This window comes from Argentina silus, assembly GCF_951799395.1.
Source record: "Argentina silus genome assembly, chromosome: 17".
Classification (NCBI taxonomy): Eukaryota; Metazoa; Chordata; class Actinopteri; order Argentiniformes; family Argentinidae; genus Argentina; species Argentina silus.
The window spans coordinates 6,801,237-6,857,669 of record NC_139671.1 but is presented as its reverse complement, the minus strand read 5'-3'; the positions used below and the strand labels follow the sequence as shown (position 1 = coordinate 6,857,669).

The window sequence follows — 56,433 nt, the reverse complement described above, 5'->3', positions numbered from 1 at the left end:
GACTGCTTAATAACTGCTTAATGTTTAATGACTAATAGATTGATGGATTGGGGGTTAATAAAAAGACCGCAATGCAATAAAACTTTATTTTTTTAATAACTTCCTAAAATAATCTCATTGCATTTAGCTTGAGCTCACAGGGAGGCCTAAACGTTAATATCCTTCTGAAGACAGGAGATGTCGCTGCTGGTCCAAATACTGTTAAAGCAACAAGTTGTGTTACATTAAATGTCCAAACCTGATACAGAAGTATTGTTTTATTTGATCCGTCCCGTTCCATATGACGATATAGTTGCATAGTTTTGTCCCCGTGAAAGCGTCCGAATAACCTTCCCATAATAGACTGTTTAGATGGAAAGGTTAAAATACATATTTACCAAATGAGTAATGCACAAATGTAAACAATAGATAATATTTTGATATATACATATACTTTATTTGACTGTTTTCACTTCGGTCGATCCTTTTGTTCACAGGTTGTTTAGGGATGCGACCAAGTCTAGACGTCACACGTCAGTCATGATGCTGGTATAAAAAGGTAGGTCCGACAATTTCAGTGATCACATTTCAGAGGGGCAGCAGTTGAAACAGTGTCTGTGCTTGTAGATCTGGCCAAATCATCACTAAAATGTCAAAAATGACGGTTGTTCATCTTGGAGTGATTGTGTTCGCCTTATGTTTATCGACACAGGTATGCTATTTTTTTCCCGATCTTTTCTTTAATTAACATTTCATGTTTTTTCGAGAGAGCCAAGATTTTAACATATGTGTGATGTTCTTTGCTCAATGAAGGCTCATTGATATAATGTAATTGTGAACTGATACCGAACGACTTTAAATGGCTTTGGGGACCAGCCATATCTTGTAAAATAATTCGATCCAAGTTAGAAATGTATTTCTACCTATCACTCTGTGCCAATAGCCTAATTAATGGTACGTGATCTCCACTTTTAACATGGTTATTGAAAATAGCTGTCTTTTGCTGCAATTATCCTGCTTTGATACTTCTTTTATTATTCAATTTTTTTGTATCACTTTGCTATTGAAACACCGTGCGAATGAATGATTTAAAAGCAGCGTATACCTGAGTCTTCCCAAAGGATAAAGTTTCGTTCAATACGGCGCGTCAAAAGAAACCTGAAACGGATAGTGAAGACCGTCAGCAGCCTATGCGCTTTTCTCGCGTATTATCCCACCTCTGGCGTTACGAACTATAGGCCTGTCACGTAAAAAGGGTGACACCCTTTGAAGGCTAAATCTACCACTATGTTTTCATTCTTATATATATAGGCTCCTTTCCAAAGTGTTTGTAGTTTAGATTTGATTTAAGATGCAATGTAATGGGGGGGTTTTGCAGCCTGTGTTTAAGGACCATTTCCCCATGAGCAGAGGGAACTATTTTTCCATCCAGTGTAAATGTTGCTTAATATTTAAATAGTTAAATATATTAGGTTAGACCTAGAGAACCAGTGCCACTTTGCATGATTTGTTTCAATATAGACTGGGCAATGCTTTTTAAAGGCCATACCTTCAATGTTATTTATACATTTTATAGAAATCTGGTCCTGTAACAAAAAATGCACTGAATATGGGCGGGGTTTTGCTGAAATGTGCTTGAACTTGGACAAGGAACTTAATTTAATATCCTAATAGATTTTTCTGAAAGTTATTGAGATGCGTAACAAAGCCTCTTCCTGTTTGCCAGCAGGTGGTCTCTATGAACACCACGGAATCCACAGCAGGCGGCAACCAGACCAGCGCCGGCTCCAGCGTCAACGCCACGACTATGGCGACAGACACGTACAGCAGTTCAGCCAACTCCACCTCTCCTACCGGAGCAGGCGTCTCTCTGCAGTCTGGCCCCTTCTCCCTCCTGCTCCCCATCGTCATGGCGACCTCTCTCCTTCACCGCTACTGTTGAACCCTGACCCTTCCAGCCACCACCATCCCCCCTCAACCGCACTGAACAGAGACCACAAGACTAACATCCAGCCGCCAAGATGGACTCCACGTCACCCCCCCCCCCCCGACCCCCCCCCCCCACCCCACCCCACCCCACCCCGACCCCACTCCACCCCACCCCACCCCAAACAAAAGAAAAAAATGAAATCTAATACCGAAATACTTTTTCTCTCAAAAAGAGGGGCGTAATGTTTACTGGAGAGGAAACTGCAACCATCAATCCCCCCCCCCCCCCCGTCAGTTGCTCATGGAGAATCCAAGGAATGGCGCAATATGGCTTCTTGCTCCAGCACTACCCACCTCCATCCCTCAAGACCTGTGTTTCCAAAGTCAACACCACCATACATCCTGGCCATCAATTTGGGAATGCATAGGGCAGTGGTTGTCATGTCAAGTGGCGTAGGGAAGTGGTTGTCTCGAAAAACGTGGACCACTTGAGTGTACAGAAGTTCTTATCGTAGTTTTAATTTCACCTTGAAAATAATCAAAATCGTTTTGTATGTGCCCAACAAACTCGAGCCTATTAAGATTTTAAATGGGGTTTTAATGATTTGGCTCTGAGTTTGGTCATTGGAAATGTCCCAGAGAGAGTTGCATGTGCTGTAGAGAGAATAAGTTGACACTGGGCTTTGTCGGTTTTGCCTTGTGATTTCTAAAGAATTATGGTCTTTTACAAGGAGGGTATAACTGGCATCTTTCCCTTTCAATGCCTGGGTTGGTCCCACACAATGACTGTAATGTAAACATGTGGGAAGGGTTGATGTTGCATTTATATTTCCCCCTTATAGTTTATATTTTGTATAAATGGCAATGTTACAATGTTTGTTAGTTTGAGTAAGATAATGGAAGAAATGACAATGTACAATAAATTATAAAAATTATTTTGCTGTATGTGTTTCCTTGTTTATTGTTGAAAGGTGTTTGTCTTAAAAGAATTATGGTCTGGAATGGGTAAGTTGTTTGGGGATCCAAGAGGCGACACGTTAACTAAACTCTCTGAAACCACTAGGGAATCTTTTTGGATACCGTGTTATGAAACACCATGCTAGATCACTGGCACCTGATCTCACTGAAATCCACATCGATCTCCAGCCATTACATCACCCTCATGTAGTTTTCTATAGGGGTGCGGTGTACAGTATTCATTGATACTGAGCTGCCACTGAGTCTAGACGGACAGCTGCTGAGCTGGCAGGGTCAGAGCTGGACTCAGCATTCCATGATGCCCCCTAGATCTCCTCTGGCTAAAGTCCAGTCACACACAGACTGGGGTTCAGCACAGTCGTTCTATAGATAAGGCAATTTGTCTGAGAACCCAGGAGGGAAAATGCCACATTTCTCTAACTCCTTGAATTGTATACACTTGCCAAGAATGTAAAGATTCCCCTCAAGGCATATAATATCACATTTGATAAAGTAAAGAGACATGTTTCTCTGCTCTCGGCTCTATCAAACTCTGTCTCGTCTTGTCTCTGCCCTAGTGCTGTATTTTCATAACGACAGCTGCATACTATGCAAGTTATTTTGTCACGTGGATGAGGCTTCACTGTTTTAGATTGGCAACATAATAGAATCATATGGGCGGGAGTGCTTATGTCATTTGGTTGGTGACTTCTATCTGCAGAGCCAGTATCAGACGAACCATTATTGATTGACCAGACGAAACTCAACATATAGGCAGAAGGTGTAGAAGGACTGGAAATCATCAGATATGCTCCAAAAATTAAATCTCAAAGTTACATACATACAACACCTTTTGCTTGACTCTGTTGACCGTCTCGCAATTGATTCCCAATTTGCAATGTTAACTAGATTGATTTTGCCTAACAAATACTTGGCTTTCTTTCCTTTGGATTTTTCCAAAGCATCATGCAAAATGAAGGGAATCTGAGGTACCTGCTGCTTGTTTGCCACAAACAGTCCTCACATTCACAGCCACACTGGAGAGTAAATGTGTTCCATCCAGATAAACTCCAAGATGACAGGTAAAGTTATGCACCAAATGTGGAAAGAATACACATTTTAGGCTCCTATGTATAGTATAATATAATCATAATATATGCCATTTAGCTGACGCTTTTATCCAAAGCGACTTACATTGCAGTGAGTGCATACATTTTTCAGTATATATGGTCCCAGTGGGAATCAAACCCACAACCTAAGCGTTGTTAGCGCCATGCCCTACCGACTCAGCCATAGAGGACCATGTATAACTATGCAACCTGTTGTGTATGACATGTTTCCTGAATGGACTAATATACTGTGAGTGTGAGTCAGCATTGTAGGAAGTAACCCATGAAGTAAAAACCCTAAACCCAGGCTTTATGACTCATTAGGCCGGCCTATTGTCTTCCGGGCTCTTTCCATCCTCCTTACTATCAACCTCTGCCTGCCCTGCCCTGCCCTGCCCTGCCCTGCCCTGCCCTGCCCTGCCCAGCCCCTCTCCCCCTCTCCCCCTCTCCCCCTCTCCCCCTCTCCCATCCTGTCCTTCTAGTCTCTCTCTCTTTACTCTTCCCTTTCCTTCTTCTAGGCCTCCAATGTATGGAAATGATCATCATTTGCCTACCTCACCACGCGTTCTACCTTTCCATACATCCCTCTCTCTCCATGGTACCAGACACTCCTTGTCTTTACATTTACATTGGAGTCATTTAGCAGATGCTCTTATCCAATAAAAGAATCGACTATACATCACAGCCAATAAGACTTTCCATAAGAATAAATGCCACAAGCAGTCACTATGCTAGAGAAAGGGAAGAAAACTATTCTAGGTTGTTTTTTGTGTGTGTGTGTGTGTGTGTGTGTGTGTGTGTGTGTGTGTGTGCGTGTGTGTGTGTGCGTGTGTGTGTGTGTGCGTGTGTGTGTGTGCACGTGTGTGTGTGTGTGTGTGCAAAAGTTCAGCTACTGTAAAAGTGGGGTATGTTGGGAAAGTGCTAGTCTGTATTCCCTGTATTAACCCTACCACCCTGCCACCACTTTCTTCTCCTCCCTCCCCCATCCAATCTTCCCTCCCCCTTTTTATTCTCCCACTCCATCCCTCTTTGGACTCTTCTTTGTTCCCCCATTATTGACTCCCTCTCTCCCTGACCCCCCTCCCTCCCTCCCTCCCTCCAACCACTTACACCCCCACCCACCTCATCCTGTCTCACCACACCTTTCCAAGCCCTCCATGCCCCCCCCCCCCCTTTCTCTCTCTCTTCATTGAATGACACAAAGCCATTCACCCCCTATGTGGTGTGAGGTGTGACACATAAAGACCTTTAATCATTGATTGGCTTCATCAATTATTCACGCCGCCGCCAGTCTTCCTGTTACAGGGACTGTGACCATGGTGTCACAGTCCCTGTAACACACACGCACATACACACACACCTGCAGGGAGTAGACCCCCGTCCCCCCCCGTCCCCGTCCTTTAGTGGTAGGGGTAAGACAGGAGATGGGTTATTGTCAGTGATGCCCACTGCTGACACCGTATTTTATGGCCCTGCTGGCAGAGCTGGCAGAGAGTGAGTGTTTGTGTTCACACACAGAGTGTGTTCCCGCTTATCCTGTGGAATCCACCAGGTGTGCATCCTCTCATCCATCCACAAATATTCCTAAGTGGTTGGGGAAGGGTGTGTGTGTGTGTGTGTGTGTGTGTGTGTGTGTGTGTGTGTGTGTGTGTGTGTGTGTGTGTGTGTGTGTGTGCGTGCGTGCGTGTGTGTGTGCGTGTGTGTGTGTGTGTGTGTGTGTGTGTGTGTGTGTGTGTGTGCGTGTGTGTGCGTGTGTGTGTGTGTGTGTGAGGTGTGTGTGTGTGTATGAGAGAGAGCGAGACAGAGAGAGAGAGAGTGTGAGTCCTGGCTAGTGCAGTATAATGTGCAGGCACATTCCTCTCGCTGGGTTGAGGCCCCCCTTAGTTGTGTCAGGTTTCCTCAGTGAAGGGTTACCTACAGTACTCTTAAGGAAATGGGGACGTCCCTTGAGTGCATCAGTCGTATCAGAAACATATCGCAGTACAGTAACTTACTGCCATTCAATTAGCATCTTTCAGCAACATACAGTACCAGCTAACTTGTGTCCTTTAAGACCAAAACTATCACGTGTCAGCCTTGTGATACAATCTATACCATCGATCAAACCATATGCATAGTCGGCAGACATTTTCTTTGTCATTGTAAATCAAGCAGAAATGCATTCGAGTATGTTTGTCTGTGTAACTGGTGACTAGTTGTGAGGTGAGCAGGACAGAGATTGGACTCCAGAAGCAGGACATTCAGCCTTCATAAATTATCCAGTGGGCACCTTGGACCGCTGCAGATCTCTGTGTCACACCTGCCCAGCACATGGCTGGTTGCCTAGCACCAAGAAGTGCTGGCTCTGTGCTGGTTAATTCCCGGTCATTGGTAAGAAGACCAGGGTGAGGGCTGGAGGCCATGCAGGTCATACAGAGAAGACAATTACAGAAGAGAACAGCTGCTCACACAGCTTCAACAGAAAGGTCTGTTTGTCTTACATATCTGTTTCACACAAAAATACCCTACTGTAGTAGTACCACAGTACCAAAAACAAACATAACATTCAAATATGAAATATCTGTTATGGCAGCCATAAAACTGTCAAAAATACCCTCCCTCCCCCCCCGTACAGATTTTTCCATTCCAACATTTTGCTCTGATTTTACCCGGTTGTACAGTATAAATTTAGTTGAAACCAAGCTCATTAAAGTGGTTGGTAGCAGCCAGGTGAGCCAGAGTCAGAGGGGAAGACAGAACAATACTGTGTTTACTCTGCAGGCAGTGGCCCATTGACTGTGAATGGATACAGGGATCAGGACACCCACAGCTCTATGGACTGTATACTTGGGCTAATGGCGGTCAAGAAGCATCCTGTTACAAAAAAAATGCCTCATCAGTATTACTTGTGGATTCAGTAGAAGGCAATTTGCCAACTCTTGGGTTAACACTCAAATCTGTACAAGTCTTTGGTTGTAGCTTTGTGGGATTGCGTTTTTGTCTGCAGAAATAGAAATTGTGAAATGTGAAAATGCTCATATTGCAATTGTAGAAATAGCTTCTAATGTAATTTCAACTTTGAGATTAAATGTAATCAAACCATCAGAGGTTAGAATGGATACTGTACATAATGAAGAACAGGCTCCAGGATGAATTTGACCATTTAAATCAAGATGCATCCTGGTTGATGAACATGTTTACCTGAAGCCTTTGTTTATGGAGAACAAAAAAGTCAATGGAGCTTGGATTTGCATGGATTTACACATTTCCACGTTTCTCAGCCTCACATTTGCAAAATTCCACAGTGGAGTAAGTTGACATTCAAATTGACCCCAACTCTGATTCATACAGACCATCAAGCATTCTGCTTTTCAATAAACTTCCCATTTCCCCTGTCTGTCAGTACATTTTTGTAATTCCACACCTGTAGCACATACTCTTCATTGGTCGTTTTGGGAATCAAGCCAAGCGATTGAACCAGGATACGGGAACGCCTTCAATGAACATTGTTTGAACGTTAGAATGTGATCCATGGTGGCTCAGATAGGGGGGATATCCTCCGTAAGCATGAGGGGGGGACAGACCGACGCCGAGCACGGCGTAAATCTTTCAGTGATAAGACCCAGAATGCATCGCTGAAGGGAACTTCCTGCCAGATGGTTCGATCTTTTTCACTGATTGGGTTGTCTCTGGCCCGTCATGTTTAAAAACGTGTTACGGCTGGGAACACTGAGCTTCCCATTCACTGTATAATTAAACCACACAGAATATACACTTGTCAATAGGTTAGTTGTGCGATATATCTGTGATTACAGCGTCATTTGACCATGTCATGGTCGGATCTACACATCTTCACACAATGCAGTAGTCATCAACGTAACATCTGTCATAGATATCATATCAATTCCATATACTGTAGTGTGCATTAGTAGCTTGCCTACAAGTACCGGGTTTGGGTCAAGCCTCGTTTGAAATTGTAATATAATAATCATGTAATTATAATGTACTGACGTGGATTACGGCAAATAAAACTAATCAAATGCTGCTAACTCTTGTCATGTCAAGTCGTATTAGAGGTCACACTGTTCCTTTGCTATAAGCTTGTCAATTATGACCTAAGACTCTGTGTACAGTTTCTCTGATTCCCTTCGAGCTACTGCTGTCACCATGGAGACCAAAGAGAAGAGAAATATAAGCAGCCCTCTTTGAGAGCAGCCTCCCTATCTGCTGCGTGTCCCTGGATTAGACCTCTGAGACTTCTGGGAAGACGCCAGAGTGTCTCGCATAAGACATCATCTCAACATGCAACTGCAACAGATGTCATGAACAAAAACATCAAAAGCTCACTTAGATTGAACCTATCATATATTGTATCTGTTAACCCAATTTAGGATGATTTGATAGGCCACATAAACGATTGTTCTCGAAATGGAACCGCTATGTTTATAATTGCCACCTGCTTTTCTTGGAGATGCTTATTTAACATGGCTGTAAGGTTCTAATGAATATGGTGCTCCCTGTGCTCGCTGAGTTACACGACTGTGGCCTGTTTAATATGTCTGTGAAGTGAAAGCGCATTTGGCTAACCTGATTTTATAACCAAATCAGGTATTCCAAATTTACACCACTACCGCCCTGTGCAAAGTGTCTATACCCTGCTGACTGTCCTCTGAGACAGCTGATCTAGTAACAGCATATCTAGGACAAGCTCCACATCCTCCCAGTCGCCTGTCTCCCCCCCCCGTCCCCCCGGTCCCCCCGTCCCCCCGTCCCCTTTTCCTTTTGGAAGGATACCTGATGCCACCTGATGTTTACTGGGAATAGCTTCCACCCACTCTTTCTGCCGGGGGAGTGTGGCGAAAGAGGGCCATTTGAAAAGGCCCATCTAGGACCCCATAAAGTACATTACATGAATATGACCTGAATACAATAAGTGTTGAATACATGGATGTGTGAGCAAGCCGGTCTGTTTGACCACCATCTGTTGTGGGAGGATGCCCAGCGTAGCAACCAAGCTTTCATAGGCCTTCCACACCTGTCAAAAACACCTGATTGATCTCACAAAAGCACACTCAAGTCTAGCACCTCATTGTATAACATGTATAGAATGATGCATTTACAATGCATGATGTAACCTTGCCTACTGTAAAAGACAACTGACGTGAAATAAACAATCACATTTTCAGATCAAAACTTGAAGCAAACTATCAATGTGTAGTGATGTTTTTCAATATTGGTGCAATTCTACCAAAACACATACAGCAGCAATATCCAGGCATTTCAATGAGCAGGAACAGAGTGATTTTGTTCACAATGGGTTTTCATGCGAGAGAGATTTTTTTTTTTTTTTTAAATCTGTGTTCATTCACATTCTGCATGTGTTTGTGTTTGAGCCCAGGGGATTGTGGGTAGAAAGGAGGAAAAGGAAGTAGTCCTCTTTCCCCATATCAATCTGCCACTTGTTGTTGATAAGCAGATTGATATCCAAATAGTTGTCAGATAAAGCCAACTCCCCTTCCAAAAACAAGAGCCTACCATGTCAGAAAATACCCTATTCAGACAGCCATGCTGTCTTCCACCATATTCTTGCCATATTATAAGGTTGTTGTGCCAGTTATTGGGGATATGAAAAACCACCAACAGAAGTGAGATGAGTCAGAGACGACTCAAATACGGATTCTGAGATCATTCTAGTCCCTTCACATTTTTTCTTTCATTTCTTTTTTTATCTCCCGTCCTCTCTCCCCAATCTCTGCTCTCATTTCAGACGTCCATGGCAGGATGTCCTGCATCATTGTCTGCTCCATGTGACATTCTGCAGAGTCCTGTGGCTGTAGGACACTGTCTCACCTACAGCATGGCACAAGAACTTGGGGAGCCTCATACTCCTCACATAGAAAAGCCTTCTAACTACAACCCAAGCAATGGAGTGTAATTGTTTTTCTGACGGCAAAGTAAAGCTGGTATAGCAAGGCCTATGTACGACGTGAACCAATTTTTCACATAAGCTGCAACAGTGGTTTCAGAGACCGTTGATATACCATAAGGTTCATTGAGAGATATCTCAGTGCCAGTTCAACATCGGTGTACTGTAATCCTCCCACACTTGACTGTACGGGCCCAGCATGGTGCCCTCATTGTGTCACATGGGACAATGCTTGTGCCCACGTCACATGCCTACAGGGCCTGGTTGGAGCCACACAATAGGTCCCCTGTCTCCCCCACACTGTATGAGAATCAGACAAGGCCCCACTTCCTATTCATACCTACGAAAATCACACCTAAACAGGAAGTGGATTTCACATGAATTTGCATGGTAAATGTCTCACTCTCAAAAGTCTCACTCTCAGGAGAGATAATGTAACAGATCATAGGACCACTGGGGACAGCGCCGGTTCTTGAATATGGGAGACTAAAATAAACTGTAAAATAAACGGTTCATTTACGTGTGATGGAAAGATATCCCTCTTTATATTAAATATATCTCTGGTAGTTAGGTGAGTGAGTGTGTGTCCTCTCCAGACAGTTTTTACATGGGCGGGAGGTGTGGGGCCGAGGAGCCTTTCGCCTGGATGCAATCTCATTAGCAGTTCACCCGCTCCACTCACCCACATCTCCAACCCCTCTCCTTCCCCTTCCCCTGCTCTGGCAGCACAGCAGTGACATTTGTATAATGAACATGGTGCATTTTCAAATGTGTGCCCAATTAAGTGTGAAAATAAAGTCACTCTGGCAGATGTTTTGGTGTGTGAGACTGGAATGTGTAAGTCCCTTCTGAGAGAGAGAGAGAGAGAGAGAGAGAGAGAGTGAGTGAGTGAGTGAGTGAGAGAGAGAGAGAGAGAGAGAGTGTGTGTGTGTGTGTGTGTGTGTGTGTGTGTGTGTGTGTGTGTGTGTGTGTGTGTGTTTACCTCTGTCTGTCTGTCTGTCTGTCTGTCTATCTATGTGTCTGTGTTTGAGTGTCTGTCTGTACTGTCTGTCTGTCTGTCTGTCTGTCTGTCTGTCTGTCTGTCTGTCTGTACTGTGTGTCTGTGTTTGATGTGCTGCGTCACTCCTTTGGGAAGGCAGTGAGATATGGAGCGGCTCCAGCCACCCCACTCGGGTGACGTAGCGGACTCAGACAGCGCTTCAGACTCGTAACTCTCTCCGCCCGACCTGGGATCCTGCCACACACACTTCCCTCCTCCATTCCTCATACCCAGATGAACTGGCCACCAGACATCACAGGCAAGCAGGGACGAGCTCCCCCCCCCCCGCGTAAACACCATCTCCACGCTCATATAGGAAGTAAAAAAAAAGTAAAAAAAAACTCTCCAAATGAAAACTGAAAGAGGTATGGGAGAGGAGAACAAGAGGAATGCGAAACTCCAAACTGCTCACGGTGTGTGTGTGTGTTGCGTACTGTCTGTTCTGAATCAATGTGCCGACCAAGGGCTTCTCTCTGTACTTCCAAACAGAGGGCAATAACTCCCACGTCAGCATATACTGCTCACTAATCCGCAGGATAAACAGAGACCGGGCCGTGTATTATATTTCTGACGCTGTCCTTGCACTGTGGAGGAAGCCTGCAGATAAGATGCTATCTCTCAGATGAATGACACGCTGTATTGTGTTTTTCCTATGGTAGAGCCTCTGAGGCACACTGACAGTGATAGAGGCGGGGGGTGGGGGTGGGGGGTGGTGGGGGTTTGGTGGAGGGGGGGTGCCGGGTGGGGCATCAGGGGAATGTAATGACACATTTTAACACGTTTTCATTAGAGAGAGAGAGACCCCGATCCACCAATCTCTCTCTCTCTCTCTCTCTCTCTCTCTCTCATTCTCTCTCTGTCTCTCTGTCTCTCTCACTCATTCTCTCTCTCTCTCTCTCTCTGTCTCTCTCTCTCATTCTCTCTCTGTCTCTCTCACTCATTCTCTCTCTCTCTCTCTCTCTCTCTCCCTCCGTCTGTCTCTTTCTCAGCTCTACCTTCTGAAAACGTGTTGATATGAAAATGCAGGTGGTTTAGGTCCAGTGTGGTTTCACACCCCTCTCTGTAATCATATTAAAAGCCAATGTGTGACCATTCTGTACTAGGTATGGGCTCTTTGTCAACCACTGACTCCCAGGATAAGAGGCAGGGGAAACAATGTGCTTCCCCACTGACTAACACGCACGAGCGACACACAACAAGTCCATTTTCACTTCATTATCACCTGACACTAGAATAATGCTGAGCCACTCACACTGTGATTAACATCTCCATACTGTTAATTGGTCAGCGTTGGCAGGTTACTGTGGCACAAGGGGGTATTTACGACATCTTTTCCCCCGAAAAAAACCTTTGGATTCCATCCCCATCCATAGTGATAAGCCTTCCAGGAGTTAGCTATCCACTAGCCCTAGACAACAGCTTGGCTGACGTAAGGTACCCAATCACTGAAGCAGTGGGCTAGTTTCCAGGGAGAGCAACCTCTCGACCGCTCTAAAAATATCAATCTAGAGAACCAACCCAACCAGTCTTCCTGTCCCTTTCTTTCTTAGAACAGGAGCATCCAATTCTGTCTCATTGTAAACATGGTTACTACTCATTGTGACATCAGCAGTGAGAGTCTATTCATGTCCAGACACACAGCACACTCATTATGTCTGTCTATTAGATACCTCCGTTCTGTGAGAGATGAAGGGATAAGAAAGAAAGGCTGGTTGACTGAAGAGAGGAGAGGGAGAAGAGAGAGAGAGAGAGAGAGAGAGAGTGAGAGAGAGAGAGTGAGTGTGTGTGTGTGTCTCTGTCTGTCTGTCTATCTGTGTCTGTGTTTGAGTGTCTGTCTGAGAGAGAGAGAGAGAGAGAGAGAGAGAGAGAGAGTGAGAGAGACAGAGAGAGAGAGAGAGAGAGAGAGAGAGAAAGAGAGAGAGAGAGAGTGAGAGAGAGTTTGTTTGTGTGAGAAAGGGGAAATATGGATCAATCAATTCTTCGTCATTGTGGCTGAAGTCCTCAAGGATATGGTTAGATTTCCCTCGTCAAATGGTGACAGTGCACATATCTTGCAGATTTTTAAATGGGATCAATTAAATGGGATCAATTATAAAGGCTTACACTTACACTTAAGGCTGTGTTACCATGTGATTTGGGTTATCAGTCCCAGGACGGTTACAGAGACCCAGATAAAAAGCTATCCCAGGCCGTTCTGAGAGCCAGGACGCGCCCCTCCGCACAAACAGGCTTTAATAGGGGATGGGATGCTGGTGAGTGTCTGACCCATTCCCCATGCTCTGGCTACGTGTTGAGGCAGTGTCGTAGGGAGTGATGGCACCCCCACTCTGAAGAATGCGGAACTGCAGGGTTCCTTGTTATCCCAGAGACTGTCTCTCTATACTTCATTAGGCGGCCCCACTGTAATGAGGTGGCTAAAACAAAGCACCCAATATAGTGTGTGTCCTCCTTCCCCTAGGAGATGTGATTATAATGCCAGCTCTGTTTGTGGCCTGGTGTCATGCTGAATCAGGATTATTCTGCCCCAGGGCCCCTCGGTCCTCTCCCCCTCCTCTCAGCTGGCCAACTCTCCTCTGAGGTTTAAAATCGCAGAGAGACTCTCCGGGCTCATCTGCCACTGTGAAAAAAGAACCAGTGTCTGAACCAGTGCCAAAGGGCTCTGTAGTCTGCACTGCTGATGAGGTCAATGGTTCTATAATTGAGTATGAGTACATACATTGTAGTAGCATTTTTGACCAATGGGTCTTTTTTTAACCATAAGGGAAGTAGAGAAGAGAAGTAGCTTCATTTGCATTGCATCATTAGCAGTGTGCTAAATAAGTGATTTGGTTATCTTTCAGTAGATGGTATGAACATTAACAGCTTATTCCCATCCCTGTCCTGAGTAACAAATACCACAGCCTACGCAGAGCGACATGATGCGTTGATGATGAGTTGCAAAGCCTCAAGCCCAGTTTGCAAGACCTCAGTGTATTAAAATGAACTAAATCAGACACCTGTAGATAATCACTGTCTTCACAGTGTACGTACAGTATCTCAATCTTCATGGATAAACAATGAATCACACAGACTGAGGACATTTGTTTTCAATCTTTATTGAAATAGAATGGACAACAACTGGCTAACATGTCCTTCCCACTAGGAATGTAAAATGAACTACACAATGACCATATTTAACAGAGCTTCAATAGGCCATAATAATGGTTAGGCCACAATAATGGTTAGGCCACAATAATGGTTAGGCCACTGTGTTTTGATACCGGCAGTGTAAAATGACATCCCTATTACAATTCATAGTGTATCAGAAGAGATCCCGTTGTTCTTTCACAACACAATGAACCAGATGAAAATGCAAGACATACAAATCCTACAAACAAATCCTAAGACAAATTACTACACCAAAACAAAGCTACCTTCAAAAATCACACCATCTCATCAGTCATTACACAAAGAGGGTTGCTTTCAATCTATTCTATTCTATTCAATCTATTAAGTCCCAAGTTAATCAATGGCAGATAACAGGTTTCCAGGATGACTCAAAAATGATGACTCTTCATGTTCAGCAAGAAAGCATATTAGAATTGAAAATTGTATTAGGCTTACACAGTATTGTGTTGAAAAAACATGAATCCTGGAGAAATAAATCTATGCGTCGAAATATACACATACATAGATATTGCTATGTTTGATGGCCAGTTTTAACATCCAAATGTTACAATTTTGATGCACAAACCTATCAGAACAACCTATTGTAACCTACCTACCCAGAAAACGTGTATTTGAATATTAGATACAGCCTACTGTCAAGTCTGCCGTGCAAGATTATGAGCCGCCATAAGTGGCAATTGCTATACTGTTCTATTATCATGGTCATATGATAACCACATGATAGAATGAGTCAGTTCCTGTCCAAACATGCAGGCCTATTTATTGCAACTGAAAGACGTCATGGAACTTCTAATACATTTTGGTGGGAGAATGTAGTACTGCATGATGTGCAAATGGGAAGCATCGATTGTTGTCCAATTAAAATCTTCAGTGTAGTGATGAATTCACTGAAATACACAAAATAACATCATGGGGTAGAAATAAGGGTGGAGAGGGCTGTCTTGAGCGTTGAGGGAAAGTTGCATCTGGGAGCTGATCATAGATCAGCTTCTGTTCCCCTCTGGGCTCTGGAGCCTTACCTGGCACTGACTTCCTAAGCCTATGGCTAGTTTGTTAGCTATCTCGCCAATCGAAGGCAAAAGCATGCTATGACAATGGACCAAATGCAACAACTTTATCGCTGTTTCATAACATTTGAATTGAAGTTCATTCTCCGTTCCGATTAATTCGATCGTATCATCGGACACGTCTCGGTTAAATAAAAACAACCTTCATAAAAGTTAGTCTAGAGCGCTGCCATTTTGCTCTTCACGTGTGTGCTCATGTTCCTTGTTTTGTGCTTCCCTATTGGTCCAAAGACTCAGACAGCCCATTCTCATTGGCTTACGGCACAGAGGTCAAAGGGTATTGGTACAGAATATTGTTATGCTGTCGGGGTGTAGATGTCATATAACCGAACCAAGGATAATGAATTAATCAACATCTTTTGACATTCGCTTCTGCAATCTGCAGTTGTCTGGTAATATTCAAACGGCTCTTCTTGGTAAATCGGTGAACTTGATTTATTTGCATGTATCCCAGTTCAGTTCTCGTGCATGCATGAACAGCCTCTGCACTGACTTCATGTCTGTGTTACAATTGCAATACTAAACTTTCTAAGGCAGTTGACTTGTTAGGCACTTAAGTAAGTGGCTACGATAGAACTCACAATGGGCCCAATCAAACTAATTGCATCTTCCAGGCTATATCTCTCCTACGCAAGAACATTTAGTTGGACCAAAACACTAGCTAATTCAGGAGGATGCAATGTGGGTTGCCTCAGAAGAAATCTCAGCTGTTCTTCAAGATTGTGCACCAATAACATGCCCGCTTGGGTGATTGACCAGTATGGTACCAATGGGGTTCTGAGATTCACCGAAGAAGCCACGATCCCCAGTATCAACTTTGCCAGTGAGGTTTTAATACAGGTCCACGCTGCGAGTCTCAACCCCCTTGACATATCAATGAGGGGTAAGTATTACTATATGCCAAAACGTCACGCATGCCCCTTTAGGCCTATCTGATATATTGTACATCTGCCACTGATATAATCATCCTGTGCATCACTGTTCTTATTGCTGCTCCACTTTGTGTTCTTGTTTGTCTCTTTCTGATTTGTCAGGTGGGTATGGGGAGAGAATTTTAAAACTGAGACGGGACCCAATGACTGTGCTCCAGACTGGCAGTGAGTTTCCCCTCATCCTGGGCCGGGATGTGTCTGGGGTGGTGGTGGACTGTGGGTCTGGAGTGACCCATTTCAGACCAGGAGATGAGGTACTGGACCGGCCCTAATGTGGCCTGATACTCAATTGGAGAGATGGGAGTGACCTCAATCTCTTAAATGGTTATCAACTGAGGTGTAATGGTATAGTAGTGGGAATGGATGTACACTGTAGGAAAATGTGGACGTGATACACCCATTAATCACTTATTAATGACTATAATAGTTTATTATTCAGATGACTTATTTCTCTTTTAAGCTGCACAGGCCTGGAATTGGGCCCAAATTCTGTTTTAATTTGATTATTCATTTGATTATTGTTTACTTCATCTCCTTGTCATGTGTAGTATGTTATTCTGAACTATGATCTGAGCATATCCACACAAAACGAAAAGTTATCAAATGGCATCCTGCTTTTGCATCTGATCATCATATTTCTATTGTTATAAGCAGTTTAGTTTGGGTCTGGTTTTAAAATTAGTCAAATAGGGCATGGTTGTGGTTGACCACAAACTAAAAACAGACTTGATTTGACATTTATTCTGAATTCTAAATTTTGATTTAGTCAAATTAGCTTTATTGTCAGCAATGGAGAACACAAATAAGTATTTTTCACACTCTTGAACCAACTAATACTGTGCTTTGTCTATCAACTAGTTATTGAGGAGGTATATAAACAGGATTACTAAATATAACCTTGAATATGTTCCTGTTTTATTTTTTACAGGTGTGGGCAGCCATCCCTCCATGGAAACAGGGCAGCCTTGCAGAATTTGTGACTCTGACAGAGTATGAGGTAAAGCTCATATGCCAGTGCATTTCAATAAATTTGAATGTCAATGTCATTTGTCATTTTGTCAGTTTTGCCAAAGATATTTCTACTCATTGAGGAAATAATTTGTTTGTTGTTTATCAATACGCTGGTAAAGTGGAACATCACTGGAGACAAAACTGACATGAAAATTGTAATATTTGGCTTCTAAATGTACTACCACCATAGTATAATTCAATATTCTTCATTATTTCGCATTCCCCATCATCTCAGAAACGCAGGTAGTGTGTAAAACTATGCAGGTTAGACAATTTATTTAAAAAAAAAAAAAAAAAAAAAAGTCAGCTATATTAGTGGCTGGTCAAGGTTAGACACGTTACTTGTACTAGCACAAGATAGAAATATTTGATCATGTTCAACAATCTGGCTTAAATAGCTATATTTACAGTATCCTATGGAGCTTTCTATACAAGCTTGCTATGTTTGTCATCTGAAATGTTTGTTGTCATGGTATTCTTTTATTATTATTATTATTTGAGGGGGATTTTCCAGTGTATTGATTGACTTTACATTGTTGTTGTAAGTTTTACTGCCTGCAGTGCAGACTGCCCCCTTGGTGATCGCTTCCCCACAGGATTGAGACATCAGCGTCTTTCGGATTTTAATTAAAGTGTTTTTTCAAACAAAGGGTAGAACCAGAGGGTGTAGTTCTCCAGTGAACTCTCATCTGAACTTTGCAAATGTGTTGAAGAAAAAGACTGGACGTGATGCAAATATCTTATGTAATATGACAGTTTAGTGTGCATGATTAATTAGGACTGGTTGCGTGAGCCAGAGAAGCAGCAATTAGGCAAACAGACAAACTGGCCTCTGTGTGGTTATGGGGTGCGTCTTTTACCAAGCACCTCCCATTGTGCTGTCCTCACAGCAACTCTAATCATTGGGCAGTGCTTTTCCATCAGTGCTAAAACTAAGGAAATGTTAGGAACAACAACTGTTCAGGAAGGAACTGACAGATGTGTGTGTGTCTGTGTGTGTGTCTGTGTGTGTGTGTGTGTATGTCTGTGTGTGTGTCTGTGTGTGTGCCCGCCTGTGTGTATGTGTGTGTGTGTGTGTGTGTGCACGTTGTGCACTCACCCCAGGTTTCACACAAACCCAGATCACTGAGTCACACAGAGGCAGCCTCCATCCCCTACGTCGCCGCTACGGCCCAGTCTGCCCTTGTCAACGCGGGCGGCCTGTGTCGTGACAACCGCGCTAACAAACGGCAAGTATTGCCCCCCCCCCCAAACAGGCCTTGCTACCTTGTGCTGTGATACACTGCCTACAACAAACAAACAGAAAAATACACAAACAAACACAGCTGTGAATGCTCCACTTCTCTCTATGCCCTCTTTCACCACGTCACCACAATAATGGAATGACGTTCTGTTTGATCTCTTCCATCAGAGTTCTGATCAATGGTGGATCAGGTGGTGTGGGAACATTCTCCATCCAGGTAAGGAAGGCTTCAGATAACCAGCTCAGGCAGACCTCTCGTGGTTGACCTTGTGTATAACCACAAAGAAAGTAGAGAGTTGTTATTGTCGGTGTGTACAGAGGTTGTTCTCACTCGCCTGTTTCACCATAGCTGTTGAAGGCCTGGGGAGCCCACGTGACCGTCACCTGTTCCCACAATGCCGAAGGGCTGGTGAGAGGACTGGGAGCGGATGAAGTTGCGGACTACACCGCGGGAGATGTGGCTGCGCAGCTGGAGCTGATGGAGAAGTGTGTTTCATGATCTGTGTTAATAATGTCGATAATGCATGTATGGGTTTGTCTGTGTGTTTACGGGTTCGTATTGTGATGGATGAGGGGAAAGTCTGGAGCAGATCAGCTGATGATCTTAAACTGACAGCCGAGGACCGCAACAGGAAGAGAGTGAGTGGCGAACAGAAAAGAACAGAATGTCTTTTGCCTGAAATAAGCCCCATGTGATCTGATGAGATTCTCCCCTTGATCAAATTGGTTTTGTATCTACGGCTGTGTGAGGCGTTATGGGAGGAGCGACAGGATGGAGTCACGTTCGTGCTCATTTTGAAGTTCAAGGACCATTTTTTCCTCCCTCCTTTCCTCGGTCTGCTTCACAACCACCGTAAACATCATCCTGCCCAGCAGGACGAAGGCCTGAGCACACCTACCCACTGATTCACTTCCTGGTTGCCATGGACACGAGGGCTCAAGGACTGAGTGGGCGCTTAAATGCCCTTCTCTAGGGGGCTCATCAAAACAAAACCTGTTAGCCTTGCTTCGGTGGTCCTGAGGAGAGAAAATACACAGACTTCTACATAAAATGATCAATAGGCTTTGCGAAACGCCGTTCACTTTGCGAAACGCCGTAGTTGTCATCGTTTCAAGTGTTCTGTACGTAGACTTGCTGCAACCTCTTTGGCTGTGTCATGGCTAAGTCCTCCATCTCTCTCTCGCCTAGGCTCTGTGATGAATGGTGCTCTGTCTCCCTGTGTTCCTCTCAGGTTTGACGTGATCTTGGACAACGTGGGTGGGGACACAGAGCAGTGGGCCATGGGCCTACTGAAGCCGTGGTGCGGGGCAAAATTCGTCACCCTGGTGTCCCCCTTCCTGCTCAACACAGACTCCATGGGCCTGCTGGATGGTGTAGTGCACACAGGACTCACCCTGAGCAACAAGGCCATACAGGTGACAAGTCTGGCCCCCTTTTGTATGTTTTGAGTTACAGAGTGCTTCATAACTAAATAGAAACCCTCGTTTTGGTCATTGCAGCTCGATTTTTTTCCGTTTCCACCCGGTACACCAGGTGGAATTTTCCTCTTTTGATTCGTGGCCCAGATGAGAGAGGTTGGGACAGGGAGAGTCGCTGCATGTTCTATCCTGACTTCGCTTCGTAGAGATAGCATCTCATGGCCTCATTGTGGTTTATGCTTGATCAGTCATATTAACCCCCGTAGGGCCTGCAATAAATCACAAACATGTGAGATTGAAATACAGTTGGTTGAGAGGAGGAATGCAACTGTGTTTGTTTTTTTTGTATGTTATGTTATGTTATGTTATGTTGTGTGTGTGTGTGTGTGTGTGTGTGTGTGTGTGTGTGTGTGTGTGTGTGTGTGTGTGTTTTTGCCCATTCCAGCTGTTCTGTTGTTTGCGGAGAGCATATGTAATATGTGTAGGTGTGGTGGGTTTGGTCTTTATTTAATGGATGGATGGTTTGGAACAGGGTGGGGCTGCTTTAGGGACCATGTGAAGTTGTCCTAAACTCCACAGGCCTGATGGCAAGGGCAATTGCACTAGAGTCGGGCTGTGTGTGTGTGTGTGTGTGTGTGTGTGTGTGTGTGTGTGTGTGTGTGTGTGTGTGTGTGTGTGTGTGTGTGTGTGTGTGTGTGTGTGTGTGTGTGTGTGTGTGTGTGTGTGTGTGTGTGTGTGTGTGTGTGTGTGTGTGTGTGTGTGTGCTTGTCTGTGTATGTGTGTGCGGGTGTGTTTGTCTGTGTTTGTGCCTGTGTGGGTGTGCATGTATGGAATGCTGAAACGGCAGTATTTGGGCAGATGGAGGGGGAGATCTCCCCTCTGTAAACGGTGTTTGTGTGTTTCCCGCCAAGCCTCCATAATGCCATTGTGTCAGAGAGCAGCCGGCTGGCCAGCCCGGCGGGGCTGAAGCATGAGTCACACCCCGAGGGCTCAGAAACAGGACGCTTTACCTGAGAGAGCACAGCCCAACAGGGACCTCTAGTGGCTCAGAACAGCATCATTAAAATATGTCTATACCCATGTGGGCCTTATAGACAGGAGCATTTCGTCCTGGTGACTCACAGCAAAATGCTAACATAGCCTTATTGAACATGCGTGCTCTGTTTTGTATGGGGCCTTTTGAAGTGCCCTCGGGCGACAAAGTATTTATTAGAAAATACATGGAAGGGGGTAATAGTGTGTCCGTTTGCCCTCAACATCATGTCAAATATGTTTCGATCCCTTTCTTTCTCTCTCCGCTCAGAACGTTGTATATAATGGAGTCTTTTACCGATGGGGTTTCTACGCTCCGGATGGCCCTGCCCTGGACGAGGTCAGCCAGCTGGTGGATGCTGGAAAGGTAAGTGGTTTACAGCAGGCTGCACCTGGTCTGCCAAATAGAACCAGCATGGACAGCCACGTAGGCCTGTCACCATAGCCTCATTTTGGAAATTCATACAGTGAAGCCTAGAGATCCTGTGATGTGTGGGAATGACATTGAACATGCCTGGGATTCCAAACATAGTCATATATTCAGAAACCACCCCTGTATCTTTGTGTGTGTGTGTGAGAGAGAGAGAGATGGAGAGAGAGAGAGAGCATTCCCATGTGCGTGTGTGTGGCTGGCTGGCTGGCTGGCTGGCTAGCTCGTGGGCAGTGAGTCAGGCGCCGTCCGGGAGGCGATGAATGGTTTTTGAACAGTGCTGAGCAGCCATTCGCTAAGCGCACGGGACCCCCCATCATCAGGAGGGGGGTGGGGGGGTGTAATCCGCACCCCTTTGTCCCAGGGCTTATGGAAGCAGCGCAGCACTCGGACCTGCGTGCTGGTGGCGGGAAGCCATTCCAACCCCCCATACACTCACCCCCCCCCCCCCCCCCCCCCCCCCCCACACACACACACCCCCCCTCCCTCCATATCCCTGTCAGACGGCTAGCTGTTCTCCACTGTGACGCCAGAGCCCTTCCCATTCATTGTTAATGGCAAGAGACGCTGACCAGAATAACATGTTGGGGGGGGGGGAGGGGGAGGGTCGAGGGGGGGCATAGGATTGTCCAGCCTCATCACATTCTAACACCGGCAGCCCCTCCCTCCCTCGGTTTTTGTTGACGGTTGTACATTCATTTAGAGATGATCTGGCATGGGGGGGGGGTAGTTTGTAGGATTTACTTTGTATTTTATTCACAGATAAACAGAACTACACAGAGTTAAGTACGTATGGGTGTTTTTATTGTTTGTAGACACACGTCAGAACATTCTCGGAGAGAGTTGTAAGCATGTGTGTTCATTCCCTCCACCTCTTCCACATGTAGATCCTTCCCGTCGTGGAGGCGCATTTCCCGTTCTCCCAGGTGCCCCAGGCCTTCCAGAGGGTGGAGCAGGGTCACGCCAGAGGGAAGACGGTGGTGACGGTCGCTGAAGAAGAGGAGGGGACCACAGTGACGGAGGAGGAAGAGGAGGAGGACACCAGCAGAAACAGTCCACCCCTACCAGAGCCAGAGGAAATCAGGGCAGCACCAAAGAACTAAAGCGCTATGACATCATCACAAAAAAAAACGCTGGGGTTGTCCACTTGTCCCGTCACGCCTACAGAACTCTGAACTCTCATCCTTGACCTCTACTGCAATACTTTGTGTTTCTTATCAACTGCTTGTTGAAAAATAAAGCATTTATTTATCTTAGATTATTTCATCTATGGGGTTGCTTGTAAAGAGAGACTTTCGGCCTTCATTTTGAGCAAATGAGTTGTGTTTGTTGCCTTTCAGTGTGTTCCGTAGAGCACTTTCGAGTGCAAATAACATGAAGTAAAAAAAAAAAGTGAAAATGTCCAAATATACATTTATTTATAATAAACGGTTATTTTAAATTATCAACCTCATGATACGTTATCAGATACACAACACATAATGCAAAGTATTTCAAGTATACTTTTCTCGTAATGGAGTAATGAATACCACTGTTCTGTCCCGTCCTGTCCCATTTTGTCCGTGCAGTGGCAGGTAATACAATATTATAGATTTTTCCCGAAAGCTGGCATAACGACCTTCTCAAAGGAAAGAGTATCCTCCTTTTCCAGCAGCAAATATTCAGATTCCGAAGAGAAATGTTGTCCTTGAGGTCTGGGGCCCATGTTGCAATTGCGCTGCAGAGCAGACTAGATCCGGTTCTGCTTTCTTACAAGGCCTCATAGAATCTCCAGACTCCATCTTTGGTTCAGCTTGTTGGGATCAAAGGTGTTGAGAACCACTTGGTTTTTGTCGTAGAGTTCACCCCCTGTAAAGACAGACACAGACATAAATAACAGTATCTAGACCAACACAGTTCTGAATGGATGGACAGTCAGCAAGACAGCGTTGACTCATTCTGCCCATTGTCACTTGTTAGTTACACCACAAGGTGTCGCTAATTCAACGATTCAAGCTAGGCCATCTGATCATCCACTAAGAAAAACAACAATAAGTCGCTTATGGGTTGGTGGTCCATGTCTGTTGTTGTGTTGCCTCACCTTTGACCTCCAGGATCAGGTCTGGGGTGTCGATGCAGCGGATTATACCATCGGTGGTGATGTTCCAGAGATGGTGTTTGGTGTCTGGCTCTGGGGAGAGACCCAGGCGGCTCCCTGCCATGGTCACACTGCTACTGGGAACCAGACAGCAGTCCTCCAGCATCTGGACAGAGAGGCAGAGGGAGAGGGGGGTCAGAGGAACACAAGACTACTGTGAGACTGGACATGAGACGATGCTAGTTCTGAGCTCGTTATGAGCAGCCCAATTGTGGATCCAAAATCCATGACTGAAGTGTTGGTTCTCTGGAATAATGAACTAGATATAGACTCCAAGAACGTATATTATGATATCTAGTTCAGCTCGCACTTACAGTAGTTTATGGCAAGGTTCTAATGTTATGTCTCCAGCACTACCCTACTTTCCTGGCCTGTGTCCACCCAGCTACCAACACAGGCTGTTGCCATGACAATGGTACCGCACCTTGCAGTGGAGATGTCCGCCCCGATAGAACCAGATCTGCTCAACTCCGTCCGTCTCCTCTGTTGCCTGGATACGTATCATCTTGACATCGTCCAACTCGCCAGTGACTGACATTAGCAGCCCTGCCTCGTTATTCCTCAGACGGAAATGCACCTGTTTCTGCTCAGGTAACACACACACACACACACACACACACACACACACACACACACACACACACACACACACTCAGTGTCTTTGTTTACTGTCAATAACTGACAGTTTGTTCTCCCTTCTGGACTTAATCCCTGTACACCCACAACTAAGCTTCCACGTCTGACCATATTTGGGTGTAGCCTCTTACCTGTACAAGTGAGCGAAGGGATCCAATTCGCTGCCAGCTGCTAAACTTGCGCCAATCAGGCACCTGACCGGACTTCAGCAGAAGCTGAGCTCCCCTGTAGTTGATCTCTTGATACAGCACCCACCTGTCAATCAACCACATTGTGTCAATACACACTAACACAGCTAGGTGTCCCACATTCACATTAATTCAATTAGTCTGAAATCAATCCCTGCTGTTTCCACCTACATAAACACAAAGACATGAACACAGTGACATGCTGTTTTGGGTCTGTGGGGGATGATCTCATAGCTCTATATCTGGACTGAATAGCTCCATTCTCTGGCCCAGTCCCCATCTTTCCTGCAGCAGGAATGTCCCACCCCTGGGGTAGATCTGGCTCTGTTTGGTCCTATTCTCCTCCTGAGGTGAGTTAGCGTCCCCGGTCTGAATCTCACACACCACCGAGAGCTTTCCAATGGATCATCAGGCTAATATAAGCCATCTGCCAAGAGACCCTTCCCCGATTCCTCCCCTACCATAGACGATTACTGCTGACCCTGCAGTATGAGCTCGGCCTCATAAACTGGATGAACCGTTTACAAGACTGCCAAAAATAGTTTGACATGACAGCCTACGCAGATGCTCTGTGGGGAATGCATTGTACTGTTTTGACAAAGGGCTGATGGAAATGTCTTTGGTGTTCAAGGGAAGCGGACAAGTGACAAGTACAAGTGTGACCACCAGGTTTCTGCCATTGTCCTATTGAATGATATGTTCACAGCACTGAGAACAACTCTGAGCATTGACACAATGTCTCTGCTCTGCGGTGAGCCAAAAAAAAAAAAACTGCCGCAAAAAAGGTAATGTCTAAGATGGATGAAGGATGTTCTTTTGTTTCACACATTTGTGTCATTATTAACAGTTTGCCTTCTCCGCGCCAAAGAAAAATGATCTTAGCAGTGTGGTGACTTCTTCAGCATAGGCGAATGGAATAAAGACCCACTTTCCTGCTCGCACACACACACACGCACACACACACACGCACACACACACGCACGCACACACGCACGCACACACGCACGCACACACACACACACATACACACACACATTCATACACACAAACACACAAACACAGGCACACACAAACACTTATGCCTGTGGTTAGGAGGGCTACACTACATGATGTTAACACAGTCTCTACGCTGTACTCACATGCCTCCCTCCACCAGGACAGACTGGACCCTGCTGCAGCCTCCAGCCAGTTGAAGGTTGACTGAACTAGTTGTCAAAACAACCTTCTTCCCCCGCAGACCTGATCTTTCAAATAGGGTAATGGAGGGCAGGGTGAACTCCTACAAGGAGAGAGAAACAGACAGTGTCAGAGGATTGAAAATGCTGCTGATGTTAGGAGTCTTATTATAAATCTCCTCTGACAACTGAATGACGAAGTCTCACTCCTACAGTCTTGCAATCAGTTTCACTGAAACAAATGATTTTCTTCAAGTTTATCATGCTGTGTCATTCTAACCTTAATAAACTGTGGATATTAAACTCAAATTCAATAATGAACTGCTAGTCCTCTCAAACGTCTCGCTCCTCCGAGACTTGGATAAGCAGAACAGCAGAGATGCAGAGAGGCAGACGTTAATTCTCTCAGAGAGGTAAGACAACTCACAAAGCCAGTGGTCTGCAGGGACAGGACTGAAGAGTTGGGCCGCACACACCCCATGGATCTCAGGTCAGGATAGGTCCCCTCCTCTAATACGTACATCCTCTCAGTGAACCCCTGGCCTTCGAACGCCAGCCAGCTGGAGCACACACACACACACACACACACACACACACACACACACACACACACACACACACACACACACACACACACACACACACACACACACAAGGAGGAGAAATGTGTAATGTATTATTTTTCAATGTTCAATGAAGTTAAACATATTTGTATATCACTACTGTGTGGACACCCAGGCTGTGGCAGGTTTTTCCCAACTCTAGATGTAAACAACTGCAGGTGTGAATGACCTAATCTAATGAGCCATAAGAAAGCAAGATATCCTCTGTAGTTGGGGAGAGGGAGACTATTACAACTGCTCTCACCTGCCAGTCAGCACTCTGCAGGATCCCAGGGAGAAGCCCTCCGGCAGGGCAGGGACACTGTCCTCTAGAACGCAGGAAGAGCCCTGGAACCCAGGCTCCGAGAACAGCTTCACCTGTGAAGGTACACAACATACCAGGGTTTCCCACAACTGTTTACAAAATGTATGAAGATAAAAAAAGTATGTTATTCATGTTTGTTTATATTGACATACCTTGAACTTGGCGGAATTTCCCAGATTATCCTGAAATAAGCAACAAAGGAGGATATTAGATCTTACTGACAGAACAGGGGGGGGGTGGGTGTTTTACAATTCTTTTATTGGTCTCTTACATTGTCTTGTTATCACAATGCACATCATATGCCCCCCCATCCCACTCTTTCAGAGAGAATTCACGAGTGATTAACTTGGTGGAATGAATGAATTATATTTTGATTGATAAATCGTATAGATTTTTACCAGAATCACAGGCATTATGGAGGTGATTTTGGATCTGAGTGCCCCCCAGTCCTCTGGGTTTCCGTAGAGCCCTTTCTCCAACACATACTGCTCCCCAGAGAAGCCTGACTCCTCAAACGCCACCCACCTGAGAGGAATGGGCACATGGCCAAACAGTTGTTATCTACACTAGTAGATAACTGAAGCAAGAAACAATTAAAGTAATTAGAAACTAAAGTCTAATATTTGTTTAGCACTGACATTTCAGATCAAACATGGGATAGGATACAAAATGTGTTTGGACAGCTCTTAGAGTACATTCCCACTCACAATGTTAATTAATGCAACTGATAAAGAGCCCTTGATGCCTGTGTTCCATAGCTTGTCTACACAGCATACAAAAGACCACAGAAATGTACCCCCAGAGACAAAGGAGGAGTGTGTGTGTGTGTGTGTGTTTCACACTGTAATTTAAAAAAAACAATCAATGCTGTCTGCAGCTTTCTCACAGTCCTTATATAATGGAATCAGGTTTTGAGGGCAAAAATCAATGTAAAGATAAATAATAAAAGGCCTGCCAATGATGAATAAGTGTGTGTGTGTGTGTGTGTGTGTGTGTGTGTGTGTGTGTGTGTGTGTGTGTGTGTGTGCGTGCGCATGTGGATGAGTGCACATGTGTTGATGCATGTGTGTCTGTGAGCATGTTGAAGACCACAGACAAGTTTCTATCTGCTAGGCTAGTCAACAGGCTGAGGCAGCCACAGCGATTCGTCAGAACATCACAGCGGCAGAGAGGGCAAAAATCCAAAATCCAAAATGTAAAGATAAATAATAAAAGGCCTGCCAATGATTAGAAAGAAAGAAAGACTGTTTATTTGCCATGCAATCAATTCTCATCAATTGTTGGAATGTAATTTTTTGCACACACCCTTCCCGAGACAACACACACACACACTGCACACCCCCCCTCTGAGGCAACACATGTGCACACCCCCAGGGAGAACAGAGCGCTGGGCTCTGGGCACAGGGTCAGACATATTTCCGGCACCCCTTGAGCAGTTAGGGGTTAAGTGCCTTGCTCAAGGGCACAACGGCAGTAGTAGGCACCTGGATATGATGCCAGTAACCCTCCAGTCACCAGCCCACATCCGGCTCCCTCCTAGAGCGGGGATCGAACCAGCAACCTTCTGATTGCTGGCCGGCCTTGAAGACCACAGACAAGTTTCTATCTGCTAGGCTAGTCAACAGGCTGAGGCAGCCACAGCAATTCGTCAGAACATCACAGCGGCAGAGAGGGCAAAAATCCAAAATCAATGTAAAGATAAATAACAAAAGGCCTGCCAATGGTGAATAAGTGTGTGTGTGTGTGTGAGTTTGTGTGTGTGTGTGTGTGTGTGTGTGTGTGTGTGTGTGTGTGTGTGTGTGTGCGTGCGTGCGTGCGTGTGTGTGTGTGTGTGTGTGAGTGTGTGTGTGTGTGTGTGTGTGTGTGTGTGTGCGTGCGCATGTGGATGAGTGCACATGTGTTGATGCATGTGTGTCTGTGAGCATGTTGAAGACCAGACAAGTTTCTATCTGCTAGGCTAGTCAACAGGCTGAGGCAGCCACGGCGATTAGTCAGAACATCACAGCGGCAGAAACATGACAAGGGCGTGGCTATGTAGTATAATAACAGGGTAGTTAGACATCTGTTAAGAGCCATGGGGAAAGTGTTCCGCTGCACATATAAGTAGAGTACACACCATTTTGTGAGTTGCCCAGAGCAACAGGGCAAAAATGCCTGCTGCATTCTAAATGGATACTGTTTCATGTATTTTCCTCTGTCTGAAGGCGGAGGCCATTTAATCAAGCATGTGGGAGCAGCTAGCTACTGCTAACTATTAACTCCTATTAGTAATTCATGGGCATATTACCTACAGTATGTAACATATTAACCTTGAAACAGAAACAGAGCCGTGTACAAGAGAACACTATATATATATATATAAATATAGTCTTAATTAGGGGCCATTTCCCTCACTAACCCTGACTGTGGGACATATCCCCACCTCCTATGCTGCTCTGCTCTGCCAGGGCCCTCGCCCTGATCTCATGTTTATGCCTTGCAACTCAGGATGGGGGCTGTCACATGGCCAACCAAACGCCACGGCCACAGCGAGCGGGGCGGGGCGGGGCGGACCGACTGCATGTCTGAGAGACAGCAGCCGTGTCTCAACAAGCTGGTCGGGGTGTGGCCGCCCTGGAGTGAGGCCTAGAACCACACACCTGAACTGAAAAGACCTAACATAAAACACACACATGAATGAACGGTTCAGGCATGTCACTGCATAACTCAGGAAGAGGTTCTCAGCCGTCACTCACAGACAGAGAAGGTGTGTTTTATTTGTAGCTGTGTCGGCTAGAAAGACTGCAGAGCACACATCAATGGTTAACACCACACACACACAGCTAAGTAGGCTGTACTACTGTAGGTAGCCTACAGTAGGGAAAAGATCTCGCAGCACCAAACTGTACAAGCTCTAATAACATGGCTGACCTAGTCCTACCTGAGTAACTAGTAATATGGCAGAGAATGGGTTGGGTAGATGTGTGATATTTTGGAGTAACCTAACTGGTAATTTCAATCATTTGAACACATGACCAAGCAAGGGAATTTTAATGTCAAACCTACATGTCTGAACTAGAAAACAGATATCTGCGACTTACACTCCATCCAAAACGTCCACGGACTGTGTCTTCAGCCCATAACCTGTGTCCTCCATGTTGGTGACGGGTCCAAAGAGGTCAATGTTAACGCCCAACTCCGCAAAGTCTCTCTCACTGAACATTTTAACATGTGAAGACATAAAATCCTGTCAGGGGAATAAAAAAAAGAAAGAAAGAAAGAAAGCGTTACGTGCTATGTCAAGTAATATCCTGTCATATCATACCATACCATGATACCCCTCCCAACCTTCAACGGTTTTTCCTTTCTCTCTCTCTCACTTGCTCTCTCATTGTCTCTCTTTCTCTTCCCACCTTTACCACTCTCTCGCCCAATCTCTCTACCTCTCTAACATGCAGTAGCAGGTGAGACATTCCTGGGTGGGGGAGTGAAGAGAGTGTGAACCCACAAAAGGGAGTAAACATTGTGAATGACAGTAATCATTATCTGTTGTCACTTTCTCCTCTGGCCGCAAGGCAACACAGATTAAGACACACCTGATCAATACAAAGTGAACATGCCATCCCAATAAACAAAACAGCCCTGCCTCTGCCTGCCTTCTTCTCCGGAACTAATGATCATTCTACACAAGCCGGAGGCCATAAAATAATTATGATGGAAAATGGGGATACTCAGCTAAGTACCCAGTAACATCCTATCATATCATACCATACAGTACCATTGACAAATAGCATGAAACTATACCAATAACATAGATAAGCATTTCAGACCAAATCACACACAGTTGCTATCCTATGACACCTACAGCCAGTACAGGTCGTATAGACAGCAGCTGCTCAGTGACTCCACCCCAGTCCCCCCAGTCCTGGTACTCTCCCTCCTCCAGGACATGCTGGTGACCCTCGAACCCAGGTCGGTCATACCCCACCCAGCTGTGACAAGAGAGAAGGAGGGGGGTCATGAACATAGACAGGGACTACGGATGCAAATTAGCTTTGTAACCAACTCTGACACATTCACATTGAAGAGTAAACTGAAATGTTGGTTAATGTGTATTGTCCCTGTCAACCTAAATGGTTAAATAAATAAACAATGGCTACATGATAACACTGTATGTACTGTAACACTTCTATGGATGTTACTGTGAACTTTTACTTGCATTTTATGTGCATAACTGTTTGTGTGACCTGTAAGACTTTTTAAAGAAAACCCTGGGACAATAAAGTGTCTTATGCTGTTCTGTTCCAGGAGATCAAACATGTGGAATATTCACTGTGGTAAACACACAGAACAAAACCATATGGTATGAATAATGTAACACGTAAACTTACAGTCCTCCGATGATCTTAACAGAGCCCACTGACTTCAGTTTATTTTCCTCTGTGTTATCCTCTCCTTCTCCTCCATCGTGAAAACTGAAGATGTCGCTGTCAATCTCCAGACATGGTCCCTCAAAGCCAGGCCGCTCATACACCAGTGCCTAAGAAAACCAGGGTCAAAGGTCAGACATGGCTGACAGGTAACCCCTTATTGACCCCAGGGCCTGATGGAAATGATTAATGAGTTGGTTGTTGTTTTTCAATGTATTTTCCTGGTCAGACTACATGATTTACACCACGGAGCGCATTAATCTATATATATAAACACTCCAAGATGCCCTAACCTTCAGAGATGGAGAGGCAGTTGAGGACAAGACCAAAGCAGAAGTAATAACATACCTTTACTTCATGAGGATTCTCCACTTTGAATCCACCCTGAAACAAACAAAGATGATCATTGACAACCACACCACAGTCCTCCAATTAAAAACACACTGCCTTGAAGTGGTAGTCAGCAATTATGTAAATGACAATGCTTTCTCCACAACTATTGTGATGAATTGCAGTGATGCATGAGAGTAAAAAGGAGAGGGAAAGAGAGAGAATGCGAGACACACTGCAATTGCATTAAATTACTCTCAAAGAATCATGAAGTGGCAATGACAGTGAACCTAATAGCTTCAGGCAGAATACAGGCAGGTGTGCACACAATAAACAAAACTGTCAACAACAACTACTGTGGCAAAACGTGCATGCTTTGGTAACAGTTCTATACACAACTAGCTGTGGATCAAACCATGGCAATTACCACCTGCAAAGTGTAAGCACATAGCTGTGGGCAGTATTCCACTATTTGATCAAAGTAATAATGTGGAAGAACAGGAGATGTAGGGAGGTAAATATAAGGACAAGTTGAAGGTGTCATTTTGGTTCATCCTTTGTTCATTAGCCCTTATTTTCCAGTGTGGACATTATGATGTAAAAGATGCTACCCACCATTTTGAGTGGTCTCAGGGATCCTATGAAGGGCGTGGGGAATCCCCAGGACTCAGGACAGGGGTACTCCCCATTCTCCAACACCGCCAGAAGACCCTGGAACCCTGGATCACTGAACACCATCCACCTGTGGTAGGACGGGGCAGGAACCACTCAACATCACACACAGGAATAGAACAATCAAATGCTTCAACCACTGTATATATATTTAATTCAATTCATCCTCGAAATTGACTGAAATTAAATGGAATTGACCCCAAACTTGGTCTGACGTCTGTGTGTACACCAAATAAGTAGTTATGACAAAACAATTCACAATTATATGCTTAATATTTCTTATACATATTTATTGTACAATAGCATGTTGCTGTACTATACAAGGTAGGCAGAGTTAGGCTACCATGCTATTGTGCTGTGCTAGGTAGGTTGAGTTAGGCTACCACGCTACTGTACTGTGCTAGGCTAGAAATACATCTGCTAACCAGAAGTTCCATATGCTAACCAGACGTTCAATCAGTGGAGGTAGAAATTGGACGACGGGCTCATTGTAATGCATGGAACACATTCCATTCCATGCATTGCAATGAGCCCATCCTCCAATTTCTACCTCCACCAGCCTCCCCAGCATTCCATGCATGACTAAGACAGAGCACTGTAGGAGGAGTTGCTGGGAAAACGTGCAGAAGTATTCAGGGATCAGCAGTGGTGTTGAAATGAATACTGCGCTGACATCTGACAGTATTTAACTCTTATTTTAACTTGACTTCTCGGAGAAGAGCACAGAAAGCAGATTTGAGAAATGTCAAAAATATTCCTTTTCTACTGCATGTGCCAAAGTAAACCAGCTGAATGCATTTGGACAATGGTGAGGGAAACGGCCTACTGCGGTCTACTTCTCTGAGGAAATGGGCACAAAATGTTCTAGAAACCTGCCTCTCACGTGGAAACAAGCCGTGCTTTGTCAGATTCTCTCTCTTTCTTTCTCTCTCTTTCGCTAACCTTTCTCTCCCCACCTTCAACAGTTTTTCCTTTCTCTCTCTCTCTCACTTGCTCTCCCTCTGCCTCTCTTTCTGTTTTCCTACCTTTCTCTTCCCACCTTTACCACTCTCTCGCCCAATCTCTCTACCCCTCTAACATGCAGTAGCAGGTGAGACATTCCTGGGTGGGGGGAGTGAAGAGAGTGTGAACCCACAAAAGGGAGTAAACATTGTGAATGACAGTAATCATTATCTGTTGTCACTTTCTCCTCTGGCCGCAAGGCAACACAGATTAAGACACACCTGATCAATACAAAGTGAACATGCCATCCCAATAAACAAAACAGCCCTGCCTCTGCCTGCCTTCTTCTCCGGAACTAACGATCATTCTACACAAGCCGGAGGCCATAAAATAATTATGATGGAAAATGGGGATACTCAGCTAAGTACCCAGTAACATCCTATCATATCATACCATACAGTACCATTGACAAATAGCATGAAACTATACCAATAACATAGATAAGCATTTCAGACCAAATCACACACAGTTGCTATCCTATGACACCTACAGCCAGTACAAGTCGTATAGACAGCAGCTGCTCAGTGACTCCACCCCAGTCCCCCCAGTCCTGGTACTCTCCCAATAAACACACTCTAAAACTAAACACTCTGCCTCAACCCAAGTCAACTTCTCTGGAACTAACTATCCTGCACACTATAGCTGTACACAAGCTGGAGGCCACCAATAATCATGGTGGAAAATTGGTATCATGCATTAGTCACTCAGCTTTCATTATCTCAAACAGTAATTTCATTTTCTACAATACCAAAACTTTTATTGCATTGCAGCGCGTTTCAAATCAAATCCTCAGACAGCAATTTCATGAAGCACATTAAGGAGAACGTCTTGCTGCTTGTTGTTTTCATTTGTCAATCTGATGGATTTTACACAAGCTGAAGCGCACAAGAATACGCAACCAGATCAAATACCATAGACATCTGGACTATTTAGTACTATAGATACACTTACACCCCAGTGTGGACTTTGATGGATGCAGTGTTTTGTTGGATGCCGAATGATCCGATCTCTATGGTGTCGTCTTGGTACGGTGTTACCCTGCCCCGACCCTCTGGTTCAGTGAATAGGTCGATATGGGGAATGGTGTAATCCTAAAGGGGAGAAACACACACAGTCACTACTCCTGAGCTCCTACAGCAGGGGGAAGGAGGATTGGGTTAATCTTATCCCCCCTTTTATGAACATAATCAAATTAAAATCAAGGAGAAAGTCGATCCCTTGCAAACAGTAATTTCGGTTTCTATCAACGGGCCAGGACTTACCCAAACAGCCAGTCGGATGGAGCCTATGACCATTGGGGTGTCGACGTGGGGGTGTGGCCCTGGTGGCCCAGGCTCTGCCCACACATTGGTCAGCTCGATAGGCCCCTCCTCCAGGGCAATGGAACGCCCCTCAAACCCAGGCTTCTCATAAAGCACCCAGCTAAATTGATATAGGTGAAATAGGTCACTCTAAGTGATCACAGGACTACATAAAGCAGGGAAGGCTGGTGGAGGTAGAAATTGGAAAAAAACTAACTGGTATCACATGTTTGATACCATTCCCCATTCCATTCCATGCATTACAATGAGCCCGTCCTCCGATTTCTACCTCCACCAGCCTCCACTGACATAAAGACAAACAATATAAATGTAAGTATCTCTGTCTCTTAGTTTCTATTTCACACAGTCAACTATGTACTAGCATTTTACTGTATGTATGTCCCATTCCCACTAGCACGTAGTGTAAAAAAGCTAATGTGGGAGTCTGATTCAAAACATGCAGTATCTATCGTGATAATCAGCTAATATGACAAAAAAAAGCTAATATGACTAATAACAATTGAATTGTTTTACATCCCCAATGATGGATAATCAGTGCCAAAACATAGATATTCACTTTCAGGATTTTAAATGACAGGACAAAAATAACAACCCGTTGCTACCCCTACAAGCAGACCTCGAAGTTCAAACAATGAGTGTTCAGTTTAGGGGGAAAACCCTGTCAGAGTTTGTGACTCACCATCCTCTGACCACCCTTACAGAGATCAGAGCGGACAGTTTGAATGAGGTGGTATCGACCATGTCCCTGAAGACATCATAGGCCTGGCCGCCAAACTGGGCATGCTCAAACAACACCATCTGCATGGAAACAGGGAGGCCACTGTCTATTATAATGATACAAAAAAAATGAAGGAAAATATGTCCGGCTCAATGAAGCTTGTGCTGATTCATCTGATGATTCAGAGTGTGACTCACGTGTTTCCTTAAAATCTAGTTCAAGCATTTGAACATAATCTACAAGAGATGTATTTATTTCCATCTATTAAATGAATATTATAATATTCAGCTATTATGTGTATTGTTCTCTGTATTTTTCTCTGCATTGAGACATTGTGATGATGCACTTGAAATAAACTTTGACTTGCCTTAAAATGTTCTGTATGCAAGCATACAGTTACTGAAACATCCAGAATACAAAATAAAGTACATTGTTAGCTGTCCTACTTGACATGCCACAATGCAATGCTTTACCAAAAATGCTTGGCAACACTGCACTGCTTGTTCTTAACCATAACCAGCTGAACATTTGTGCTGCTCGTTCTCTGAGAACCTTGTTTACCCTCAAATGAAAATATAAGAAGCAGATGTTTTTCAACAAAACAATAACGTCCCTCTTTCATTCTTTCAATTCCATAATCTCTCTGCTAGAGAGGTGGGTTAAGCTGTACCGCCTACCTTTCCAGGGCGTCTGTGGAATCCTTTTACAGCTCTGATCTGCAATATAAACGCCACAAAAGAGATGTGATGCATCATAACACTGAAGATTGCAGAGTATTGTAAAATATAGACAGATAACTGCTGTTGACACTAGACCCTGCAAATGACGTGCAGTCACGTTCATGCACTCGCCTACAATTTAAGTTAATGGGTCAGTGCAAAACAAGCAACAATGTGCCACACTTACATCGCTAACGTGACCCCCTAATGCGTCAGCCAGAGGGTGCTGGACCTCAGGTAAAGTGGGTGGAGGAGCGCCTGGGAGAGATGGAGGTCCTCCATCAGTCATTAGAAGTCCTGGCCTGACATTCAGGTCCACTCCACTAGGAACAAGTGGATTCATCCCTCCAATCACCTGATACACCAAAAGAAACCAATCAGATAAGGACCGATGTGGAGGCAGTTAGACAGGCTTCTCTACCAATTGAATCATACTGACATTAAAACGTACTGTACTTGGTAGAGAACATATATGTTCTGTAAGAATTTCCCTCTCTTTGCACGGTAATGCATAGCCTACTGTATGTTATAGTTATCATTGTCCAATAACCGTGCTCTCTGTTCTCATGTGGCTTGCTAGAATGGGAGAATGATAGAGAGAATATTCTAGAACTGCATGTACTGCTCAAATCTCACAGCATTTAATGAAGGTCATTTCCTTCCAATTCCAAATATCTCAAAAAAGAAAAACTGACCTCGGAGTTGAGCTGTTGCTGCCCTGAGCCCAGCTCTACTCTGGCAGGTTCCTGGGGGAGGTACTTCTCTAAATAATCAGGCAGCTTGATGTCGTTAAAGGAGGGAAGTGGAGGACCTGAGTCACTGACCACAGCCTGGGCAGCAGTCCCATTCCCCAGAGTAGGATTCTGGTTGGCCAACGCCTCAGACTCCCTAGAAAAAGAGGAGGCAAGCTGGGGCAGCTGGGTGACAGGTAGAGGGCTGGGCAGAGGGCTCTCGCCGGGTGACACATCCCCACCTTGGGTGGGGTCTGTTTGGGGCTGAACCTGAGTCTTCTTGCTCCTGGAGCTGGAACTCATGAGGCGGAGGATACAACTCCCCTCCAAACGAGACAGGCGTGACTTCACTTTCACTTCCTCTTTCTTGTCCTCGCCCTCTTCTTTCTCCTCCTCTTTGGAGTCCTCTCTGTCCAGCAAGAGTCTGGAGCGAGTGTCCAGAGTCTTGAGGAGAATGCTGCCTCTGTCTGTTAGACTGGCCCTGAGGGGTTTTCTGTCCCCTTTAGCCTCTGTGCTCTGGAACTTGACTCGCGCGCTTGGGGTTGTGTCCATGAACTCGCCTCTCTTCCTCAGGCCAATCTTGAACTCATCAGGGTCAAAGGGCTTCTCAAAGCGATCCTCCCTGATGGCGGGCATTGCAAAGGGCGGCTGGGGTGCCCGCAGATGGCTGTGCTTACGCGGAGGGAGGTTGAAGCGCGTGCCCAGCCTCTTGATGTTCTCTTTGAAGTCATCGTCCAGTTCACCTGACATGTCCAGGAGGTTGCTCTCGCTCACCGAGGAGCTCAGTTTGGGCTCGGGGCTGCAGAGCTTTTTCATGGGGAAGTCCACATCCAGCCAGCTGGAGGGGGCGTCTCGCTGTGGGGACAAGCCCCCAATACCATCGCTGGCCCCGCGGGGTGAGAGGAGCTTATTCAGAGATGGACGCTGGGGAGAAGCTAGACTTTGTTTGGTAGTTTCTGTGGAAGAGGGTGATTTTGTTGTTTTACTTGGGCTTGGGAGTGATGTTGATATCTCATTGGCTGTCATAGACTCTGGGAGTGTGTGGATCTCGCCATTTACAATAGGTGCAGGCTCCTTGCCCGTAACACCTAGTTTGTTTTCATCTGTCCTTTCTACTACAGTGGTAGTGCTAGTAGTAGTGGTAGATGAGTTGCTTTTTAGTGTCTCCCCTTTTCCCTCTGCTAGCCTGCCATTGGACAGTGTCTTCTCTCTCTCCTCACTCTGTGATTGGCTGGGCAGAGCTTTCTCCACCCTCACTTCCTTTGTGCTCTTCACCTCTGGGGCCACAGTATTTACAGTGGGGCTTTCCTTCCCAACATCCAGCCCTGGTCCCCCATTGCTCCTCTGTTCAGGCTCCAGTAAATCCTCCTTCACTGGGGCAACTGGTTTTCTCTGGGCTGGAACTTTGCTCTCAGAAGAGCTCTGGTTAGAATCTACAGGTGTAGGTTTTGAGGCCTCTCCTACTGCCTTTCCAGTTGTTTCCTCCATTGCTGAAACCACAGACGAGCTGGGCTTTGAGGTGGTCAGTTCTGAGGGAGGGCTCACTTCATGTGTGTGTGTGTCATCACAAGGTGTATCTGGTTTCACCACAGATACAGACCCACACTGTAGCTCCCCTTCAGTGGTTTGCTGCTTTTCTGGTCCAGGGTCCTCTTTAGCTTTGGCTTTCTGGTCAGGCACTTTCTTAGGAGTCTTGACCATACATTTATCTCTGTCTTCCTCCTTCACTGTCTTAACAGTCTCAGTGACAGCACAACTGGGAGTTTTATCTGAAGTCTTATTAGAGGTCTGACTGATGGGCTCTGCTATAGGAAGCGGGGCTAATGGGGATCTTACAGTTGTTACAGAGGGTTTGACAGCTGGCTTTGGCAGTTTGGACTCTGACTTTGATATGTTTAGAACAGGCATGGGGTCCTCTTTGCTCTTAGCCTTACCAGCGGCGGTCTCTGGGGTGTCTTGTCTACTGCCTGAGGGTATTTCTTTTCCTGTTTTTTTCTCTGAACTATCAGGCTGCTTTAATTTCTCTGCTCCTTTTTTCTCAGGCTGCTTTGCCTGGTCGTCTACCTTGGTATCTGGGGCAGGTGAACCTTGCTCCACAGGAGTGGCAAGGTTCACCTGAACAGTGGGCTGTTCTAACTGGGGTGAAGGTGAGGGGAGTGATGCTAGGCTATTGTCCTTGGGCAGCTTTTGGTTTTCCTTAACAATAGAGGAGCAGCTCTCTCCTCCCTGTCCTCCAGAGCTCTGTAGGGGTAGAGTACAGGCTACAGGCTTATCATTGAGCTCCTTTGTTACACAATCTGGACCAGAATTTCGGGCTTTGTCTTCTTTGACTTTAGGAGGTGTGGGTGATATCCCCTTTTCCCTCACTGGTTTGATAAGGTTGTCTTTTTTAAGTGATGAGTCTATCTGCTTGCCTGAGACTTCTGGTATTTTACTGACTGGTTTCTGGCTGTTTTCACTGGGGGACTGCATTTTAACTTCATCTGTAGATTTATCATCTACAGATTTACTAGAATGTGGGGATGTGACTGTCTTTTTGTCCTCATCAGAGGTAATGTCCTTTGTTGTACCCGTCTTTTCCTGTTTTCTGTTTACAACTTCCTGCTCACTGCTTGGGAATTCTTGTTTGATGTCATTACTAGGGCTCATGGGACTGGCTGGATCTTTGCTTTTCCGTTTCTTAAACTTGGAGCCTGACCTGCTGGGGGCTGGTGCCTGTGCTCTGGCCTCAGTGGCTAGTTTAACTGAGTCATTCTGCCCTTTAGCTGTATTTGGGACAACATTGGTGGGTTTCTCCAGTAGGTTACCTGAGGCGTCTTTGTCCTTTGTTTTGGAGTCTGTCTGATGTTCTTTGGGGACAGGTATGTTCGTCACAGAGGTGGTATCTGGTCCAACTGGTTTTGTTATCTCTGTCTTTTTTGCGGTTTGAGTTTTGCTTGCATTGGCCAGACTACCCTGTTCTGTTGACTTTGACACAGCGGCAGACGTGGTAGATTTTTGGGACATTCCTGTCATAGCAGACTTTTGGACCAGTGTTGTTTTGTCCTCCATTTTGCAGGCCTCTGCAATGTTCCTTGCTCGCTCCATGACTGTCTTCGTTTTCTCTCTGACTGGAGGGGCAGAGCTTGACCTAGCATTGCTGCGTTCTGCAGATTCTTCCCTCCGATCTGGCAACCCAAGGTCCCTGTTGACATTTGATTTCAACTTCTGTGTGATTTTCCTGACTGGAGAGACGTCAGCACTCCTAGGGCTGTGGTAAGTCTTACTGGTGACCCCCACTGCCCTCCCCTCGAAGAGGCTGATCTTATGAGTGATCCGACCGATGGGTTGGTCAGGCTTGGGTTTCTCATCAACTTTCTTCAGATCCGGTGGCCTGTGAACAAATGTAATGAGAAAATTCAGATGAATACAAACATTTTTCTCAAAGCATGGCCCGTTTGATCATAAACTTATAAGCAATCTCATAATCAAATTCTGTGATATTTTACTCTAAAACACAACAGGCATCTCAATGGATTTGAGTAGAAAACTTTTAACTGGAGGGTTAAAAATGTCAACAAACAGGTGAGGTATTTGATCAGTGTACAGACGCCTACTGATATGTTTGCCTGTCAGGCAGAGTTTTATGCTTAACTGTATGATGAGATAATTCAATAAGGACTGTATTCCACTTAGGGTAATAACACAAACCGCTCAACTCCATCTGCAATGCAAATGACCAAATCACTATGTCACAAAATGTTAATAAAATTTTATTAACAATGTAATTACAAGATTATTACACAGTGCATACCGTAGGTACATAACATTGGGGACATGAAAAATCATCTTGTCCCCTTCATGACTAATCTTCTGTTTGCTTATTGTGCACTTATGTACTTGCGGGGGAAAGCTAAAGTAAACAAATAAAAATAAAAATAGCAAGCTAGCAAAGTTAGCTGGAAAGCTAGTTATTTTTTTACGTAGGTGACAGGTGACAGTCACGATTAGCTTCAGTCACTTCACCAACTTCTATCATCCACAACCAAATTGAAAGAACAAATCTCTCTTCCTCACTCCTCCAACGCACTGCTGTGTGTGTATGTCTGAGTGACTAAGCGCACCAGCCACTCCCTTTCGTGTTCTGTCACAGCTCAGGAGAAAAAAAAACGCTTGCAATTAACGTTCTGGCTCATCTACCAGGTCAAAGTAGCACCACCCAAGGCTTAGACAAAGAAAAAAGAAGATTTCCAAGTAGGAATTTTTCCTAATCGATTTTGAGTCCAGGTACAAGTACTCATTTACTCGAGTACATGTTCACAACCCTACATAACATACTGTAAAGGGTTACCCAGTATTGTAGCCTACAACTTCACCTCCAGATGAAAACTCACCTCTTGTTCACTTCTGGTTTAATCCTGCCCTTAGCTGTGTCCACTTTATCCTTTCCCACTGTTTTGAAGCCTTGAGCCACATGTTTATCTCCCTCAGGACTCAGTTCAGAGTTCACCAGCACTTTCTTAGCAAAGAACTTCACCTCACTGTGTGACACCTTCACACTCCTGCGTTTGGACTCAGGGGTCTCTGTACGTCTCTCCACCCGGTAGGGGCTATCATCCACATCCACCTCCATGTCCTCCTTCCCATCAATTACAGACGCCAGTGTAGCATGAACTGGTGAGAATATATCCTGGGATTCCTGTAACTCCTTCCCAAGGTGTGTTTCCACCAACACAGAACAGGCGTTTGACCCTTGGTTACCTCCCTGAGGTGAGGTCAGTGAGGCAGGTGTGTCTTTAGAGGAGGAGGAGTCTCTGAGATCCTCTCCCAGGTGAGTCTCCTCCCAGGCAGGGGGGAGGGGGCTGGTTGCTGGGTTATCTGATGTAGGTGAGCCCAGAGAAGCAGTCTGGGTCTTGTTGGGCGTGTTCTCCATGGAACTTCCCGCTGCATCTCCCTTCCTAGACCTCCTCCTTCCTGTGTTCTTACGCCCCATGGTATCTGTGTCTGACTCCTCAGCTGAAAGCTCTGGGATAGGCTGTGTGTCTGTCTGTGACTTTAATGACAGTCCACCCAGGGCATTGGAATGACTTTTGGCCCCAATAGAATAGAATACAGTCCTTTTACCCTCAGAACACTCTGGGGTCTTCTCTGATAAGAGGAGGATACTTTTCTTGACCGTGGTCTGGACTACTTCCTGAACAGCATTTGAATCTTCCCCGCTTTGGCTCACGCTGGTCTCCTCCAGATACACATGCAGTGTCCTACCTGCCTGAGCCTGAGCTTGAGTCTGGGTGTGGTACCGGTCGGAGTCCCAGACCACTCCCTGTTTCAGGGAAGACGAAAGATGTGTCAGATCACTGGCATTCCTCTCCAGGGCAGGATTGCTGCTCACTGCGCTGCTGCTGCTCTCTTCTTTCTGCCGCCTCTTTTCTCTCTGTTCAGCCCACTCCTCCTTTCTGGTCCCTCCTCCTGACTCACTGGTGGTGCTGCTGCTGCTGCTGCTGCTGCTGCTGGCTGAGAGGGGGCAGTCTCTGTATCTGTGGACAGGCGGTGTGGCGTCCGCCTCCTCACATGAGTAAAAAACACTGTCTTCGTCGGGCTGGGAGTTCTGGCCCTGTTCCTCTGTCTGCTCCCCTTCGTTGGGCCCCCTCACAGGCTCCTGGAGCTCCTCTCCCTCTGGCTTCTGGGTCTGCTCGTCGGTTGGGGAGGCATCATCACTCTTGGGACTTCTTTCTCTCCACGGTGAAAACCAGCTCCCAATGCGACCCAGGACCCCAGGATAGTGTTCCTCTGGGTTCTGGGCCAGGAGAGGCGGAGATAAATCATTAGTCATCTCTCTCTCTCTCTCTCTCACTCTCTCTCTCTCTCTCTCTCTCTCACTCTCTCTCTCTCTCTCTCTCTCTCTCACTCTCTCTCCCTCTTCACACACACACACACACTCACACACACACACACACACACACACACACAGGCTGTTAAAACACATGCATTGTGTGTGTGTGAGAGCACGAGAGCCCCCCATCCCTCCACTTCTCATTCTTCTCTCTCTCTCTCTTCACACACACACACACACACACACACACACACACACACACACACACACACACACACACACACACACACTGTAAACCCTCATTACCCCTGATTTGTAAACTTTACTCAATTGTTTTGTGGAAACACCTTGCACCTTACTCACTTTAGTTGAGTACAGTTACTTAAAAGGTTCAGTGGTCCCTACACAAACCATATGGGTCACATAACCCCAAATGGACCACAGTTTTTAGTTAATATGACAGAATTGTTTTGAGTAAGTAAAGATTACATTGTACTCAAAACTGTTTGCTACATGAAATAGATTACTTGTCTAACATATACTAACTATATTATATCTGCGCTCATGTTCATGTGTTTTGTTGGGATCAGTAACATCTTCCAAAAAGTCTAATGCACAAAAATATTTTTTTAAAGTACAATTGTGTTGAATGATTTCAGTTGATGCTACTTGAACTAGCTGAACTTACTTAAAAATTCTAGTTCTATTATGCTGTGATTGATTTTAGGTTGGAACTGCTAGCAAAGTAATGCTCAATTTACAAACTTTGTTTTCTTAGGAGTACTAAATACAACAGCTATTGTTTAACTTATTTACTTAAAAGTTGTTACGTCATAGTTGTTAACAACTTAAAAACATAAGGACACCTCATTTCCCACTAAGGTTTGTGTCAGTACCACATAAAGATTTGGAGTAGGCTACAATTTGGAAAGTTGGAAGTTCACCTAACACAATATATCTGTGTTAGTAATGCCTATGGGTTTACAGTGCACACACACACACACACACACACACACACACACACACACACACACCCACACACACACACACACAGGCTGTTAAACACATGCATACAGTCATACAATGTAATATAAGTATGTTATGTGCCTATAACTGTAGGCACTGCGCTGTAAACATTGCAAAATTAGGAGAAAAGGGAAGGAATGTTGGAACAGAGTCCAATGGTTAATTTTGAGTTTTCCCTCAGGCTCTTGCAATAGTCGTGCAGCTCTTAACATAGAAAAAGCATGCAAGAGTGCCTTTTAATACCTTACCTACCGTTGGAAAAACCATATCATTCAGACTCTTTAGGTAGGGTGTGAACATGTTTTTGGTTTAAAACGTTAAAACCTAGACCATAGAACAGAAACGTAATCATTCGATAACGCATCAAAAACTTTAAAAAGTCGAGGTAAAGACTTTCATCTATTCATTTAATGAAACGTTTACAAAAAGCTGTGACGAAGTAGTCTAACAACTTACCTTAGTTGAATTACTTTTTTATATATAGTTGTTTATTTTTTTACGAAAACTGTTTACCAACTGCAAATTATAAATGAACGACTGTCTCGTTTAAGAAAACCTATAAAAAGCAACGTCTTAAAATGAAAAGTGACAAAACTGATCCCATTGTCGTGCGCTCTTTCCAAGTCCGACAACAGACGAAGCATGCGAATTCTGCGGCAGGCAGGAATCGGAGGTATGTTCGCGGGCTGAGTTAAAGCTCGTTAATTATTGGTGTGGAGTCGCGCGCACACGCAGGCTCGTGGTAAAATATCCGGTAAAAGTGTTCCTTGGGAAATGACGCACCAAGGCTGTAAGGTTTGCCTGCTTGCTTTTTGAACACGGCCCAGTCTGGTTTCAAACTCTGCCACATATTTTAAATTGGCGGGCAGCTCTAGTCAGTTTTTCCATAAGCTGCGTCGAGGAACTTTCTTAACCCTTACGGAACTGCGCACGCCCTGCTTCGTGATCACAGTCATTTGTTTATCTCTCAGATAACGTTTTGAGGTTTATTACAGATTAAAGTGCATTATTAAGGGTCACAACACACTTTACATAAGATTAAAAAACACACACACACACACACACACACACACACACACACACACACACACACACACACACACACACACACACATAAGGTACACAGTTATAAGCGTAAGTATGAGAAGGTAGGAATAATAATAAAAAAAGAAAAAGAAAGAAAAAAGGATTTGGAAGAAGGGACAACTTCAACTTAAATAGAGTGGTGATTATAATGCTACACAGTAGGCCTACTGTAGGCCTACTGTAATTATATTGTCAAACAAATAATGATTCATCATATATATATAATATTTATGTAGGTGACTGCAAATAATTTGAGTTATAAAGAGTATTATATATTATAGTATTGTATTATAGCCATATTATAGATATTACTCCTGCTATCATCTACATTAATTGGCATGTTATATTATTATAGTTATTATAATTATAATAATAATAATAATTATTATTATTATTATTATTATTATTATTATTATTATTATTATTATTATTATTATTACCTTTTCAAATAATCGTTGCGTATTGTAACATAAATGTATAGAAAATAAGTTACCTGATGAAGTACAAAAGGTCACACAAATGCATCCACGACTCATCAGCCTATTTAGATTAGATACTATTAGTATAGGTCTCCAGTGCTCTATGCAAAATAAAATAAAATATAACAATCAAATAGGCCAACTGCATAATGCCCATGACATTTCCAATGGCCTTATGAGCGCATACGTTACAGTAGCTAATCCTACAACAACCTACCTAAATGTCAGTGACATTCCTTTCGTATTCGCCTCATTTAACACGCCCAGTTCATTTGTTCGATTAATTCTCAAGTGCAGGCACGGCTCCATGGTCTAATTATGGTCAAACCGTCGAAAGGGGGAGATCTTACCATGATAACAAAATTGTAATTGAATCCTTTCCAGAAGTCCCAGGAATTGATCAGACAGAACCTGCACCAAGTGCTCGTCAGACAACCCTCTCACGCTGAATTAAGCTGCCTGATCCAGGAGCAAGCACTGGGTTCTTAGCTGCAGCAACTACAACCTGAGAGAAAAAAATTGTATAGGTCAAAACATGCTAGTCAAGGCTTGTGACAATATCTGAATTAAACCAATTACATCGCACTATCAATGTTGTTTCAGCTGATTCTCAGATTAAGGCTGAGGGACTACATGTGGAATCTGCCCAGCCCAGGTAACACCCCCCAGGGCAATAGTGCCTAGTGACACAGCAGGTATGGTGGCTGTTGTGAAACACTTTCAGTTAAACAACAGAGAAACAATGACTCACACACAAACGCACACACACGCACACACACAAACGCACACACACGCACACACACACACACACACACGCACACACACACACACACACACACACACACACACACACACACACTCATTTACACCCCCCATACAGTATGAATTATTTATCTATTGCAGGAGTTGAAACCTGCCTCTTTCTACCCTATGAACAATTTACACACTGTTTTGCATGAACCTTTTCAAACCTAAGCTTGTGGGAACCAAATATGTGTACCAACTCATATAGATAGAAACACGTAGACGCTCATACACCCAAAACCGGTCATGAACAGGTTCCTTATGTGCCTATATGTATTTGAAACACAGAGCTCAGTTACAGTATAGATATTGTAGGCCACCAGGGGATGTTTACTGGCAATAGTAAATGACCTTGAATGTAAGGATAGAGAAAATAGTGAGAGTACTCAAATAGAGTACTCAAATAGAGTACTCAAATAGAGTACTCAAATAGAGTACTCAAATTCAGGTGAATCATGCGTCCTACAATGAACTGTGTATTGAAATGTGTTGGAAGGTGTTCACTGAGAGAAACACTATCCAGTTCGGTAAGCTCCACAACCACAAATATAAAGGTCTATTTTAAATGAATTATTTTACCTACGGGGATGTTTAGCTTGTCCTTTGTGTGTAAACGCCAAGGTGTGAAAGGTATTCACGCTCACAGATGGAATAATCTAATACGCTGTGCTCTAATTTGAACTTCACTATACCTTTAAGGGATGATAGTCCACCTCCTCGGTATCAGGTGTCCCCAGAGCATGAGAGCGATGCTCCACACGGACTCACCTGGGTCAGTGTGATGATGGCTGTGATACAACAGACAGGCGGCAGACAGGTGGTGATGGCATGACTATCACACCGGTCTCAGCACTCCGATTCTTGTCTGTGCACATTGCATATCATGCACTTGCACACACACACACACACACACACACACACACGCACGCACGCACGCGCACACGCACGCACACACACACACACACACACACACACACACACACACACACACGCACACACGCGCACCTCACCCTCACCTCCCCAGATTGAATGCCACCTAACTCTGATGTAACATGACACACCATTATGTATGGCTGCAATATACCTGCTGCTATTTACCTGCATGTAATCCCCTGGGCCATCAAACAACATGTTAGAGTAAGATACCAGCTGTAAGTCCACAACCAAAGTGTCTGGGGGAAATAAGATGAGCCTTGACAATTGAATTGGACGGCCCCTAGTCAGTTGAGTGGACGGAGTAAACAGACAGACACGAGACAGAGATGCTTGTTGGTGTTGCACAGTCAGTCAGTATGACAAAACAGCGTGTGACGTTTCATCCGCCTCACAGCTGCTTGTTAATAATGAATATCATTCCTCTCCTCTCTAATTTCCTGGTAACATACCTGGCATGAAATATACTGTGTATCAAGTTTCCTTTGCAGTGAGAGTAAAACTGTCTTGATTGTGTTCTCGGGCATTCACACGGTGAACTCATAACAACCATCAGCTTGCCAATGTGTCTCACTCAGAGTTGTGTATGTTCAATATACACACTACTCTCCCTGGTCTCATTCTTTCTTGGGTGAGACTAAAGGGACCTTCCTGACCAGCATCCATTTAATAGCTCGAACCCTAACCCTAACCCTAACCCTAGGTCAAAACGTACCTTAACCCATACCATAACCAAACCCTTAACCCTAACCCTAGGTCAAAACGTACCTTAACCCATACCATAACCAAACCCTTAACCCTAACCCTAGGTCAAAACGTACCTTAACCCATACCATAACCAAACCCTTAACCCTAACCCTAGGTCAAAACGTACCTTAACCCATACCATAACCAAACCCTAACCCTAACCCTAGGTCAAAACGTACCTTAACCCATACCATAACCAAACCCTTAACCCTAACCCTAGGCCAAAACGTACCTTAACCCACACCATAACCAAACCCTTAACCCTAACCCTAGGTCAAAACGTACCTTAACCCATACCATAACCAAACCCTTAACCCTAACCCTAGGTCAAAACGTACCTTAACCCATACCATAACCAAACCCTTAACCCTAACCCTAGGTCAAAACGTACCTTAACCCATACCATAACCAAACCCTTAACCCTAACCCTAACCCTAACCCTAACCCTAACTCTAACCTTGGCTGGTCAGGAAGGTCCCCTTAGTTTCCCCCCTGTTTCTCACTACTCTGTTGCTACGTACATATTCAGGTTGAATCAACACACTGCCATTTACGCTAGTGTGTGAAGAGAGCCTTGGGATCATCAGCGCCGGATCTTTACATGTACAGTAGGCTCTGATTAGTACCACTCCACTGCCCCACCCTCTGGCTACATATGGCCATTACACCCTTAAGGACCAACCAACCTCTCCAATGGAAACGCATGGTCACCATGGTGCATGGAAACTCATGGTCATAATGAGAGCACTGAAAAGGCATATACATTACTAATGTGGAAATTCTTGTCCATGTTGGGAGACTGAATAGTCTTTTTCTTTTGTTTTCTTTTATCATGAAAATAATCGTGTGTGTGTGTGTGTGTGTGTGTGTGTGTGTGTGTGTGTGTGTGTGTGTGTTATAAGTGTATTAATAGAAGTGCACATGTTTCGCACATGTTTACAAAGTGAGTCAGTGATGCATAATGTAAACAGAACCACTCATCCTCCGCCAGATTAGTTTGCCTGACCTTCCAGAGTTATTACTCTGGGAGACGGACGAGGGTTGATGGAACCTAGCGTCCCACTGAGCATACAATACAACTTGACACCCACTCACAGTAGGGTTCCCATAGAAACGTCCCTTTTTTCGAGTGCCGAGGGCAACGTATATCAACACCAAAGGGTTTCTGTCTGAAGCCAAGAGGCTAACATATTATTGTCCAAACATACTTCTTGTGCCAATGGGGCTACAGTGGTCAAAAACATTTTGGGGCTTATTTAATTTACTCTGTAGCATCTACTGTGCTGGGACCTTATGTAACTAGTGAGGAACGTTCACTAATTTGTCTCTGCTGGCACATTTCTAGAGAACTGACTAATGATATCTGTCTGTACTCTCTTTTTGAGAACATCCGATTTGTCATGGGAACTGCAAACAGGAGGTTTCACGTTTGAAAAATGACCTCCCTTGGTGGATGAAAATGGAATTAATGGGCGGTGTTTGTCAGCATCCAAGCCACTGATTTGAATCCATTAATGTCCTTCTAATGCTGATAACCTCACTGGCATTCTCCACACATCTCTTTGTAAAGTGAACGCAGCTTGAATCATCTCTAATTCAATGAGTAGGTGGGACAATGTTCTCAAACAAATCTATTTCCGACTGTCATTTGAATAATTTGTGATGGACTAATGTGTTTGTACCCTAAAAGGCTGATTCTTTAAAAAAATATATCAAGTAGGAAGATTAAATCCACTGGCAATACTGTAGCTGAAGCGTTCCTGTGACTTTTGTTTGCTGTTTAAATTATAGAAATTCAATATTCATGAAAACCTAGGGTGTTAGAAAAAGAGAAAGTTTATCATTCTGTTTGGACTCTCACCTCAGCAAAGTTCACACAAAATCGTTCATAATTTGCCAATACATAGGAAACTAACGCTGCTTGCCAATAGACGTCATCACAAGCCTGACCTTTTTAGTTAGTCTAGATCAGGAAATCATTTCAGGGGCCGCATTTGCTACACCGCAATGAATATACGTTTTTTTCCCCCAGTTCCCTTTACAGTCTATACAAACCATGGCCAAACGTTCAGCTCTCATGTTGATTTCTAGAAGCAACACAAAATAAAGTACATCATAAAAACATTGAATCTTGCTCAGTTAGAACAGTGTAAAGTACACTTTTGAATAGATACTGGCGGATGAGCTTAGTCACCCCAAAACAATTGTGAGAAGTGATCAATGCAAACTAGTATAGTCCTAAACAATACTTCTAATATTTGCAGATTTTATCCCATAACAAATTAATCACAGCGGCAGACATAAGGTGGTTGAAAAAGATGACACACATTTTCAGACAAAAGAGACTAAAATCAATTAAAAAAAAACTGAAAACAAATGTCATCGCAACAGACATCACATTGACATAAAATATGATATGTATTCCACACACTATCTCTTCCTCTGTGACCTCTCTGGCTTCTCGTTCCATATTTATGATAAATTGTGTGTGGGGACATTTGTGTATCATCCGGTGCAGTTCAAAAGGGCCAATGATGGTTGGTAGAGAGGGTAATAGTAGCCAAATAGCCTGATGGCAGAGAAGGGGTAGGGAGGGTTTGGTCTGTGTCACTTCACGATGGGCTTTTGGTGCAGACTCTCCCATGAAGACTGCAAGGGGCAGCAGAGAAATTGCACCAGGCAAGGCTGGGTAGAGGTCAAAATCAGAGGACGGGCTCATTGTCATGTGTGGAACGGAATGAGGAAGGGTATCACACACGTCCTCCGATTTCCACCTCCACCAGCTTCCACTGATTCCCACTCATCTGCTAACCCTAACGCTCCAGAAATCATATGGAGTCAGAGCCTCAGCTGACGATGCGATGGACGCCCTGAGCATTGGATTGGCTGTCCATGATGATGGGCGGCTCGCAGAGCAACAGGTCGTCCTCCCCCAGCGTAGAGCTCTGCTCTGAGTTCACAAAGTTGGGAATGTTGTAGTGGGATAGGAAGCTGTTCTCTCTGTCCATCTTGCTCTCCTCAGGCAGGCCCTGGAGCTGGAGACCCTCGTCGACCTCGGCCGTCTCACCCAACTCCTCCACCCCACAGGAGCTCAGTCCCCCCAGCCTCCCCCGGCCCCGCTTGACCCCACCCTGCCTCGCACCCCCTCCTGGGCCGCCGCCCTGTTCCTCCTCGCTGATGTAGAAGTGGAAGAAGGAGCGTGACTCGTCCAGCAGGGGGCGAGAGATGGCCTTGTCAGCAGACTCTTGGGGGCAGCTGATGTCCACCACGCAGTTCCCCAGCTGATGGCGCTTCTCGCGAGGCTCTGGGTTTCTGCCAGGTCAGAGAGAAGAGAGAGGGGGAGGTGAGAAGGGGAAGAGGGAGGAGGAGGAGGAGGGTGGTTAGGGTTAGGGTTGGTGAGGGGGGGCAGAAACGGATAAAAAAAAAAACTGAATAAAACATTATATTGGACCTGAATACAAACTAAACCCTTTCCGCTTTTCATCTCGTCCAGTAAATGTCTATGAATGAATATCTTCATAAAGTACAAGAGCACTACACAGAATTGCTCTGCAATACAATGCAACAAGATTGGATCAGGGGGTCTGTCCAGAGTGCTGTGTTACCCCTAATGCTGGCAGCTGGAGCTCTCCAGGGTGCTGAAACAGCTGCCAAGGGGGAATAAAGGAGGGGTAGAGGGGGTGCATTCTTTTTGGGGGGGGGGGTAATCTTGACTCACTCTTGATGTGGGGCTCCTGTCTTTGTGAGCAGAGTGAGGATGAAGAACATGAAGATGACAAACACTGCAAGCCCGACCCAGAACCCGATGACGATGGAATCTGCAACATTAGTGGGAGAAGTAAATAGTCACTGACAATGTTTTTTCATTCTAATTTGCTCTCTCCCGCAAAGCACTCTCACACTCTCTCACATATTTGTACACATCAACGCACACGCACACACACACACACACACACACACACACACACACACACACACACACATGCACACGCACACACACACACACACACACACACACACACACACACACACACACACACACACACACACACACACACACACACACACACACACACACACACACACACACTTTCCCTCTATGCTCATAATAACTCAAGTACACCAAGACTAAGACTGAATGAGAAAACACACTAGGCAACAGATGAGTTCAAGGAGTTAAAATTCATTACATAAATGGTTTGGCATCTAGAAAACAAGATAATTAGAATCATTTTGGACAATTTGGGAAATTGCATCCACTTGAGGGAACTATAATTGCCCAACTGTCAAAGATAATCTTCCATTTAAACATGCTGGAGTGAATTGCCTGAAGAGGTTTTATATTGAGAAGAAAAACACAATTCAGCTCTGCCTGATGTGGGAGAGCATATGAGCCTTGCAATAGCAAAACGCTCTCACTGCTTTGCAGAATATGACCAATAACATCTGCCAGATGCAATAAGTAAAACTCAATAACATAAGCTGAGGATAAACAACACACACACACACACACACACACACACACACACACACACACACACACACACACACACACACACACACACACACACACACCAATCTTAGCAATCTCCAAGAGTCCAAGGAGATAAGTTCAATTTCCGTTGAAAATAGGAGTAAGGTGCATCCATTTGTTGTCAACAAGCTTTGCATTCAGAGACACCACGGGCTTGATAAGATGAACTGTCACTCACATCGGTGCGCCTTCAGACCCTCGAAAGACACCGGCTCGTCGTCGTCATAATATTCATACTGCCAAACGTAGTCACTGCCACGAGCGCTGGCTCGACTTTGATTATGGAATTCGGACATCTCAAATTGAATGTGTCAATGGACAGAACAGACCTTGGAGGGGAGAAAAATATCAGCAAAGTAATAACTAGCAGCAATATCAAAACAGTGGAAAAATCTGTAACTGCCTATCAATTCATATACTTTCACGATTTTGAAAATACCCACATTTCATTCCGAATTGAAAGATCTCTAAAATACGGCCCCTGGAAACATATGCACACTCTTCGGTGTGGGAATTCAATTGTAGAGTCCAAGGCAATACATGATCAGCTCCGCAGCGTTATTCTAATTTCCCTCCGTCTTCTTCCCACTCTCACTGCTAGAGGAGCTAGAGGAGCCCTCTACTGCTATGCACTGAAGCTTATGAAGTATGCGAGAAAAATCTCTGCGGTTGGACAGGCAGGGGCACAGGATACCGTGTGATGTAATAGTTTGGACTGGGTGCATAGCATACTGGATTAGATTAAGGTAAGCGACGAGATGAATTCAGTGAGCCAATTACGAAGTAGATTTTTCTCTGTCTTTATTCGGATATTCAAATTTGAACTGGAATGTTTAACTGTAAAAAATAAATAAATAAATAATAGCACACTTTATGCTGCAGTGGCTTGAAGAGAAAATAAACGCTAAATCAAACCCCAGCACACTACAATTGTGTGAGTGTAATTGGTGGGTGGCTGCAGATGTGGTTTCTGATAGTCCACTGGAGCTTAAACTCTCTATATGGACCCTTTTGTTTTCCAAAATTCAAAAGAGCTATGTGGAGCAAACTATTTCTCACATCACATCAGGTTGTCATAAAGCAGTTACTGATTTTTTATTCTCAAATAAATCCAGACAGACTTTTGAAAGCGAAATCCTTATTGACTTTATAGGCTGATGAGAATATCAATAGTCAGCGATGCAGCTCATTGATCAAAGGCATGGCACAGGAGACTGTGCGACGAGAGACATCTGCTGATATCTTATGCAAACATAGTTTCCAGCTCCATTGGTCTAAGACTGTAATATGTTAATTTCATTCCAAGGGTTTAATTAAACGAACATTTCAAAGTCACATGCTTTTTCTATACTATTCACTGAAACTAAGGAAATGAGAGATGTTTCATCATGAATGTTTCATTTTGAAATAAAACATGAATTCCTACATTCATTCGTTTTGGTATGAAAATTCCCCCCAACAAAATATGCAGTCTTTCGATGTTTCACAAGTAAGGGATGTTGTTTATGAATGATTCACATATTTCCAGTATATAAACTATGTAATTAGTGCTGACCATTAACACACCCTGTCATCCTGTGGATATGCTCGGCTCTTCAACATGCCGTGCATGCTCTCCTACAAAAGAGACCAAGAATATCAATGCCTTGAAAGGCATTTCCTGTGATGTCTTGGCTTCTTAAAGAAATGGACTTTATGCTCAAAAGCAGCCAGCATCAAACATATGGATAACATCTCCAATCATCATCATTACCACCACCACCACCATCAGCAGCATACATTAAAAAGGTCATCCAATCATATTGAATAATCCCACACATGTACTGTACGTGTGCAAGCTTGGAGAGCATTTCATCACTGATTCTTGTAGTGCTGGCAGGCAGTCACCTGCGGTATGAAATGATACAAACATCACCTTTGGTGCATTACTAAGCTTCCCCATGCAGACAGACTTGTATTTCACCACTTTCAACAATCTTTATTTATTTTCATGATCTTGCCAAACAGAGGCCACGCATCCTGCAACACAGAGGCGTACGGCTCGATATCAGTGCTCTCTGACTAATCAATGCAGATGACCCTACTGTGGAAAGCCGGTCCTTTTGAACATAGTTCCAGTCCCATTCAACAGACAAGCCACAGCTTTGGGGCACTATAGGATGTAAATTAGCTTTGTAGCTAATTTTGACACATTTACATAGATGTGTACATTGAAATGTTGATTAATGTGTACTGTCCCTGTCAACTAAATTGCTAAATGGATAAATAAGTATTTCAATATGTGACCATACTTTGATACCTCTGTCAGTCTGGACTGAGGCATGGGTGACTGACAGAGGGAGTGAAACAGCTATTGCGCCCCAAAATAAGGGAGAATTAAATATTCATAGGTTCTGTATCTGTGGCATAGTTATGCCTCCAGCATAATTCTGATGGTGTTTCATATATATTTATTATATTTCTTGACAGCCCCCCCCCCCACACACACACACACACACACTCTCTCTCTCTCTCTCTCTCTCACACACACACACACACACACACACACACACACACACACACACACACACACACACACACACACACACACACATACTCTATTTGGCTGGCCCCTTGATTATCAACCAGTTTAAAGTGAGACAGAAGATACATTTAATAAAACTGTCACAGAACACCCCAGACGGCTGTCTGAAGTTATTTACCGCATTCCACAGTTCAATAAATCCCAATCATGATTAACTGTGCTCTTGCCCTGGGCCTCACGTCTCAACGGAAATTGATAACCTGGGCTTAATAGCTATTGGTATTCCAATAGGGAAACCTATCTCTGTTATTTAAGGGTAGATGTGATAAAATGCACCTAGTTTGTTGACAACCCTCTGAAAATTAGGCCCTATGGGTTGCCCTAAGTTTTTGTCTCTGGAGGAAACAGGCTTTTGGTATGCCATGAGGATATCTGATAGAATCTGGAGCACTATTCTGGGAGAAAGAGATGGTTTTTTGCTTTTTTTTTGTCTGACAGGCAGACTCTTCTCTTCTGGGGATGGATGACTCTTTCTCTTCTGCTGTTAATCTTCCACCCCCTCTCTCCCACAGAGACACTCACGCACGCACGCACGCACGCTCACACGCACGCACGCACACTCGAAATTACCTCTCTTTCATGTATCCTTGTATCTTGTATCCATGTCTCAGCTAATCTAATTAACTATCTCTTCCTTTTTCTTTTTTTTCCTTTTTTTTTCTTCTTATTATTCAAGAAAATGGCAGAATTGGTCCCCATGCTTCAGCAGTTCTCGTGTTCAACTGACCTGCTATGTTTTCCAGGCACGTCCTGTGCTTTTAACAACCGTATATCTATGTGACTCACTGTGCAGACGCAACACACCATAGGACCAGCGGGGGGGCTAGCAATTCAATAGGCGATCGCTCCTTTTCTATACAATCAAGTGGATAATGTGAGCGAGTGAGACAGGAAGGAACTGAGGCTGAGGGAACATGGTCACAATAACCTCTTTTGCTGTAACACTCACACACTGTGCGCCATAGGGTGCCTTTGTGGGGTTTTTTTTGTATCTCTGTTGCTGACGCCAAAATCGCTTGTGGTGGCTGTTTAGAACTCCCTCTCTGGTCTTTGTGTTACACGTGACCCTTCTGACCTGCTGAAACATGGAACAATATCGACCGTATAGGAGTGGATGGAGAGAGAGAGAGAGAGAGAGAGAGAGAGACAGAAAGGGGGGAATGAGGGAGGGGGAAGAGAGAGAGACAATCAGAGAGGGGGAGGGAGAGAGAGAGAGAAAGAGAGAGAGAGAATTAGAGAGGGAGCGAGAGAGAGAGAGAGAGAGAGAGAAAGAAAGAGAGAGCATTACCCTCTAGCATAGGTGTAGGTGAGTTATACAATAGAGAGGGGGGGGGAGGGGGCACCATCTGGACAGGAATGAAACATCAGAGAGAATAAGTGAGGGGATACAGTATGTGAATAGAGAGGAGAGAGGCAGGGAAAGTTACATGGGGGGGGGGGGGGGGTGAATGGAGGAGGGAGGCAGTGAGACTAGAATGAATAGCGATCAATGAAAAGATGAATTTGTAAGAGTGGATGGGCGGGGGAGGGGGGGGGGGGGGTTGGAAGCCCATTAGAGATATGAAAAAAAAATGGTAACGACAGACAACTCCTAGTTAATGACATTGCCTGATGTCTGGGGTGGATATGAGGTTTGAGAGTTTTCCTTTGGGTTTTCGTCTCCAGGCTGTGAAAATAAATGAAAAAACATGTCTCAAGCATCTAGCCTTGAGCTTTATATAGCATGTCCACTCAAATGTGCTGAAATACACATGTTATGTAACATATCACAATACAAATTGGCTGTTTTTTTATGTCAAGGAGAGGGGGGGGTACCTGTCTGTTTGTGTGAATGAGACAGATGGAGTTTGTTCTCTTCCTGCATCTGTGAATACTGAGAAGAGGAGCGGGGGGGGGGGGGGGTGCAGGGGAGAGGACAAACAGATCCAAGCTGTTGTAGCACAGCAGAGACTGTAGGATTAGAGATAGCTCAGTCTAGCACAAGCACAGGCTTGTTTAAATCAACACCTCGACTATCAGGGCAAATGGGCTACACACACCTATTGAATATGGTGGGATGGATGGATGGATGGATGGATGGATGGATGGATGGATGGATGGATGGATGGATGGATGGATGGATGGATGGATGGATGGATGGATGGAAGTATTTGAGGGAAGAGTGGATGAATGGATGGATGGATGGATGGATGGATGGATGGATGGATGGATGGATGGATGGATGGATGGATGGATGGATGGA

At 44.6% G+C, this 56,433-nt stretch overlaps 3 protein-coding genes and 1 long non-coding RNA gene across 4 annotated transcripts; 2 read left to right on the top strand and 2 right to left on the bottom strand.

The window, feature by feature from the left end:
- The first annotated feature begins 570 nt into the window (after positions 1 to 570).
- Positions 571 to 2,843, top strand: LOC310818472. Its single transcript, XR_014554713.1, has 2 exons — positions 571 to 691; positions 1,706 to 2,843. It is a non-coding gene; the product is annotated as an uncharacterized lncRNA (long non-coding RNA).
- Positions 2,844 to 15,446: 12,603 nt separating this feature from the next.
- LOC310817912 (reticulon-4-interacting protein 1 homolog, mitochondrial-like) lies at positions 15,447 to 22,476 on the top strand. Its single transcript, XM_083688648.1, has 9 exons — positions 15,447 to 16,036; positions 16,188 to 16,339; positions 17,014 to 17,082; positions 18,201 to 18,325; positions 18,508 to 18,556; positions 18,689 to 18,825; positions 19,572 to 19,755; positions 21,062 to 21,157; positions 22,108 to 22,476. Exons 1-9 carry the CDS (start codon positions 15,736 to 15,738, stop codon positions 22,321 to 22,323), a joined length of 1,329 nt encoding a protein of 442 aa, XP_083544774.1. The 5' UTR covers positions 15,447 to 15,735; the 3' UTR covers positions 22,324 to 22,476.
- Positions 22,477 to 22,478: 2 nt separating this feature from the next.
- LOC310817909 (uncharacterized protein) lies at positions 22,479 to 45,141 on the bottom strand. The gene is made up of 22 exons (XM_083688644.1): positions 44,940 to 45,141; positions 40,560 to 41,962; positions 36,151 to 39,559; positions 35,643 to 35,810; positions 35,414 to 35,452; positions 34,698 to 34,816; positions 33,959 to 34,118; positions 33,648 to 33,787; positions 31,638 to 31,764; positions 31,041 to 31,076; positions 30,654 to 30,802; positions 30,128 to 30,254; positions 29,364 to 29,509; positions 26,682 to 26,808; positions 26,436 to 26,465; positions 26,224 to 26,336; positions 25,784 to 25,916; positions 25,321 to 25,460; positions 24,125 to 24,248; positions 23,782 to 23,940; positions 23,301 to 23,463; positions 22,479 to 23,068 (listed from the first exon to the last, which is right to left on the bottom strand). Exons 1-22 carry the CDS (start codon positions 44,940 to 44,942, stop codon positions 22,980 to 22,982), a joined length of 7,104 nt encoding a protein of 2,367 aa, XP_083544770.1. The 5' UTR covers positions 44,943 to 45,141; the 3' UTR covers positions 22,479 to 22,979.
- A 4,707-nt stretch (positions 45,142 to 49,848) lies between these two features.
- LOC310817652 (melanocortin-2 receptor accessory protein 2A-like) lies at positions 49,849 to 52,180 on the bottom strand. The gene is made up of 4 exons (XM_083688302.1): positions 52,051 to 52,180; positions 51,786 to 51,936; positions 50,792 to 50,891; positions 49,849 to 50,385 (listed from the first exon to the last, which is right to left on the bottom strand). The coding sequence occupies exons 2-4, from the start codon at positions 51,901 to 51,903 to the stop codon at positions 49,920 to 49,922; spliced, it is 684 nt and encodes a 227-aa protein (XP_083544428.1). The 5' UTR covers positions 51,904 to 51,936; positions 52,051 to 52,180; the 3' UTR covers positions 49,849 to 49,919.
- Positions 52,181 to 56,433: the final 4,253 nt, after the last annotated feature.

Coding starts and splice junctions, on each gene's coding strand:
- LOC310817912 (XM_083688648.1), top strand. CDS start 15,736: ATGGGCCCAATCAAACTAATTGCATCTTCCAGGCTATATCTCTCCTAC. Junction 16,340..17,013: donor ATTTCAGACCAGGAGATGAG/GTACTGGACCGG, acceptor TATTTTTTACAG/GTGTGGGCAGCCATCCCTCC. Junction 21,158..22,107: donor AGCTGGTGGATGCTGGAAAG/GTAAGTGGTTTA, acceptor TTCCACATGTAG/ATCCTTCCCGTCGTGGAGGC.
- LOC310817909 (XM_083688644.1), bottom strand. Junction 34,817..35,413: donor TCCACAGACGCCCTGGAAAG/GTAGGCGGTACA, acceptor GTTTCCATGCAG/ATGGTGTTGTTTGAGCATGC. Junction 29,510..30,127: donor CTATACGACCTGTACTGGCT/GTAGGTGTCATA, acceptor TTCCCCTGACAG/GATTTTATGTCTTCACATGT.
- LOC310817652 (XM_083688302.1), bottom strand. CDS start 51,903: ATGTCCGAATTCCATAATCAAAGTCGAGCCAGCGCTCGTGGCAGTGAC. Junction 50,892..51,785: donor GGGTCTGAAGGCGCACCGAT/GTGAGTGACAGT, acceptor CTAATGTTGCAG/ATTCCATCGTCATCGGGTTC. Junction 50,386..50,791: donor ACAGGAGCCCCACATCAAGA/GTGAGTCAAGAT, acceptor CTGACCTGGCAG/AAACCCAGAGCCTCGCGAGA.